Source organism: Mixophyes fleayi, chromosome 4 (assembly GCF_038048845.1).
Source record: "Mixophyes fleayi isolate aMixFle1 chromosome 4, aMixFle1.hap1, whole genome shotgun sequence".
In the NCBI taxonomy this organism is placed as follows: Eukaryota; Metazoa; Chordata; class Amphibia; order Anura; family Limnodynastidae; genus Mixophyes; species Mixophyes fleayi.
In genome coordinates this window covers 345,923,751-345,995,839 of record NC_134405.1, presented here as the reverse complement: position 1 = coordinate 345,995,839, position 72,089 = coordinate 345,923,751, and the positions used below count along the sequence as shown (strand labels likewise).

At 41.5% G+C, this 72,089-nt stretch overlaps 1 protein-coding gene across 5 annotated transcripts; it reads right to left on the bottom strand.

The window, feature by feature from the left end:
- Positions 1-12,420: 12,420 nt before the first annotated feature.
- LMO3 (LIM domain only 3) lies at positions 12,421-41,483 on the bottom strand. Of its 5 annotated transcripts, none has more exons than XM_075210832.1 (4): positions 37,588-37,818; positions 35,382-35,595; positions 17,574-17,699; positions 12,421-12,945 (listed from the first exon to the last, which is right to left on the bottom strand). In XM_075210832.1, the coding sequence occupies exons 1-4, from the start codon at positions 37,634-37,636 to the stop codon at positions 12,840-12,842; spliced, it is 495 nt and encodes a 164-aa protein (XP_075066933.1). In that variant the 5' UTR covers positions 37,637-37,818; the 3' UTR covers positions 12,421-12,839. The 5 variants fall into 5 exon arrangements, with proteins under 5 accessions (XP_075066933.1, XP_075066937.1, XP_075066935.1 ...); XM_075210836.1 differs by lacking the exon at positions 37,588-37,818 and adding an exon at positions 36,460-36,731; XM_075210834.1 differs by lacking the exon at positions 37,588-37,818 and adding an exon at positions 41,124-41,483 and having other exon boundaries at positions 12,422-12,945.
- Between the last annotated feature and the right edge of the window lie 30,606 nt (positions 41,484-72,089).

The following is a 72,089-nucleotide window of genomic DNA, read 5'->3' as shown; positions in this document are numbered from 1 at the left end:
TTATTATATGATAATCTGGGCCGGTACCTCCCCTCTTATTGTATGATAATCTGGGCCTGTACCACCCCTCTTATTGTATGATAATCTGGGCCGGTACCTCCCCTCTTATTGTATGATAATCTGGGCCGGTATCACCCCTCTTATTGTATGATAATCTGGGCCGGTACCTCCCCTCTTATTGTATGATAATCTAGGCCTGTACCACCCCTCTTATTGTATGATAATCTAGGCCTGTACCACCCCTCTTATTGCATGATAATCAGGGCCGATACCTCCCCTCTTATTGTATGATAATCTGGGCCGGTACCTCCCCTCTTATTGTATGATAATCTGGGCCTGTACCACCCCTCTTATTGTATGATAATCTGGGCCGGTACCTCCCCTCTTATTGTATGATAATCTAGGCCTGTACCACCCCTCTTATTGTATGATAATCAGGGCCGGTACCACCCCTCTTATTGTATGATAATCTGGGCCGGTACCTCCCCTCTTATTGTATGATAATCTGGGCCGGTACCTCCCCTCTTATTGTATGATAATCTGGGCCGGTACCACCCCTCTTATTGTATGATAATCTGGGCCGGTATCACCCCTCTTATTGTATGATAATCTGGGCCAGTACCACCCCTCTTATTGTATGATAATCTGGGCCAGTACCACCCCTCTTATTGTATGATAATCTGGGCCGGTACCTCCCCTCTTATTGTATGATAATTTGGGCCGATACCACCCCTCATATTGTATGATAATCTGTCTTGATACCTCCCCTCTTATTGTATGATAATCTGGGCCGGTACCACCCCTCTTATTGTATGATAATCTGGGCCGGTATCACCCCTCTTATTGTATGATAATCTGGGCCAGTACCACCCCTCTTATTGTATGATAATCTGGGCCAGTACCACCCCTCTTATTGTATGATAATCTGGGCCGGTATCACCCCTCTTATTGTATGATAATCTGGGCCAGTACCACCCCTCTTATTGTATGATAATCTGGGCCTGTACCACCCCTCTTATTGTATGATAATCTGGGCCGGTACCTCCCCTCTTATTGTATGATAATTTGGGCCGATACCACCCCTCATATTGTATGATAATCTGTCTTGATACCTCCCCTCTTATTGTATGATAATCTGGACTGGTACCACCCCTCTTATTGTATGATAATCTGGGCCTGTACCTCCCCTCCTATTGTATGATAATCTGGGCCGGTACCTCCCCTCTTATTGTATGATAATCTGGGCCGGTACCTCCCCTCTTATTGTATGATAATCTGGGCTGGTACCACCCCTCTTATTGTATGATAATCTAGGCCGGTACCACCCCTCTTATTGTATGATAATCTGGGCCGGTATCACCCCTCTTATTGTATGATAATCTGGGCCAGTACCACCCCTCTTATTGTATGATAATCTGGGCCAGTACCACCCCTCTTATTGTATGATAATCTGGGCCGGTACCTCCCCTCTTATTGTATGATAATTTGGGCCGATACCACCCCTCATATTGTATGATAATCTGTCTTGATACCTCCCCTCTTATTGTATGATAATCTGGGCCGGTACCTCCCCTCTTATTGTATGATAATCTGGGCCGGTACCTCCCCTCTTATTGTATGATGACCTTATTGTCACCTGGAGGAATTGGTTTTGCCTCTGACCAGTATCCTGTATATAAAGTTCTGACAGTTATTCAGCACCTACAACAATGCAGCATCATTATGTAGAAATGTAATATTACACTTAACAAAAAATACATTGTGATTAAGAAGGTTTTTTTAATTGAAATGCAATTTATTAAGCAACATGTATAAGCCATTATCACAATTTACATGACAGGTTGGCCACAATGAAATAGCAGCGAGCCCATCACCTTCAGGCTTATACTGTAATAATAATATAAGGTTTAATGATACATTACTCAGGTCCAGGAGAAGATTGTCTTCTTGTGGGGATATGACACCCACAGGATGGGGGACTTCACAAAGGATAGTGTGTAATAAACTGCAACTGTTTAAGAATACACCCAAAAAAGTAAGATGACTGTAAATGCATACCTCCATACTGTCCTGACTTAAGCGGGACAGTCCTGATATTTGGGATCAATGTTTGTCCCGTGAGTGGGAACATTGGGGAGACGTATGTGGGGTTAGACGTGTGTGATTTCTGCACTAAGTGGGATTTTCTCACAAAGTGGACGAAAATGCACAGTTAGACAACACAGCAACTAATCCTCATCTTTCTCTTCTCTTTTCATCTTCAGGTATGTTCATCCATGCTGCTACTACTACTCTGATCATTATTCTGTGAATTTCATCCCTGCAATCTGTGTTTAAGTATGTTCATCCATGCTGCTACTACTACTCTGATCATTATTCTGTGAATTTCATCCCTGCAATCTGTGTTTAAGTATGTTCATCCATGCTGCTACTACTACTCTGATCATTATTCTGTGAATTTCATCCCTGCAATCTGTGTTTAAGTATGTTCATCCATGCTGCTACTACTACTCTGATCATTATTCTGTGAATTTCATCCCTGCAATCTGTGTTTAAGTATGTTCATCCATGCTGCTACTACTACTCTGATCATTATTCTGTGAATTTCATCCCTGCAATCTGTGTTTAAGTATGTTCATCCATGCTGCTACTACTACTCTGATCATTATTCTGTGAATTTCATCCCTGCAATCTGTGTTTAAGTATGTTCATCCATGCTGCTACTACTACTCTGATCATTATTCTGTGAATTTCATCCCTGCAATCTGTGTTTAAGTATGTTCATCCATGCTGCTACTACTACTCTGATCATTATTCTGTGAATTTCATCCCTGCAATCTGTGTTTAAGTATGTTCATCCATGCTGCTACTACTACTCTGATCATTATTCTGTGAATTTCATCCCTGCAATCTGTGTTTAAGTATGTTATAGGAAACTGATTTATGATAGGTATCTGGCCTCCTCTATCCTTTCCCACAAATGTTTTCTTTTCCTTTGATTAGCTGACCAATTAGCACATCTGTAGTGTATTCCTAAATTAGACTGACTACATCTTAGCAACGGCCCTTGATCAAGTGGCTCCAGCGACACTTCATACTACATGTCGACTTCGATGTCAACCGTGGCACACCAAAGCAACACGAAATCTTCAAAAACTGTCCCGTAAAGCAGAACGTCACTGGCGTAAATCTCGAAGCTCTAATGACTTCTTCACATATACTTCTGTCTACCACTCCTATCGAAATGCTCTGGACACTGCAAAACAAACATACTTTCAATCTCTTATCTATGCTCAGGCTTCTAACCCCAAACGCCTTTTCAATACATTTAATCATCTTCTCAATCCTCCCACCCCGAACCCTCCATCTACTATCAGTGCTCAGGATCTTGCTACCTACTTCAAGGACAAGATTGATAGATCAGACTAGAAATGGTATCCTCTTCCTCAACAAGCCATCAGCTCATTTCCTTCCCACTACCCTCTGACACCCTCTCTTCATTTGACCCCACAAATGAAGAGGAAATTTCTACGCTCTTCTTATCTTCCTACTCTACCTCCTGTCCTCTTGATCCTATTCCCTCGCAAATTGGTAGATCCCTGTCTTCTGTGCTCATTTCACCTCTAACTCAAATCTGTAATCTCTCACTCTCTACTGGCATCTTTCCATCACTATACAAGCATGCAGTGATTACTCCTATTCTAAAAAAACAAAACTCCGACCCAAACTCTCTCTCAAATTACCGTCCCATCTCTCAGCTCCCTTGCCCCTCCAAGCTTCTAGAGAGACTTGCCTACACTCGCCTCACACGCTTTCTTTCCGCAAACAACCTGTTGGATCCTCTTCAGTCAGGCTTTCGTTCTCAACACTCCACAGAGACTGCGCTGACCAAGGTTGTTAATGATCTGATCACTGCTAAGACTGAACGCCATTACTCTCTCCTAATTCTCCTTGATCTCTCGGCTGCATTTGACACAGTTGACCACTCTCTTCTCATACAAACGCTGCAATCCCTAGGTCTTCAAGACACAGTTCTATCCTGGTTCTCATCTTACCTCTCTAATCGCTCTTTCACTGTTAATTTCTCTGGAGCCACATCTGCTCCGCTTCCCCTATCAGTTGGAGTACCACAAGGCTCGGTGCTAGGTCCTCTGCTGTTCTCTATCTATACCGCTTCTCTTGGAAATCTAATAAGTTCCTTTGGCTTTCAGTATCATCTCTATGCGGATGATACCCAAATTTATCTATCCTCTCCTGATATCTCGACATCTGTGTTGTCCCGTGTAACTGACTGTCTTTCTGCCATTTCATCTTGGATGTCCTCTCGTCAACTCAAACTTAATCTTTCTAAAACAGAGTTAATAATATTCCCACCCGCCAACAAGAGCATACCTGACATTTCTATCTCTGTTGATAACATGACCATAAATCCCACCCCACAAGCTCGCTGCCTAGGTGTAATCCTTGATTCACGCCTATCCTTTGTTCCCCACATTGACTCTATATCTAAATCATGTTACATACATCTAAAGAACATTTCCAGAATCCGCACATATCTCACACAAGACACTGCTAAAACCTTAATTCATGCACTAATCATCTCCCGCATTGACTATTGCAATTCCCTCCTTACTGGTCTTCCCAAAAACAGACTCAAACCCCTAAAATCTATTTTGCATGCTTCGGCAAGACTGATTTTCCTTGCAAATAGCTATTCCTCTGTTGAATCACTCTGTATGTCTCTACACTGGCTGCCTGTCTTCTACCGAATCCAATATAAAATACTTTTACTAACCTACAAGGCCATCAACAAAGCTGCACCAACATACATCTCCTCTCTTGTCTCAAAATATCTCCCAACTCGGCAACTCCGTTCTGCAAAAGATCTGCGTCTCTCATCCACCCTCATTACATCCTCCCATTCCCGGTTACAGGACTTTTTTCGGGCTGCACCCACTCTATGGAACTCTCTCCCTCGCACAATAAGACTCTCCTCTGTTCTACAAACTTTCAAGCGTTCTCTGAAAACCTACCTATTCAGACAAGCGTATAATATTCCTCAACCACCATCTTAACCTCACTACCTTTAGCCTGTTACACAATTTCACACAAGACAACTACCCCCGGACCAACATTATTGTGTGACAGGATCATTTAGCTTATGAATCACCCTACCTTTGCAGTCTGGCTGGGCCAAGATGCAAAATGTATACTTAACCTCATGTGTCAATCTCCCATTGTCCCATAGATTGTAAGCTTGCGAGCAGGGCCTTCTCACCTCTTTGTCTGTTTTACCCAGTTTGTTTATTAGTTTATTACGTTTGTCCCCAATTGTAAAGCGCTACGGAATATGTTGGCGCTATATAAATAACTGATGATGATAATGATGATGATTGGTGGGAAGGAAGATTTCTATTGGGCAGCCCTGTGGGGGCATGACCTCACCACCGTTGTGTCATAGTAATTATCCCAGTTGAGAAGTTCCAGGAGTAATAATTATTACCAGCGCAGTGTTATTGCTTCATTGTATTACAGTTAGATTATTGGGCATCTGCTAAATATATAGTAACCGTTGGTCAGATCTTTATGTGGTGCGCGGTGGAATAATCCCCTTTAAGTGAATGTTCTGTGATTCGATTTGATTTTGTGCAACTGAACCAAAATCTGTCTAAATGGGAATCATGCTGAATTGATGTATTGGGGCACTATATGTGGAATATTGTATTTCATGCACACAGCCCTTCGGACTAGAAATGCCCCTTTCTATGTTGTGTAAGAAGGGGTAGATTAAGGAGTAAACCCAGCTAGAAGGAGCAATTTTTCATCTTGGCCAATCCATGTTGTACTACATGGGAGCAAATGGAAAATGTGCAACAGATTTAGAATTGAGAGTTGTCTCATCCTTACTGAACTCTAAATCACAGTCTAGAAATAGAGCTACCAGGCTTTCTTTGCAGCCAGTGTTTATCCTGCATGCAAAATAAATGCATTTGCTCCCCTTGCATGGTTTGTCTGGGTGCAAATTTGCAGCCTTTAGTTGGATTTGCTCCGATCTCTAAATGAGACTCAGCATGAACGGCGGTTTCTTGTCATGCTCACTGTTTGTCGGCCTTATCTAACACTTGCATATGGAAGTCCTGCTATGCTGCTGAGAATTGGGGAATTTCTATTCAGTTTATAAAGCAATTTCCGTATTTGACTTGAGTTTGGCTTTTGTGCGACCTTAGAGGCCAGGCTCCTGTACGAGTTTGATAGGAGACTGTGCGTGAACTTTCTGCAATTTGGACGATGATGTTCTCATTTTGGCTTCTGTCCACCCAATTCCTGCACATCTTTATCTATCACAGTAATTCCGCTTACAGTAAAGTCATTTACATGGAGAGAAATCCTTTCATTCATCCCAGTTGGGAAACAACACACGATACTCCGAGTCCTGATGGAATCAGCGACATAAAATAAATGCGGAATAAACACATTGTCTTCTGCTCTAATCCAGCAAACCAGGAACATTTACTAAACGAAAATATATTTTTATTTATCACCCAGAAACTCAGTAATTTCTGACAGATCAGCGCTTTTCTATAGAGTGACTAATATTTTTTATATTGAAGACTTTTAGTGAAATAATTGTTGTATTATTCAGTAAAGGAAAAATGGTTATTATTCATGTAAAAGCCACGGGATACAATTAAAATAAATGGAATAATACAGTTTTACAGTTTCAGTCACATTTGTTTAAATTTGGGATTGAAATTTATGTTGTAAAAAAAAACCCTTTATGAAACCTAAAGAGCAATGAAACAATGATTATTGGAAAACAAACAGAGATTTCTTCCCACAAATCCACCGGTGACTATTATTAATAGAAGGTAATTGCTGTAATGTTTTTTATTAGTCTCCTTAAACCTTCTGATCTGATAAATGGCAGTATAAGGTACATCTGAGGTGCTGAGCGTGATTTAAGGGTGTGTTTAGGGTAGAGATGCTAACTGACCCCCATGAAGTGGTTTTGGTTTTGGATCTTGATTAGCTTCGTGTTTTGGTTTTGGTTTTGGCAAAACCACCCTCGTGTGTTTTGGTTTTGGTTTTGGATCTGTATTATTTTATAAAAATTGCTAAAATATGCTAAAATCACATAGTTTTGCTATTTTTTTTGATCCTACATTATTATTAACCTCACTAACACTTATTTCAAGTCATTTGCAGTCAATTTTGACCACCTCACAGGTCACATTATTATTTTCATACACTTTCGGACAAATACTGCAGCGACCTGGCTGGATGGTAAGCGACAGAGCAATGACACAAACACACGGCAGTTCCTAGCACATCTAGGACACATTGGCACACGGCAGTGACAGAAAAGAAAAGTGGTGCTAGATGGAATTGTCCTTGGGCTCTCCCACCCACCCTTATGTTGGATCTTACAAAGGACATACACACTTTAACAAACCAAACTTCAGCCACAAAAGTGCCACTCCTTGTGGCTGAAGTGCTTGGTTTGTTTGGGCCCCCACAAAACAAGGTAACAATGGCCTTAAGCCACCTAAGGTAACAGTGGTGTTATTTTTTTACCATAACTTTCTGTTTTTCCCAACACCTTGCCATGAACTCGCGTCAAATGGCGTAACATGGATGAGATTCCTAGATGGTAAAGGTCCCTCCCTCGATTGACTGTGGCTTTGCATACACTGCAAATGATTAGACAACAGTTGGCAGGATTTGGGTAGAAATAATTCCATACATAAGAAGTGGTTTTTGTGGTCTTATGTCCAGGCATGGACAATGGCCTTCTTCTTATCACGTGCCAGAACTGCTTCCACTGGTGCAGAACTTACACAAACAACATCATCCTCATCAACATCTTCATAAGCGCCCTCGTCAGCTACACAAATATCCCCCTCATCATGTTCCAATTCCAAAGTGGCTTCCTCAATCGGTGTATCACCAGCTACACTCGGGCTGTTCATGCATACATCAGCAGAAATGCTGAAAGGGGCCTTCTTTATGAGTACACTATCAGAATGGTCACGATTACACATAGCACTCGTGGATGGACTCTCCTCAGGGATTGGTGTCATTTCTGAATCTGAGTATACATTTTCATCTAATGCCTGTTTTCTTCCAGCTTGGCTTTCACACGTAACAGTATTTGTGCACCACTTTTGGAGTCCAAATTACTTGGTCTTGCTTGGTCACAAGTGACCTTACAAGAAGATGCCTCAGTAACAACTTTCGATCTTGCACTCATAGAGAAAGGCGAAGACCTTATTCTTTCTTTCCCACTGCGTGTGTAGAATGGCATGTTGGCAATTTTTTTCCGGCAGATAACTTTTCCAGGATTACCTCTCTTTTTTTCTTCACCACAGTAAAAGATGTTTGTTTTTATGTTTTTTTTCCTGACTTAAAAAGACTATGTACTTTTACATAGGCTTTACCAGATGACGTATAGGGATTACTATCATCAGGACTGGTGGCAGCAGCTGCTTGCTGCTCCTGCTCTTCTGTGTACTGCTGTGAATCCATTTGAATAACACTGTACACTTTCTGGTGCAAATTCAGAAGAAAAGCCTGCAAGGACTAGTATTTGTATTTCAGCAATGACAATTAGCAACACAGCTCTCCTCTTTGTGTTACCTATATAACATTGTAGAATTTTACTGCAGAATTACACCAACCCTGACAGCACTAGTATTTTTATTTTATGCAATGAGAATTACCAACACAGTTCTCCTATCTGTGTGTTACCTATAGAACACAGTAGAATTGGACTGCAGAATTACATCAACCCTGCCAGCAGCAATAGTATTTGTATTTTTCTGCAATGAGATTTAACACTGGAGCTATGGAGCTCTCCTGAATGTCACTGATTACTTTCTTCAACACTGCTACCACCCTCCTCTTTCAATTCTCTAACTTTGCCTGCCCAACTGCTCTACACTCTGTATCCCTCTCTCAAATGGCGCTAGATCGCCGTGGAGGGCGGTATTTATAGATTACAAAAATCCCGAGATCCGACGACGTCACAACGACACTTAGCCTCATTTTGGAATCTGAAAAAGCGCGAAAGTAGCGAGCCGATTCGGCTCAATACTCGGATCCTCTAAGTTCGGGTGTGTTCGGTTTCCGAGGAACCGAGCCTGAGCATCTCAAGGTTAGGGGTTGTGATGGCCAAAGTCTTGTAGATGTTTGACTGTATATAAACCTGGGACAAAGCAGGAGTAATAGGAACTGACACAGATCTTAATTAAACAACCAATAATTCATAAAAAATACATTTACACAATTTGTCTACAATTCATTCATAAGTTTAAAACTTGTACTATTGTCTCTTAAAGCCAATAAATGCTCTGGAAAGTTACACATATTACTCTCCCTCAAGCCCAAGAAGATAACTCATTTCTGCTTTTCTCCTTCACGGTTACAAATTCCATCTGTAAACACTTCTTATAGACAGGAATGTCAACAGTTCCTCAATGTGAAGGTGTCATAAAAAGTTGAATGTAGGCACGTTTTATATGCAAGATCGTAAAAGCATCTTTTACCACAATCATTTCATCGTTTACAGCATAGTGGTGTTTAGCTGACATATCGTCTTGTGATGCAGTAATTAGTCCAATGATTATGGTGTCTAAGGTGCAAATTAGCCCCAGTTGTAGCCATTAAACATCCAATATCTGGAAGGTGATAGATTGTGTCTGGTTTCTCTTAGAGATGCTCTGACTCGGTTCCCCAAGAATCGAAAACACCCGAACTTAGCAGTTCCGAGTAATGAGCCAAACTAGCTCGGTACTTTCGCGCGTCATCGGAATTGAAAACGAGGGAAAACGTCATCATTACGTCGTCAGATCTCGGATCTTCCGAGTTTGGGATTCTATAAGTACCGCCCTCCACGGCGATCCAGCGCCATTTCACAGAGAGACACAGAAGGGGTAGCACGGTTCTTGGTAGTCTGTAGAGCAGTTGAGCAGCGTCATAGGTAGAATAGAAATAGGAGGGGCAGCAGTGTTCTTCAAAACCTCTAGTGACATTCAGGAGAGCTCCATTGCTCCATTGCTAATTGTCATTGCTGAAATAAAAAAAAATAGGGCTGGCAGGATTGGTCTTCTAAATCTGCAATCATTGTTTGAAAGTGTATGAAAATAATATTGTGACCTGTTTGACTGAAAATGACATGAAATTAGTGTTATTGGAGATTAATAATAATGTAGGGGGCGAAAAAAAAGCCAAAATATGTGATTTTAGCAAAAAAAAATATGGATTTTAGGAAAAAAAAATCGGGATCCAAAACCAAAACACGCAGGGGTGGTTTTGCCAAAGTCAAAACCAAAACACGAAGTTAATCCACATCCAAAACCAGAACACGGGTGTCAGTTAACATCTCTAGTTTCTCCTGAGAATCGGTGGCTTCATCCTATGTAACCTCACAGGTAACATTGTGTTCGACCCTCAGTCACAGCAGGTGTGATAATGCTGTGTCTTTAGATAAAGTCATATGAAATAGTGAGAGTATTTATGAGCAGCAGCAAGGGTTGGCGTTGGGAGAAATTTTGAATTTCTATATCTGTATATAGTATTTGTTCTCATATTAGGCTCCAACCCTTAATAATTCAATGTCGCAGTTTTCCTGAAATCAGTCTGAAAATATAGTCTATTTTATGATATAATCTTATGTAAACAACACGGTCATATTATACACACACACACACACACACACACACACACACACACACACACACACACAGGCCCAAATACACAACAATGATTCACATTACTTGTGAATCTGGAGAAATTAGATTGTAAGCAGCACCCTCTTAGCACTTTGTCTGCATGTTAATACTCAGTCTTGTTTTATTAACATGTGTGTCCCCAATTGTAAAGCGCTGACTGCGGCATATGCTGCCACTATATATATATATATTGTAACAGAGGAAGGCATTTATCTGACAAGATGCAGAGAAAACATACAAGCAGAATAAAACATTGGCGCAGTTATGCACCTAGATTGAGACTAAACCAGATAAAGACTTATGTGTAGTTTAAAGTTTGGTTAACTTACATAGTTTGAAAGGTTCCTCCTCACAGCAAACAGACAGGGTGTGTCTGTTAGTGCAAATAGAAGCACTGATGGGAGTTACCTCTTAAAGGGAAGGTGGGTGTGTCACCTGTCCATCAAGCTAAGGCTGGGGGAGGAGTATCAGTTATAAAAGCTTGTTTGTATCATTTGTTCAGTGAGACCAACGCCGGGGAAGCTGGCTGGTCTTGAGAGAGCTGGTCTATGTTTAGCTAGCATTTAGGGTCTCCATAATTGCTGTGAAACTCATACGGTGTCAAATACATTTTAACCATCCTGACAATAAAGCTGCATAAAAAGAAGAAGTTGCTCGCGTGTGCTTCAGCAGTAGCGGGCTCTTGCCACAATATATATATATATATATATATATATATATATATACATACATATACACATATATGTACATATATACGCAATAATAATGGATATAAATGAAAGATTAGCATTAATTATATGGAGATTATATTCTGATCCATTTAGCATTGTGCTAAATCTGCAGATATTCGGAGTTAATCCCAATGTTAAGGTGATTTCTCTTTTTGTCTATAGTGGTCATAAATATCACTATGTAGAGAAGAGAATAAGGTGACATTGTCAATACGTTTATTTTACCTAGCACCACATTTGTGCCATTGCTAAGAAATGTCAGCATTATCCAGGCATAATCCTGGGATAATTACAACAATAAAACATTCTGGGTGAGCAAACCAGCCCCTGCAGTATGAAGTATTACAAGTGAATCTACCATACACAATGCCCCAACCCTCCGACCCCGGCTCCTTCTTCCCCCTCTGCCCTCCTACCCCCGCTCCTTCTTCCCCCTCTGCCCTCCTACCCCCACTCCTCCTTCCCCCTCCACCGTCCTACCTCCGCTCCTTCTTCCCCCTCTGCTCTCCTACCCCGGCTCCTTCTTCCACCTCCGCCCTCCTACCCCGGCTCCTTCTTTCACCTCCGCCCTCCTACCCCGGCTCCTTCTTCCCCCTCCGCCCTCCCGACCTCACTCCTTCTTCCCCTCCGCCCTCCTCACCCCGTTCCTTCTTCGGCCTCCTGACTCCGTTCCTTTTTCCCCCATCCATCCTACCCTCGTTCCTTCTTCCCCCATCCCTCCTACCTCCGCTCTTTCTTCTCTCTGCCCTCCTACCCCCGCTCCTTCTTCCCCCATCCCTCATACCCCTGCTCTTTCTTCTCCCCGCCCTCCTACCCCCGCTCCTTTCCCCCTACCCTTCTACCCCTGCCTGGGGATAGAAAATAGAAAAATAGAAAATGGGACACATCATTTTATATAATTAACATGATCTGCTCTTTAATTATTTTTCCTAGAAAGTTACAGCTCATGTAAAATAGCTGAAAAATACAGAAAGCAGAAATATATATATATATGTATATATAATTTAAACATTGATTGTACTAAATGCAACAATTACAAAGAAAGAAACAGCAACACAAATAGTAACACAATAAAACTGTATTACATTTGTGTTTCAAATTTTACAATACATTATGTACAGTAGTAATCCAAAATAATCATCTCATGCCAAGTGACAAATCAAACAGAGCAAGCAAAAGAAAGGGTTAAAGAACATAAAAAATTGTCAGTCTGTACAGGATCTTTATGAAACATTCAATTCTGGAATAAGTTACAGGACTACATACAGATCAAGTCCCCCTTTATTCCACAGGACCCTCCTATAATGACATTCCTGTAGGTCCCAGTATCACCTCTTATATACACGTACACAGTGCTGTATACTCTGGCGTCTCCGCATCAGCGCACTTGGGCTACGTAACCTTCTTTCATTAAACCTTCCTCATAGTCCGTCTGGCACAAAATCATGTTGTTCTTTAGAAAAAATTTGTCTCCCACACAAAACCTGCAAAAAAAAATAGAAAAACATAAATATTTTATTTTCCAAATATTATTCATAAATGTGGTAAAATACAAAATTGTTGAAAGTTAAAATATCAATTTATTTGGGTGATATTTTGGCCCCATTCCTACTAACAGATCTAGACAAATAAAGTGCCCCCCTTCCTCCAAGCAATGGCAATTTTCCTTCACTACAACAGAGTTCAATAGAAAAAGTGAAGAGATTAAAGAGTTTATCTTAGAAAGCTCTGGGCCGGTGGATGAGATGAATGCCAGGTCTGTGCCAGTTAGTACCATCTTCATTATTCAGCTCAGATGGCAGAAGTGCATTGTGCAAGGTGCGAAATTCCCCTCAACTATTAAGGAATAATTGCAGCAGAAGAGTTAGAGTAAAACTTCCACGTAAAGATGAATCTCACAGCAGGGTCATATTCATTAGTTTATAGCAAATTCAACTGCGATTAGACAGATTGAAAAGCATTTTCCAATTAAACACAAAAGACTCACCTAAATGAGCCTCTCCACAATCAGGTATAGAAATGGGACTAGTTAGCGGTGGGCTAATTACGTGCCAGTTGCACAAAAGTCTGGTGATTAAGTGGGAGCAGATACAAACATTCCTTTCAAGGGTATTTCACAAGCTGACACTTTTGGCCACAATTAGGTGCAGAGAAAGTAGCTCTGTTTATGCCCGATTAAAGCAACGAGTTATGCAAATTAAGTTATATAGATTTAATTGTAACAATTTAACCTTGAAATTGCAGTGTCAGCTGTGGCTGACCCATAGATAATTACATGTGTTGACCTGTGTGACCTCTGATCGTGGCCCCCATATAACAGTCTTCGCGTTCAGGCAGAAATCGGGGAATTGTCACGTAGTATAAACAGAAATAACCCTTTATGGAGATTTCAATGAGAAGCAGTTGGAGTGATTTACATTTGTAAAGACGGGTATTTCAGGAAAACACTGCATTTCTTTTCCAATTGGGTGACTCTGGAGATGTATCCTTCTGCTCGCTAATAGATGGAGGAAAATGGGGATATAAAAGAGGGGATTGGAAAGAATTAACTCCGCTCTTAAAGGAAAATTGCTCTGTTTAGTAGTGAAATGTGTTGTGTGGAACTACGGAAATTATGCCACCATCTTCTCATCTGATTGTAGGACGCTGGTTCACTTTTATATCATATGACAAATAATTAAACAATATAAAATAAATCACATGTGAAGGTTGTATCTGTCTATAGATTCAAAACTAGTCTCAAATATTATACAGCTAAAAGAATATCAAACACTCATCTAAATCTCGGCAGAGACTCTACGGGAGCAGCGCACGGGTCTGGGACGAGGCTCTACGGGAGCAGCGCACGGTTCTGGGATGAGACTCTACGGGAGCAGCGCACGGTTCTGGGACGAGACTCTACGGGAGCAGCGCACGGTTCTGGGACGAGACTCTACGGGAGCAGCGCACGGTTCTGGGACGAGACTCTACGGGAGCAGCGCACGGTTCTGGGACGAGACTCTACGGGAGCAGCGCACTGTTGTGGGACGAGACTCTACGGGAGCAGCGCACGGTTGTGGGACGAGACTCTACGGGAGCAGCGCACGGTTCTGGGACGAGACTCTACGGGAGCAGCGCACGGTTCTGGGACGAGACTCTACGGGAGCAGCGCACGGTTCTGGAACGAGACTCTACGGGAGCAGCGCACGGTTCTGGGACGAGACTCTACGGGAGCAGCGCACGGTTCTGGGACGAGACTCTACGGGAGCAGCGCACGGTTCTGGGACGAGACTCTACGGGAGCAGCGCACGGTTCTGGGACGAGACTCTACGGGAGCAGCGCACAGTTCTGGGACGAGACTCTACGGGAGCATCGCACGGTTCTGGGACGAGACCCTACGGGAGCAGCGTACAGTTCTGGGACGAGACCCTATGGGAGCAGCGTACGGTTCTGGGACGAGACCCTACGGGAGCAGCGTACGGTTCTGGGACGAGACCCTACGGGAGCAGCGTACGGTTCTGGGACGAGACCCTACGGGAGCAGCGTACGGTTCTGGGACGAGACCCTACGGGAGCAGCGTACGGTTCTGGGACGAGACCCTACGGGAGCAGCGTACGGTTCTGGGACGAGACCCTACGGGAGCACTGTACGGCTCTGGGAGGAGACCCTATGGGAGCACTGTACGGCTCTGGGAGGAGACCCTAAGGGAGCACTGTACGGCTCTGGGAGGAGACCCTACGGGAGCACTGTACGGCTCTGGGAGGAGACCCTACGGGAGCACTGTACGGTTCTGGGACGAGACTCTACGGGAGCAGTGTACGGTTCTGGGACGAGACCCTTCGGGAGCAGTGTATGGTTCTGGGAGGAGACCCTTCGGGAGCAGTGTACGGTTCTGGGACGAGACCCTTCGGGAGCAGTGTATGGTTCTGGGAGGAGACCCTTCGGGAGCAGTGTACGGCCCTGGGAGGAGACCCTTCGGGAGCAGTGTACAGTTCTGGGACGAGACCCTTCGGGAGCAGTGTACGGTTCTGGGAGGAGACCCTTCAGGAGCAGTGTACGGTTCTGGGACGAGACTCTACGGGAGCAGTGTACGGTTCTGGGAGGAGACTCTACGGGAGCAGTGTACGGTTCTGGGAGGAGAGATTAAGGTATTGCAGACAAATAGAGCACAATTTGTAAACATACACAATTAACAAACTTGTCTACAACTTTAATTTGTTTCTAACTATCTTTTTAAGTGAACCAGTTTGAGGAAATCCACAGGCCTTAAATACTGAAGAGGCGACCAAGGGTAGAAAAGCAAAGTTTATTGATTAATATGTAGTTTTACAATAAACTATCTAATTCTAAATACATTTCTGGCAACATAAAATAAATTGTGCAAACTTCTATTCTAGGTACCTATTAAGGCGTGCCCCTTAACCCAAATCTCTCTATTTTGTGCCCTATAATTGGCACATTGACACCGTAGCCCCAAGGTACGGTACACACAGATCATGTGTGGAGGAGATTTGACATCATTAGTCGGAGAGATGCTTCGCTGATTCATATAACGCAGCATAGAGAGGAACATACAATATCCACTCACATTAATAAATATAAACAGATACTTCTAAGTCTTTATGCAGAATTTGTTTCACTGACCATTTTAATAAATGGAACTATATTAACCCTTAAACTTGACAAATGTGTCACATTTTCTAGGTATTCCATGAAGTGTATAAATGTCAGAGATAAACAACAAATCTTATATCAACTGATTATTCTAGTTTGAAATTCGTGTATTATAAGAAATACTGCATCCTGTAATGTAATAATATAAGATTTTAAAGGTCACATTAAGTGTTTGGCCTCTGACCTTTATATGAGCCTAAATAGCCTTATCTTTTACTGTAGGGAAAATATAATATGATTATAATATAATTAAGTTTACAATATTTACAATTCAAATAAATCAGAACTGTTTATGTAAATCTCTTAACCCTTCATGGCAGTTTAATAAGGCATCCAAGTCGCATCGTCATATTAGAAGTGTAACAATATACGACCTCCAGAGATTACAGTTTTGTATCCAGGGAACAGAAGACTGGAACCGGCACTAACTGTGCGTAGCCACCATGATTATATTGCAGCCCATTACAGATGTCGGCACAAAGGATTTGTCTTAATGAAGGTGATAAATCTATTTTAAAGGATTTTAACATAATCACCACATGTCAGAAGCAGAAACTGATTTAAATGCATTTCACTGCAGAAATGGTGAGAATATTACTTCAGCAATAAAATCAACTTTATTAGGAGTCAATGTTCCTTTAATCAAATGGCAGCTACAATGTATATTGAATATATTGAAATATTAATTAGAGTTAATGTTATTAGATGACAATTCAGGGACTCCTATAATGTTGTGAAGGGACCTTATAAGGAATATTTTAGGTCACCAGAGTCCCTGTTCCTATTGTTGATACTTTAACGGAGCCCTGGGGGACGCTTCAAGCAGCCATTAATCTCACAGCCCCGGGAAAAAGCAGGGAGGGGGATTTCATTGTTACTGTGCGGACCAATGAGAAGCTGCAATCTCAAATATTCCAGCTCCTTATTGGTCATCCTGCTCACACCCATCTCAGTGGTCATTTTAAAGTGGTGAGCTAAAAAGATGTGTGGGTGATATACCACAGAAACGGAGGAACAGTTTCAGTTCTCACGGGCTCTTCTAGGGGGGAGTGACAAGTGTCTGGCCAGTTACTGGCAATGCTGGCGATGTGTTAGTTATTTAGGCTCATTGCTTGGTTCTATAGACTCAAAGACAAGAGCGAATATGCAAAGATAAACGTTCCATGTTATCTTCCCCCTTCACATTTGTTTCTGGGACTTTTACATATACATTTTTTGCTCTCCTTTTATATGATTACTGTTGGATTTATTCTGTTAATCTAGGATTTTTTTCCAAACAAATCTAGCCAAAACACCCCAAAAAGTGTCAAGTGGAGTAAAGTGGTGGATGTGAGAAAGGTTCTACCCTCAACATGACTCACTCTCTCAGTACAAGATGGCTGCTTCCTCCGCGACACCCATAGTGATGCAGTATATAAACCGTGTCTGTGTTCCACATTCGCCATATCTAGAAACGTACCTTTGATTACAAAGCTGACAAGCGAAGCAGTCCAGATGGTAGACATTGTCCTTCGCACGCATCACCATCTCGAAGGCGGGAATAAGCTTACTACATGCCGCACAGTTCCCGGTCACGCCAAACAACCTGGGGGAAGCCAGAAAGTCTCAGTGTGGGATCATTAATCACAACAGGAACAGCGTTACAATTCTGGTTATTAGGATGTAAAAACGGAATGATTATACAAAGAGCAATGGTGGAAGTGGAAATGTCAAAGAGCAGGTATGAAAAACGTAACGGAAATGTAAGCAAACGGGACTTAATAGTTGTACAATGAAGGCAGTAGGAGAAGTGGCAATATATTATATATATATCTATATATACACACACACGGGTGACATTGTGCCGAATTGTGCACCGGCTGCCACAAAAGTCTAGGAATAAAATAAGGAGTGAATACTACAATTTCCTATTATGCGGACGACAGAGAGCGATGGATAAATAAGAGAATTTCACAGTAAACGTGTCATTTAGAAAACTCAGAACTTCGCTGCTTTTCCACATGTGCCCCAATTTCAATTGCTTTGGCTGGAAGCATTTATCAGCTCCCTGATTAGAATTTGTTTCCACACAAACCATTGATCATCAGCCTATTACTAGGCAAATGACAGTTAATTACCTACTACATTAACCACTGGGACCTGGGAGCCGCTCAGCCTGCCATCAGTCAGCATGATAAATGTGGCAAGTCCAGCAATGCATGGCCGGGCCGAGCTGCCTGCAACGCTGAGAGCAAAGCTCCGTCTCACTTCCAGGCCCAGGAAAATCTATGGCAATCTGCATAATTACAAGCTCTGGGTTAATAACAGACAAATGATTTGTTGCACCAAACAAAGTCCTTGGAAGGAGCCCGGTCTCTGGCAGTTGTCAGACGAGGCGCTCGGGGAACTTTCCAGCACAAAAGACCAACTCTTTCCAATTTATAGATCCTGCATATGTGATTTTTAATCATTAAAGAACTCTTGAAGCAACATTATCTTAATTATTCTCTGTTGTAACCAGGGAATTGGGCTTCAGATAAAATTTTCTGCTACTGCACATGCTCTCGGCCCCATCAGTTTTCATCTGCACCTGGACGCTGACGCCCTAATGATGAATTATTGCCCCTTTTCCAGAAGGGGGAACCTTACACCATGGGAGCATTTGACTGAACTGTCAGCGCTCAGACTGAGAGCGCGGATGCGGAAATCTCATCTAATTAACTGGAAAACAGCATTTGTTACACTCTCCCCAGCAAAGATCAAGAAATCAGTCAGTAGCCAAACGCAGACGCCGCGCTCTGCGGCCGCAACAGGAATAACATCGACGTCAGGCATTCACTGCAGGCGCTGCGTGTGGGTTATGGTGTATTAATTGCTGTTGTCTTATCGGTGTGAATATCATTATAGCACATTACACACATCATATGGAAGTTACATAGATTATACATGTACATACATATATATATATATATATACACACATAATACCTGGAATGCAGTACATTTGTGTAACTAGATCACTTATAAATAACTTATGGTATAAATTTATTTAAAGGAAATAGCGCAGGGCGTGTATTTATATCATTGCAATGTACTGATTTTACTATATCATGTGGCACTTTGTAGAGGAATAGCATTCATTTCTGAGGCAATAAGCATTTGTTGAGGAAGTCTTTTGTATATTTTGGTAGGGAAATGACTTGTTTGGGGTTGTGTAACTTTTCTTTGGGAATTCAGCAAAGTCAGCAATAGGGTGGAGGAAATGTGTATTCTGCAACTGTCTGAAGAAAGGCCCCATGTTAATCTCATGTTAATTTGACCTTTTCTTGTGTGAGTGTCCAACACCCCTGAAGGCACAGGAAGGTTTAATTAGACTTGCTGTTAGGTTTCCTCTGTGTCTACAACAGGATGCAGGAAATCCCAGCAAGTTTTAGGTTATCACAGATAAGTGTAAATATTGTATCTTTGCATTGCATGTAAATACATGTTTGGGTAAACATAATGCATCCTGATACTAAAAATAGCTCAGATGTCAGGGGGCTAGTTTACCCTGTGAGCCTGTGTTCAAAACTGTATAAAACAGCACTGGTTTGTACTGAATGTATCATTCTTGTACCATCTATACTTCTGGAAAGATCGCTACTACCACAGACTGGCATGTGAACTGTCCTTAGTACTACTTGAGCAAATAAACATCACTTGCTTCAAAGACCTGCTTGAGAACTTCTACATGCTGCAAATCCTGTGACCTACAGATTAGACCCAAAAGCAATCCTGATCCATAGTAAGAGGTCAGGGGTACCAGCAAGGGGCTACCCTAGCAGTGAGTTACCCTGAAGGAATCCGGTTCTGGATGCGGGTAAGGAGTCCAATGGTGGCAGCATTTGTAAGCCCCCTCCTACTGCGGTGAGAGGGCACATTTGGGATAACGAAAGGGAATGGTGGCAAAGTAAGCCCAGCCAGTTCCCAGCAACTACAGACAGGGTGGCATAGGCGGTCCATCCTATCACAATCAGGCTGAAGAGATAACAACCTAATATTGCACTTCCCTTTATATACTTACATTGTATCGGCCGGGGTTTGGGGAAAGGTGGCAACACTGACGTTACTGGCTTGTAATTATTTTTTTTATAATACATTTAATATATATATATATATATATATATATATATATATATATATGTTTTGTTTTGGACATGTTGAGCTTTAGGTATTGTTGGAACATCTATGTGGAGATTGCAGAAGATAGTACAAAAGGGGAGAGGTCAGGGGAAGAGATATAGATTTGGTTGTTATCAACGTAGAGGTAATATGGGGGGCCAAATAAACAAGTTAGTTCCCCATGAGAAGCAGGAAACAGAGAAAAGCAGAGAGCCAAGAACAGAACATTGTGGGACCCCAACATTAAAGGAGCAATTCGATAGGAAGTGAACCAGGAAAGAATTGTGTCACGAAAACCAATGGAGTGTAGGAGAAGAGGGTGATCAACAGAGTCGAGAGTAGCAGAAAGGTCCAGGAGAATTAGTATGGAGAAATGATCATTAGACTTTGCTGTAAGAAGATCATTGATCACTTTTGTGAGTGCAGTATCAGTGGATTTTTGGGGGAGGAAGGTGGAATGGAGGAGGGAGTGAGACAGACATTTGTACACAAATTTGCTCAAGTAGTTTGTAGTCAAAGGGGAGAAGAGAAATAGGTGTTAAGGCTTCCAGTATAAAAGTATTGTACTAAATGAAGTATCTTGTATTTAACACAGGTCACACAGGTAATATCAAAATGCAGGTATCAAAAGTCCATAGGCACAACAGGTAATCCTGGTGAGATGTATTGCAGAACTCACAGTCAGACAGGCAGAGGTTAATGCAGAATAGTCTACAACTAGTTTGATGGAGTGAGCAGCTCACGGTAGCAGGTAATGAGCAACCAGAATTTATTTGGCAGAATCAGGTCACGATACAAAGGCACACTGGATCAAACAGGAACTAAAAACTTGGTAATGCTGGTATCCGGGTATAACAGAGGGGGTGCAGGCACAAGGAGACACTGGATATCATGAACAAATTGTGAAGTGCAGGTTACAAAGTTTAGCCAGATGAAAGGAGGCACCAGATGATCCACAGGAGAATCAGGCAAAGGATGGTCAGGCAAGCCAGGGGTCAGAAGACGGAAGATCCACAATGATACCAGAGAGTATATAGGAGCAAGGTCAAACGATGCCGGGGTGTTGGGTCACACACAAAGGTGCAAAACAATGGAACAGGCAGAAGACAGATAAACAGGAGTACTGACAGAGACCAGGACAATAGGGTGGTAGTTTGAGAAAGAGGCTGGGGCAAGAGACGGTTTCTTTAGGATTGGTGATATGAGCACATTTATAAAGGAGGATGGAAATGTGCCAGTGAAGACAGCTGGAAGAGGTGAGCCAGAGGTGGGCATGCAGTGGGGAAGAGGGAGCAGAAAAGTTGGGAGGGAATAGGGTCGAGTGGCAGCTTGTTAGGTGAGATGGAGAGAATGAACTGAGGGCGAATGTAGCACAATATTGTTTTGTTACCAGTAATATATTACACTACCAACTGTACTGTAATTCAACGTATGTTACTATCAAATATTTTAATACTAGATTACCAACTGTACTGTAATATTACTCTATTTCCAGCCATATACTATACTACTATACTACTGACTGTACTGTAATACTGTTGTGTTACCAGCCATATATCATACTTCTATACTACTGACTGTATTATAATACTATTCTGTTACCACCATAAACTTTAGTACTCTTATTATTCCAGTTTTCCCATTGGATTTCTCCCTGATAAAACAAAGCTTAATGATATATAATTGAGCGTCTCTGAGCTCTACTCTCTCTGGGGTCATTTATGGTCAGACGTAGCTTCAGTAATTACTGTATTTTGCACACAGGGAACAATTAGGTTCATGTTTCAAAGATGAAAGAAATTATACTGTTAGTGAGACACTAATGTTGTGATCATTGCTCCTTGTTGTTTCTGCATCAGAAGCTGAAAAATAGCTCAGAATAACCCCCCACCAGCAGCGTCCCATCACTCAGTAATTCAAACTTCACCTGAACTTAGGTATTAGTTTACTCCAGGAAGTGAGGAAAATATCATAGTTGTCGTTATTTTACTTGTTGCAGTTACAGTGGAACATCTCTAAAATCTTCTGCAAATTAAATTTCACATTCATTATCTCTTTCCCCTGTGATGCGTCCGAATATATCACAAGGGATCTGCACCACTGTGTCAGGCCCTCATGTTAAGCATCAGCTATTAAAAGCCTGTTGGAGATTCCCCCTCTATGTCTCTGGGCTTAAACATAAAATGAAGTTGTTTAGCATTCTAACTAGCCAGTATAATATGCTTATTATCCTTTCCCTATGACACTACTCCTGACCAATGAGAAGCACTGCTGATGAGCCGAGGGCCAGTGGGGAAGAGACCCAGCTTTGAGTAATAGACACAGAGCTCTCTATAACTCATTATACAGTCTTACTAATTGCTAATTTACATCAGACAAATTATTGCTACTCAAATCCAATTAAAGTGTCCACAAATCGGAATGAATGAATGCAGGAGCAGCCCCTCGACATCGAAGCAGGCCAGAGCGTAACTGGACATTTGGGGGCCCCATAGCAACATTTTGTAAGGCCCAAATATACTCCCCATTTATGCAAAAACTCACAGATAAATATGATGCATTGACAGCTGTGGGTCCTCGTAGAAAAAATACTGTTGTACCCAATATACACTGACCCACTATGTTTATTTATCCATTAAATTAGATTGGAGGGGTTACTAAGCTAACGCTTAATCATTTATATTGTAACAGCTGTTTTTAACAGATATGGAGAAAATATAATGAAATGTACAGTTATAAAGCATTTATATCACGGGATCAAAATGTATTCATTCTGGAATTCTTACTGCAAATCAACACACAGTATTATTATTATTACTACTATTATTTATGGTGAGAGTAAAGCTGAGAGTATATTTATTATTATTAGCATAGAAGGCGCCACAGCGCCGTAGAGGAGAGAAAACTGGACATACATAAAACAGACATGAAAACAAAGGGTATGAAGGACCCTGCTCATTAGAGAACTTACATTCTAAATGGAAGAGGACACAGCTGAAAGAAGAGGAGCAAGTGTGGCTTAAAGTGGAGATTGGGACATTTGTAAGGATGCATTAGTGAGAGTATATTTGGGTGAGACTATATTTAGATAAGAGTAAAGCTGAGAGTATACTTGAGTGAAAGTACAGCTGAGGATATATTTAGGTGAGAGTATTTTTGGGTGAAAGTATAGATTAGAGAATGGCACAAGTATTGGTTTTCACAAAGTTTGCTATTTTAGTGTTTTTATACCTTTTTGTTACATTGTTGCTATGTTATACTGAAGTAAAATTACAAGCATTTCATAAGTTTCAAAGACTTTAATTGATAATTAAGTTTATGCAAAGAGACAATATGTGCAGTATTGACAGTGTTTTGAAGACCTCTGAAATTCTCCCTGGCATGCTGTCAATCAACTTCTGGGCCACATACTGACTGATGCTTGGGGGTATATTTACTTAACTGCGGGTTTGAAAAAGTGGAGATGTTGCCTATAGCAACCAATCAGATTCTAGTTGTCATTTATTTAGTACATTCTACAAAATGACAGCTAGAATATGATTGGTTGCTATAGGCAACATCTCCACTTATTCAAAACTGCAGTTTAGTTAATATACCCCTTGGAGTTTGTCAGAATTTGTGGGTTTGTGTTTGCCCACCCGCCTCTTGAGTATTGACCACAAGTTCTCAATGGGATTAAGGTCAGGGAAGTTTCCTGGACATAGACCCAAAATGTCAATATTTTGATCCCCAAGACACTTAGTTATCACTTTTGTCTTATGGCAAGGTGCTCCATCATGCTGGAAAAGGCATTGTTCATCACCAAACTGTTCTTGGATGGTTGGGAGAAGTCGCTCTTGGAGGATGTTTTGGTACCATTCTTTATTCATGGCTATGTTCTTAGGCAAAAATTGTGAGTGAGCCCACTCCCTTGTCTGAGAAGTAACCCCACACATGAATGGTCTTGGGATGCTTTACTGTTGGCATGACACAGGACTGATGGTAGCGCTCACCTTTCCTGCTCCGGACAATGGTTTTTTCAGATGCCCCAAACAATCTGAAAGGAGATTCAGCAGAGAAAATGACTTTACCCCAGTCCTCAGCAGTTCAATCCCTGTATCTTTTGCAGAATATTAGTCTGCCCCTGATGTTTATCCTGGAGAGAAGTGACTTCTTTGCTGACCTTCTTGACACCAGGCCATCCTCCAAAATTCTTCGCCTCACTGTGCGTGCAGATGCACTCACACCTGTCTGCTGCCATTCCTGAGCAAGCTCTGCACTGGTGGTACCCCAATCCGCATCTGAATCAACTTTAGGAGACTGTCCTGGTGCTTGCTGGACGTTCATGAGCGCCCTGAAGCCTTCTTCACAACTATTGAACCCCTCTCCTTGAAGATCTTGATGATCCGATTTATGGTTGATTTTGGTGCAATCTTACTAGCAGCAATATCCTTGCCTGTGAAGCCCTTTTTGTGCAAAGCAATGATGACTGCACGTGTTTCCTTGCAGGTAACCATGGTTAACAGAGGAAGAACAATGATTTCAAGCACCACCCTCCTTTTAAAGCCTCCAGTCTGCTATTCTAACTCAATCAGCATGACAGAGTGATCTCCAGCCTTGTCCTCGTCAACCCTCTCACCTGTGTTAACGAGAGAATCACTGATCTGATGTCAGCTGGTCCTTTTGTGGCAGGGCTGAAATGCAGTGGAAATGTTGTTTTTGGGATAAAGGTCATTGTCATGGCAAAGAGGGACTTTGAAATTAATTGCAATTCATCTGATCACTCTTCATGACATTCTGGAGTATATGCAAATTGCCATCATAAAAACTGAGGCCGCAGACTTTGTGAAAAATAATATTTGTGTCATTCTCAAAACTTTTGGCCATGACTGTACAGCTGAGAGTATACTTGGGTGAAAGTACAATTGAGGGTATATTTGGGTGAGAGTATAGCAGAGAGTATATTTGGTGGAGAGTACAGCCGAGAGTATGTTTGAACATCTGAACGCTGTCATCATTCCACAGGTGCTGGATGGGAAGGAGGCTTTGTGAATGCGTTTCACCGAGGTATTATAGGACATTGATTTTTATTTGTTTTTAAGCATCTCCAATGAGGATTTTGCTGACTGATTTGGGTCATTGTTCTGCTGGAGTATAAATCTTCTCCCAAGTCCTAGGTCTCTTACAGGATGCGACAAGTTTTCCTCCAAGATGTGTCTCGATCTTTCTCCCACCATTGTGTCTGTTCCAGTCCATGAAGCAGAGAAGCATCCCCTATAGCATTATACCACCACCATACGTAGGGGTAAGTAGTGTTTTGGGAATGAGGGCTTTGAGGCTTGCACCAATCATACCTCCTAGCTTTGTGGTGAAAAGATGATGTTTGGTCTGATACAATGATCCTCCACTAGATTTCTGAGTCTCCCACATCTCTGAGAGAACTTTCCCACAAGGAAGCGGTTCTAGGTGCCGGTGAAGAAGCCTAGTGGTGGCAGTAGGCCCCTCCTAGAAAGGGGATCATGACCAGGAAAGCCCAGCCGAACCCCAGAAACAACGGACAGGGTGGCATAGGAGGTCCATCTCTTGATCTTTTCTCACATATAGCGCAAGGTTTTGTGTGGTGCCCAACCTATGGTTATCCCATGGACAGATTCTACCAGACAGATTGTCTTAGTGGCCCCTGATAAGTACCCTTCTCATACAGATGCTCAACACTGGAGGACGGCTGCTTCAAGACAATGTCCCAATTTGTGCCTTATTCTTTTTATCTGTATGTGATGGGCTTGACTGTGCTTCAGGGGAGTCTTTGAAATTTCTTATATAATCCCTTTAATTGTTGATTCTCAATGACCTTTAGTCGAACGTGATCTTTGATCTTCATGATGAAGCTTTGTTTGGAAATGCACTAATCCAGTTGTGTGATGTCTCTGAGACAGGTATTTATTTTTAAATCAATTAAAACATTCATTATACATAGGTGATACATAATTGATTACACTAGGATTTATATAGGTATATCTGAGCAAAGGGGACAAGCATTTACACAATCAATTAGTGTGACAGGATGGACCTCCTATGCCACCCTGTCCACTGCTTCTGGGGAGCAGCTGGGCTTTCCTGGCCATGATCCCCTTTCTTATTAGCAAATTGTGCCCCTCTAACGGCAGTAGGAGGGGCCTGCCACCACCACTAGGCACCTAAAACCGCGTCCTTCTGGGTAACTATCACTGCTTGTGTACCCCCTCGCTGGACACCTGGGCTGGTACCACTGACCTATTCCGTCAGATCAGGCCTGCTTTGGATGGTTCCCCCTGACCTATTACAGTGGTGAAAGCTGCAGGGTAGCGGGCAGAGCGTTAGTACTGGATGCTGGATTCCAACCTCAGAACAGTCGGATAACAGATTAGATTGGTCTAATCTGTAGGTCACAGGAATTACAGCAGGTAAGTAGGCATCAAAGCAGGATCTTGAAGCAGTGATGTTTATTAGCTCAAGTGTTCTAATAAGGACAGTTACACTAGTTAGTAGTACTAGTGATCTCGGAAGGTACAGATGGAATAATAATACATTACATGGTCAAACAGTGTGCTTTGCATACAGATTTACACAGATACCCTGATAGGGAGGTAATCCTTTAACCAATCCAGGTGCTTCATGCAGCCTGCACGTAAATCAATCGGGAGGGGTTTAACACCTTTTTACATTGCTGCTAGTGACATTACAGCATCTGAGGTTTTATATTGAAAGTTTACCTTCAGGATATAACATTTTCTCTAATCTTGCTTTTAACGCAATTTAACTTGCAAAATTCACATTAATATATGATCACTTGCATCCTGAGTCTTACACACATAGGAAGTTTACCAGCAAGTCTAATTACCCCTCCTGTATTTTCTGGCTCAGTAGACGTGTTGGTCAATCAGTGAAGAAAAGGTCTAATTAACATGAGATTACCTGTCTCCAGGCAGTTGTAGAAACACATCCCTCAAAACATAGGCTTACTTGGGATTTTCTACAGAAAAGTTACAAAACCCAAACATAACATACTGTCTCAGAAAGCAATAGCTCAAAAATCCGTACATTCCTAATAAACAGTACCAAAAATCAATACATTTGCAATTATATTGGTGCACTACTCTAATAATTTAAATATATTTATACATTAAGTTATTTAGAAGTGATTCAGCCAAAAATAGTGTCTGTTTTTTGTAATTAAAATAATAAAAACTACTCTAATGCTTTTTTTTTTAATTAGATCACATTACAGAGCATTTTGTGTTGCTCAGGGATAAGAATTCCCAAATAAATCAATTTTGAATCAATGAACTAAGAAAACGAAAAGTGAATGATACCAGAGGATGTGAATAATGTTTAGAGCAGCTGGAGCCATTTACAAGACACAAAGCGGCCTCTCTGCTGGGACAGGTGCCATAGGCGGGTATACACCCTCTGGGCCAGCACAGTATCTGTGGCCGCACCGTTCATGGCTGACATCCATGAGACAGGCAGAGGATAATTCCTGGCCATTACAATGTGTTTTGTTATAAATCAGAATATTCTCTACCTGCCTCTGACATCAGCCACAGCCATGAACTATATTCAGTGTACAGTTACTGGGTATGCTGTCCTAGAACACCGTTAATGGAGCTGACCAATCAGAGTGCAGGAAGCTGCCTACTGGATGTGATTACATCCTAGAGCAGCCAACCATGTTGTTCAGCAGCTGGGAGACAGCATGGAGTAATCCGTTCAGTTGGGTCTCCATCAGAGATGGGGGGGGTCTGCATTATAAATTCACTGGAGGTCAGGGGACTGTATAATAAAACCACCAGAGGTCTGGGGTCTGTGTAGTAAGCCATCCATAGGTCTGATTTATATGAAGAGGTGATTAAGATCAGGACAAATTATGTGCACAAATGAAAGGGGTCTCACACTAATATTAAACATACATTAACCCCTAGGCACACCAATCTGTAGCTGCACTGTAATATGCACCCTTACTATATTATGCACCCATACTGTAATATGCACCCATACTGCAATCTCTTCTGTTTCCCTAACTATAACCCTAATGAGTTACACAGCTGCACAGTTTACCACCCTGATCGCGCCACCTTATCCCTGCCCTGGTCGCTCCACCTTACCCCTGCCCTGGTCACGCCACCTTACCCCTGCCCTGGTCACGCCACCTTACCCTGATCACGCCACCTTACCCCTGCCCAGGTCACGCCACCTTACCCCTGCCCTGGTCACGCCACCTTACCCCTGCCCTGGTCACGCCACCTTACCCTGATCACGCCACCTTACCCCTGCCCAGGTCACGCCACCTTACCCCCACCCTAGTCACGCCACCATACCCCTGCCCTGGTCGCACCACCTTACCCCCACCATGGTCACGCCACCTTACCCCCGCCCTAGTGACGCCACCTTACCACCGCACTGGTCACGCCACCTTACCACCGCACTGGTCACGCCACCTTACCCCTGCCCTAATCACAGGCATTTGAATGTAAGTGTAGACACTATGCCAGGTATCAGATAATACTGCGTGGCTGAAACAAACACTGCTCCATCTGTAAACAGGACGTGGAACCTTTCTAGTTCTGTTGATAGAAGAATTATATTACATTATATAATATTAAAGCTATATCTTGTATATTAAATGTTACTCTTTCCAGGCAATTTGTATTTTAGATTTAGGGTAAAATCCCAGACTGGACGACACGGTGGGGATTCCTCCTTAGTTCTGCACATTTTAGACATTACATTCAAGGTTGTGGAAAATAGTAAAAATAAATGTATAGAAGTATAAATAACAACAATACAGATAGTAACAATATAAGCAGATGTAACATATGTAATACTGGGGGTTAGGTATGTAAAGCTGGGAGGGTTGATGGTAGTGGGGGGGGGGGTCTCCATAGAAATCAGTGAACATGGAACAGTAAGAGAAATTCCTGTCGTGACTTATAACATGGGAATATTGTGCAACGTATAATAATATATATTCAGAGAGCAGGTTCAAGTATCCAATTATTCTGAATCACTCAGTAATATAGAGTAAGTCAGATGGTGGGAACATAAATGATGGAAAGGGGGAGGGGGGTGTCGCTGTCTGAGGGGCGGGGCAGGCTGGGCTGGGGGGCACCTGCCCCCGGGGCCGATCCCATAGTGGCTACCTTGGGCTGGGTCACTGGACCACCTGCATTTTTTTCCTTTACAATGTTCCTAATAGGCTGCTGAGTCAATTTTGCCCCCTGGGCTAAGATTTTCCAGCCCTCCCCTGCTGAGGGGTTAGTGCGCTTCGGGACTAGAGAGTCAAATAGTATTTTATGGGGGTTCGGTTCGTGTCAAGTGCAGATTTTAGTATGTGTAGAATTCTGCTTCTTGTGGTTTTGGAAAGATGGGGGATGCTGATGCAAGAACAAAAAAGTATTTCTCCATGGTGTTTATAATATATATCTATATCACAGACTAAATACAGCCACTATATAATATTATCTGCTTTATATTATTCTGCAATACCAACTGGAGCGCTAAGGCTAGTCCTTGTGCTCCAATCCCACAGAAGAGCTACTGTAGCACAAACTGCTGAGAAAGTTACTGCTGGCTGTGATAGAAGGTGTCAGGCCACACAGAGCATCGCAGCTTGCTGGGTATGGGGCTGTGCAGCCACAGACTGGTCCGAGAGCCCATGCTGACCAGTGAGTGCAAGAGCTGGACCATGGAGCAATGGAAGAAGGTGGCCTGGTCTGATGAACCACGTTTTCTTTTACACCATGTGGACAGCCGGGTGCGTGTGCATCATGTACCTGGGGAAGAGATGGCACCAGGATGCACTATGGGAAGAAGACAGCCGGCGGAGGCAGTGTAATGCTCTGGGCAATGTTCTGCTGGGAAACCTTGGGTCCTGGCATTCATGTGGATGTTACTATGACACGTACCACCTACCTAAACATTGCTGCAGACCAAGTACACTCGTTCAAGGCAGCGGTATTCCCTGATGGCCTCTTTCAGCAGGATAATGCGCTCTGTCACACTGGAGGAATGGTTTGAGGAACATGACAAAGAGTTCAAGGTGCTGACTTGGCTCCAAATTCCCCAGATCTCAGTCTGACCGAGCATCTGTGGGATGTGCTGGAATAACAAGTCCGAGCCACGGAGGCCTCATCTGGCCACTTACAGGATCTGCTGCTAATATCTTGGTGCCAGATACCAAAGGGCACCTTCAGAGGTCTTGTGGAGGCCTCAACGGGTCACAGCTGTTTTGGTGGCACGAGGAGGACCTACATAATATTAGGCAGGTGGTTTTAATGTTGTGGCTGAAAGGTGTATAAACTGTTGCAATATTTCCCATTGCTTTGCAATACAGACTAAATACAGCGCTGTACAATATAATCTGCTGCAATATATCACATTACTCTCTAATACAGACTAATAACATTAATATAAATTTGCTCTGCAACACAGACAGTTTACATTATAATTGTTGCAATATAGGACATGAGTCTGTAATAAAGGCTAAATACTGCCACTATACAATATAATCTGCTGCAATATATCACAGTACTCTGCAATATAGTGTAAACACAGCGATATACAATATAATCTCCACCCACAGCACCAACAATAATGTATAACTGTGTCCATTACGTATTCTCTGGACAACTCTGTAAAATTATTCGTACTTTATAAACAACAAAAATAATAATAATTATTGTTATTAAAGGAACCAAAATATATTTCAGTACAACATCACATTTTTAATCATATAAGATATAAGCAATCAATATCAGATAGGAAATTGTAGTGTTACACACACCCCCCGTTGGGGGAGGGGAATATATCTGGTCGATTGATTCTGAGAGATTAAATTAATATCAAAATAATCTGCATATGTCTCACATATATTATATATATATATATACACACACACACACACACACACACACACACACACACACACACACACACACACACTCTAAGAAGCAGCCTAAGGGCCTGATGCTGAGTTAGATGCACAGCAATAGTAAATTGCTCCTGGACAAACCATGATAAAATACAAGGGGTGCAAATTAATCTATTTTTTGCACTCATGGAAAGTACTGGCTGCTTTGTCATGTATTTTACAAATACGTCAGCTTTATTTTTACACTGATATTTTAAAGCTGATCTAAAACATGTCCTACCCCAACTATAAATCTGTCCCCGCAGTTTAAATTTACCTCCACCTCCAATATAACATGGTTTTGCAAAGGTTCCTTCTTTTTGCTTTGCTCCTAATTCAGCATCAGGTCCTAAGTGTGCTAACACTGTATATAAATACATACATCATTTATACACATGCACACATCCCGCTAAAGTCCTATCTTTATACCGCAGAGCATTGTGCAGGAGATACTGGACATGAACATTTGGGTCCCCGGTAGTAGACACGCTGTACAGAGAACGCATATCAGTCCTTCCCCCATTGGAGCTTACAGTCTAAATTCTTTAACACACACACACGTTAATTTTGTCTGCAGCCACTAAACTACCAGTATGCCTTTGGAGTGTGGGTAACCGGAGCACCCGGAGGAAACCCACGCAAACACGGGGAGAACATACAAACTCCTCACAGATAAGGCTACGGTTGGGAATCAAACTCATGACCCCAGTGCTGTGAGGCAGAAGTGCTAACCACTATATAGGGGAGTAGTTCCCGTGCCTTCACTTATTAAGGTGCAGTAGGAATATGCATTGTAGGATAATATATTCTACACAGTGAGGATTTCCATTTGACAAAAGTGGGACAAATCTGGATCGTATTCCTGTTGGTGAAACTTGACAACATAAATGACAATGTCTGTATATGACCCACAGAAAATGTTTTTTTCCCTTCTACATAGTGTAATAATTTTACTTAATCAGTTTATTGACCTCACATTACTTATTTCTGCTTGACAGACATTAATAATTAGAGATCAGGAAAAGTCTAGACCTGGATGTATTCGGGAACTCCTCGATCAGCTGTAATTCTTAAGATTAAACTGTTCCTACAAATAACTTCTTACAGGAACTGTCCTGCCTCTTCCTCCATCACTGTCTCACTTACCCAGGAGACCACATAGATCTCTTGTCTATATTACCAGAAGAAGAGATGACAATATACGTATTTATCTGTGTGACAACTCCATACTGATCCCTCATCAGCAGATCTTAGTCTAATGATAATATCTTAATTTACTAAGAAATATCCATCTTTAACCAATTACCTGCAACAAATGGGAAACAATTAATTGCAGATCAGTTCTGATTGGTCATTGTTATAGTCACGTCTAAGTTATCATTGATTTTATTTATTGTCTACTCCAGGACTGTACAATTTCAGCTAAACCACCGGCAACACACACAGGATTTGTCACATATGTGGTGTAAATTAGAGCAAATATCACACTTGTGAAATATCCTGAAAACCTGGCCAGTTCCCAGCTGCTGAACAAGTCACCCAATAGTACAATGGTCATAGGACAGTCTTAAGTGAAAACATCGCTCGGTCTATTACAGATGATGGAAAAATAAAAAAGTGAATTTAATATCTGCACCATAAATGAACGATGCAAACGTATTCCATTCAGAGAGAGGAAGTTCCACATTTATACTGCTGTATATTAGAGCTTGTTAAACACACGCGTGTGTCAACAACATGCGGACATGAATTAAGTCCCCTGCAAATATAAAGGTCAGATGTTCTTTATTGATAAATCATTCATTTGCTGATCTGACGTCTGTTTACAGCCAGTTCTGTGATTTCAGACTGATGGCTCCGGATTCATACAAACTAATCACAATCATGTAGGTTTTATTATTTTATACATGAAAATACCAAGAGCTCCGAGCGGATGAAGTGACTAGGAATTGATGTTGAATGTGAAGCTTATAGATTGTGTAGAGCAAACAGTGATCAGGGAATAAAACGAAAGCCCCATCTCTGGGAAATAAATAGATTTTGTCATTAACCATTAATTACAACACACAACAAAGTGGCTTAACGCATTTCACTAACAAAACATCCCATTTGTGATTCATTATAAAACAACAAGTGAATCTGACAATATTTTATTAAACTAGTTTAGGGGTCTTTACGAAATACATTGTGTAACATAACTGCAGCCGAGATCCAGTGGCATAAGTGAATATATGTAATTTATGTGGAGCCTCGGGCCATATAAAGGGACGTAGACCCCCGATATAGATGCAGTGTTTGCCGACTATACAATATTGTTATCTTCTGATACAATGAGGACGAAGAAGAGATTTTATATAATCAGGAAGTCAGTCTATATTTCAGCACAAATACCCTGAAATGTCCCCAAAACTCACACACAGAATATTAACATAAAAAAATACAAATTTCCAGATGACTGTACGGAGGAGATGCCATTTAATTCATCTCTGCGGAAGAAATCCTCCAACAATCCTGCCTCATTCACAGTGAATAACATTCATAACACTGCTCACAAAGGGGACGTTTTCCTAGGACTGTAAATACCACAAGAAAACCATCGTGCGACACATTCACAACTCGCTGACTACACAGATTCTCGTGCAAATACAAAATCAAAATATGATGTTTAACTGTAAATGCGACGAGAGAGGGAAAGATGGTAAAAATCTCAAGAGACAGAAATACAGTACAATAAAAACACCAAACATGGATGTATATTTCATCATAAAGTCTGAATAAAGTTATCTTGGTTATTTTAGACACATTTGATCATTTGTAATACAATAAACGTATTACTGGGAAAAGACAGCACACATAAATGTACTTACACACACACACACACACACCAATACAGGAATGATTATAAGTGTACAAAATAAGTAATCACACTCAATAGTCTACACCATAATATACTTTACAGGTGTAGGTAAAATGATAATTATACACAACATTTCTCGCGAAATACATTTTCCAGGACAGAGTCTTAATGTTGAGATTGTGTTAGTGGAGTTTGGCATATGCAGCGTTGTACACGTACTAAGTGTCATCTGAAGCGAGAGGTGGTAAATGAGTGCGAAATAATCACCACATTGTAACATTGTTGCAGCTTCTAACTAAAACAACCCAATAATGGAACCATTTAGTTGACAGGTACTGATCTGTGTATAAGACGTAGGCTGCACTTTGGGATATGGGAAATATATTTGGACAAATGATAGAGACAGTAACATTTCTAGACAGACAACTTGTGAGTATTAGAGACGCCCAGCAGGGATAGACTGTAGAAATGATTGTTAGTCCAGTTACCACACCTGGAAACCGCAGAATATCGAGAAGGAAGTAGATTAAGAGGCAGAAACGCCAAGTCCAGTTTTATTAATTTAAATACTGCAAATATCGCAACACACTAAACGTTGCTGGGGCCTCCAATACATGTACATGTGTCACCCTGGTCATTAGCAAATGCCTTGATCTATCAGCACAGCATCCAGACATAACGTCTCTCAGCCAGATAACCTCTAGAGGGCGCCTCACATTATCTAGTGTCTTTACAAGCACTCTTCTAAGTCTGAAACAGTTTGTATTCTAGTTATACAACTCTAAGTTATTATTTAATAATGCAGTAAGTGGCCGTCTACAGCTTCTACAATGGTCCATTCCTGAAAGTATTGTTGTCATCTAGTGGGCTCGGTACTAACCTTGGGGTTTCACAGTAAGGACACCATATATAGCTGTGTGATATGGGTGAGGGGCTATTCCTGTACACACACTATTATGTTGGGTGACGATGGTGGTCTAGGTACTAACCTGGGGGTCTCGCAGTAAGGACACAATATATAGCTGTGTATTATGGGTGAGGGGCTATTCCTGTACAGTCACTATTAGGTTGGGTGACGATGGTGGGCTCGGCTCTGACCACACTCCGTTGATTAGACACTGGGCATCTGTAAACTAGTTTTAATTCCTTTTGAAACAATTTCGATTCAAGAAATAATTCTATTTACTCTTATTCCTTGCTGGGTATATAATATACAGTCTTGGGACAAGAGTCACAATAATGTAACCTGTAAACGAGAGCTCGATGAATTAGACTATCCCTGAACTGCACTATAATAATTAGGATGAGCCCAGAGCAGACGCGGGAGCAGAGTATCGCTCTTACCTCAGGTAGTCCCTCCGACACAGGATGAGGTTGGCTTTAGTGTACAATGTGGAGCCCACTTCCCCCAGTCGGCAGTCACAGCACGCACACTTCAGGCAGTCTTCATGCCAGTATTTATCCAGAGCCTTCAGGAGGTAGCGGTCCTTAATCTTACGGTTGCAGCCAGCACAACCTTTCGGCTTCGTGTCTGGCTGAACTGAAAGCATTTGTATACCTGCAAGGAAAACAGGGATTACACGTGTGCTGACTTTATGGAAGATGCTTCTTCCTTTTTCTTTTTTTAAGAACAATGTAAATGACAGAAATATAATATTATTTTATAATATATATATATATATATATACTGGAACTGTGTTGCAGAGAGATGAGGAATTGGTTGTCTTGGGTAATACATGCAATGACATTTTTGTTAAATCAGCTCAGACTTCTACAAACTGGGACATCAAATGTCGTCTGTAACCTTATTGCTCACAATTATTGACAAGTTAAAAGAAATCATAATTAAAAGGTGATGTAAATACCGGGCTCTGTGCAGGAGGCAGAGAACCATCGTATTTAAACTCTGGTGAGGTTTTAATTGCCCGGATTGTATTGTGAAGTCCCTGCACGCCTGATTGCCTCATTATCCTCTTGTTCTGTGTCATCCATCCGCAAAGTCCCAGCTTCAGTACTTCACACAGCAGCCTGTGCCACAAAGTGTGCGACACACAACGTGCAGTATCACAAAGTGTGCGACACACAACATGCAGTACCACAAAGTGTGCGACACACAACGTGCAGTACAACAAAGTGTGCGACACACAACGTGCAGTACCACAAAGTGTTGCGGTACACAACGTGCAGTAACACACAGCAACCTGTGCCACAAAGTGTGTGACACACAATGTGCAGTACCACAAAGTGTGCGACACACAACATGCAGTACCACAAAGTGTGTGACACACAACGTGCAGTACCACAAAGTGTGCGACACACAACATGCAGTACCACAAAGTGTGCAACACACAACATGTAGTACCACAAAGTGTGCGACACACAACATGCAGTAACACAGCAGCAGGTACGAATGGTGAACTACCTGCTCGGGGGTGAGAGGTTACTCTACAGAAGACATTTGGCCTCCACAGGGATACATTGAAAGACTTTGGCCAGGGCAGCCATTCCTGTGTCAGGGGACAGCACACAATAGCCCAGTCTCCCCTCTCTCATTCTCTTTCACCAGCCTGGGCCTAGAAGCTGGTTTCTCTGTGCTCACTGGCCCAAAGCTGCCCTGCAGGCTACAGTCCCCTAAGGAACAACAATGCAAATACAAGTCCCCAGATCTGGGGGGCTGGGGCGTCCAAGTCCCCACCCCTCCCCCTTTTTTGAGCAGTGGAGCTGGGAACCAATTTGATCCCCCCCTTCTCCAATGCAGCTGCGAGGCTCACAGATACTGACATTTTTCCACTCTTATCAGTTTAATTACTGTTACCATAGCAGCAAAGTGCTGGCGCTGGCAAAGGCCAACAAGAGATTTGCAAGACTGACTTCAATTTGACGCAGCTCAAATACAAAAATACACACACGATTCATAAACAACAGAGGCAGGGTACAGGGCAGAGCCCCGGACCTGTGTGCATACAAAGCAGCAACTCAACACAAGCAAAGGCTACACGCTCCGTGGCAATGTCAAAAGAGCACACACTGCACACAGACACACACTGCCAGATGGAGCACACACTGCACTGATACACTACACACACAGACACACACTGCACTCAGAGACACACACTGCACTCAGAGAAACACACTGCCAGATGGAGCACACACTGCACTGATACACTACACACACAGACACACACTGCACTCAGAGACACACACTGCCAGATGGAGCACACACTGCACTGATACACTACACACTGCACTCACAGATACATTGCACACAGATAGCACATAAGTACACGCTGCACACACTACATTTGGAGACGCACGCTGCAAACACATGATATGCAATGCACACAAACACACACATAGTACACATTGCACAGTACACTCAGACAAACACACTTCAACCATATAGCACAAAATACACACATAGAGTAAGTTGCACTTCATTTATACACATACGCTGCACAAATAAACATCACACACACACACACACACACACACACACACACACACACACACACACACACACATCCACAGCGTGCACACTGCTTTTACCTACCAAAACTTTTCTCCCTTTTGTGCATGAGGTGATGAGAGAAGCCCCTCATTGAGCAGCAGCTGAGGGTCCCTGTTTGGGTCGGGGAGCAGCTGGACGAGGCTATTGTTCCCCCTGACACAATGTCACACACAGCCCGACACACTGTGCAGATGATGCAGCTCTATAACTCCGGAGTAATCCTCTAATCCCAGCGCTCTCTGGGCTTCCTCCTAACAAATGGATTTGATTAAACTGTCAGATGCAGCTAGTTCAGCACTGGGGGAGGGACAGCTCCCAGGCAGCGCGTTACAGGGGAAGGTCCCCAGCAAATAGCTGCTAAATCTATTCATCCAGACATGGGGGAGATCATTAACCCCCTCCAGACAGTGTCCCCTCACTTACCTCCTCAATCAGGCAGCACCTCTGCTGCCAGTCTGCTCACAAACCAGCATTATATGAAACATGAGACCCACAGGCTTCCTATAATGAGCTCCTCAAGGATCCAGCAGGGATAGTGCTGATCGCAGCTGAGCTACAGGTGTCTTCTCTGCAACACCTGACAGATTCCGGGGTCACTTACCTGGCGGCAGGAGTGGAGGAGAGCTGGGTAAACGCAGCCACTATCATCTGCAAACTCCTGTACTAGTGAGACATCATCCAGCAAAGAACAGATCTCCCACTTACTACAGAACCAAGCTCCAAAAATCACCACAGCCCAACAGCTTGTCAGAGCAAAAGAACAGGTACTCCCCCCCCCACACACACACACCCCCTGCCCTCCCTCATCACTCCCCTCCCTCCAATTCCACAAGACCTACCTCACTGATACTGGAGCCTCAGAAAGTCCTAACACTCAGCTAACAGATTTTACAAGATTGAGAGTGCAGGCAACAGAAACTCCTGGATATAATGCACGCACTAGCCAGGGACTAGGCTGGAATCCAAAATTATCCTCTTCATTTCCCCTGTATTATACCAGTAGCAAGATGGCAGAGCCCCAACCCTTCTATTACACCGACACCAATGTGCTGGACCCCCAAACCAACCATTATACAGACACAAAGGTGCTGGACCCATGACCCCACTGTTATATCAACACCGCACACCAATGTCCTGGACCTCCCACCCATTATTACACTGACACCAATGTGTTGGACTCCCAGGCCAACCATTATGCAGACACCAATGTACTGGAGCCTTGAACCCACTATTATGAAAACACTAAGTTGCTGGACCCATGACCCCAATCTTATATCAACACCAAACAGGTTCAGAGCCTTTGACGTAACTATTACACTGACACCAAGGTGATCGAACCCAAACCTCACAATTGCACTCACATCAAGTTGTTAGACATCCCATCAATACACTGACACCAAGATGCTGGACCTCCGACCAATACACCAAAATCAAGGTGCATATTTCCCCACATCCCCACAATTACACTGATCCCAAGGGACAGGACCATCCCTATTATTTTATCAACAATAAGGTGCTGGATTTCCCCATCTTTCCACTATTACACCAATAAAAAGCAGATGAACCCTGTGACCATCATCAAACTACTATTCTGAACAGAAATTGATGGAACCCCCAAATATTACTCTTACACGCAAAGTGCTTGAGTCTTCCTCCCCCCAAGCCACTACTGGCATCATGGTGTAGGACTCCGTAACTTTGTACTTACACCCAAGGTGCTTGAACCCCCACCCCCACTGTCTTTATAGGCACCAGGTTGCTGGACTTCCCACCATTACCCTGATTCTGAAGCCGCTGGACCCCACATCAGTGTTGTGTTCGAGGGACTCAGTTTTATAGTTACGTTGAGTGTACAATATTTAGTCCCATTATTGTCTGTCTCCATTTGCCATCACACAAAGACTCAGTAGACAAGGAAGAGTCCTCGTTTAGTGACGAGTTCACCGGATGTCTCAGACCAATGGTGCGCAACCATTTTCTTAGCCTGGACCCCAGAAGAGTTGTTTCAAAGTAGAATGTATTGCAAATGTTACAGTCAGGAAACCCCAAAAATAGATTCTGGGATCCCGCTGGTTGCATATCTCTGGCCTTGTCCGTCCTCTGCATTCATCAGACTGCGCTACTGCTATACAATAACCATCTCAGAACATGATACTGGGCTCCTCTGTGCAGCTTATACATCCAGCACCAACCCTTATTTCTGCCGATCTCAGAGATACCCCCGTTCATCATAACACAGAATAACCAGAACTGCACTGATCATCCTATGGTCCTATAAGAGTGACCCCCCCCCCCCCCGACAGCAGGCAGTAAGCCCCCTATTCACAGAAGCCAGAATAAAAGGGAGAAGAGGGAGGGCAATGTGTGGGGATAGAGAGAAATAAAATCAAAACAAATGGTACAGCTAATGAGGACAATTAAATTAATTATGTTCAAGGAGATGAGACTCTCTCCTCACCCCCCTGAAACTGTATGATCTGTTACCCCTCACTGCTAACTGCTGCTCTGTAATTCACAGCAACTGATTAGAGCATCTATGCAAATCTTTGTTTAAATCATTCAACTAATTAAATGATGGGATTATTCCTCTGCCTACGGTGACATCATTCTCAGTAATTAGCACGTTATTTGGACTATGGCAATAAGAGACCCGATGTCAACACAAACCTCAAAGACACTAACCCTTTGTATGCTGCTTTAGAGGCCCATACTTGGGCTGTTTAACCCCCTGTGTGCTGATGGAGAGATCAATCATCAGGCTGGTTAACCCTTATATATCGACTAGGAAGTTCATGTTCCTAGGCTGGTTAACTCCCCGTGTGCTGGATGGAAAGCTCAGTCCTACGTTGGTTAACCCTATAGAATTCAGCAATCTGTTAAATCCCAAGTAAATGATTGAAGAGTTAACATTCAGCAACCGCCATCCATTTTCCCCTAAAATGTACTGATAATTAGATGGGTCATAAAATGCTCTTCTATTCATTATGACTGATGAAATGCATTAAAGCTGACAGAGTATTACCTGACAGTAATTAGGTTTTGTCATGAATTAAATTATTTGAAAGCAGACCATCTCCCCAATCATGCAATTTACAGCCAGATTTTCTCCTCTCTCTGATAGAGAGTCGCAGCTTCCTAATCATGGGAATTATTCACAGTGAAGATGAAGTCTCCACATTAATGTACAGCGCAGACAATGCAAGTACAGCGCGATCTGGTGAACAGGAATTTAATCATCTGCTGCTGACACTCTGAGAAAACACCATTAACCCTCAGGAACCCCCCACTTCCATCACCCCCTTTCAGCACAAAAGTGAAAAGAAATTGGGATTTTGCTCACTCATCCAGACGAAATACTTAGGGAGAGCGATGCAGACAATTTCCTTATTTTTTACAGAAAAAAAAAAATCAAAACTTAATTACATTCCCCATGCACTCCCTGAATGATTACAATAAGGAGGACTGATTACCAGGAGCCAGGTTATCAGTGCAGACTCCGCTTTGTAGGGGAGTTAAACGTCTTTCCACAAACAGGTGTTTAGAAGACTTCTTCTGAATAGAACAAACAATCAACTCACCTTTCCTCAAGTACAGTCAGCGCCGAAATAGAATTTCCTAAGTCTGTGTCCTTTATCGTATGGAACAGTAGGAATTGGGTTAAACAGGTCCTACAATGAAAGATTGTTGGTCCAGAGAGTTGCAGTCCTTTGTGCAGCAAAATTCAAGTTGTTTCACTGAACTCCAGAGCTTGGTTTAGTGAAAGAAGTCATAGAATAAAGTGTGGGGGAGGCTGTGCCAGGGCTCCAATCCCTCTCAGATGCCAGCGGTCTCCTCTTCTCCTTCCACAACTAGTCTACACACTGACCTGACTGGGCCAACGCTGCTGTTCAGTATTTAAACACCTCACCAGGTCCCTAGTTAGCAGCTTCCTTCAGCTCATCCAAGAAGCTGACAAGTGCTGTTAGAGAAGGCTGTACATGTTGCTCTAATGGACCTCATTAAGTCCTACTTACAGATGTTCTCTTAACATAATTGATCTGCGGTGAGTTGAGAGGACTGCAACTTATTCCCTAGCCCCCAATTATTGTTGGGTAATTAGATCCCCAACCTCCGATTTTTCACATTCACCCTTCTAACATTCCAAAATATCAAAGTATCTCTTTCACACAAAAGCTCCTGCCTCCCTCTTACTGGACTCTGAGTATTGACAGTTAGATCCTCTAACCTTTGTAGAGACGCCACTAATGGCACATTCAGTCCATTGACAGAGCCAGTTTTTTCTCCTTTTCTTTTTTTTAACCCTCAGAAACAAAAGGGTAAAAAAATCCAACTTGTATAGATTGTACTTGTGATAAAAGATTGCCGTGATGAGCCTTGGCAGCAGAGCTCCTCTTCTAATGTCTTTTCATCTGGATTAATTCCTCAGATGAAAACTTTAAGGAACAATGAAGGAGAGGTAGCTTCTGAAACGGCAGAGAGAAAAAAAATTACAGAGCTCACCTGGGACAGATGAAGCCAAACTCTGGCTTTTATAATGCCAATCAGCAGGTCTGTTATCATGCCTCTAATTAGGAAAGCAGCCTAAAACATGGAGCACTTGGGGAAATGGTAATTCAATGGTTTTGCACTTAAAAGGGGAGACATTGCTTGCACTGTATAAATCCAGGATTGGGAATGACAAGTCCTTTAACTAATGGGGTGGATTCAGCTCCTGCTCTGTGTGTTCTTTGGCTCTAATTCATAAAAAGTGGACAAATTCTAGGGAGATTCTCATTGTGCAAGAGATGGCAGAACCTCGTTGTGAAGCTCTCGGGAACAAAGTGTAATATAGATTATTGTTCAGACTGATAAAACAAATTCAGCACATTTACATTTCGTTTTAACTTGGTCATTAAGAAACCAAAGCAGCGAAATCTCCCTCCTGATCAGTTAAAGCTCGGAGAGGTTGTGCTCCGCAATGAGTGATAATTAGATTGAAGTTGCCCTTGTTCCTAGGAGTTTGCACCTGGAGACTTCTTCAATGAAACCTGATATCAGTAACATGAAATTATTATTATATTAATGGAAGGGTCATTTATAAACCACAAAATATACACAATATTAGATAAATGTGCCTAATAGCCATCCTCCCACACAACAGAGACCACACACTTCCTGATTTCTGGAAGCGTGCTCTGTGTAATCATTGAGGATTGGTGTAAAGTGTAAAACCATCACTGCAAAGTCCCGCCTACCGCGCCCTTCAGTCAATCACTTTCTCTTATAATGCTGCTCAGTTGAATTAATCAAGAGAGTGAAGGGACACAAAATAAAACCTTGTTTTTGAAGGTGGATATAAAGGGCCTGAGTCATTAAGGAAAGCAAAGCATACAAAAAGAGTAACTTTGCATCTGGGCAAAACCATGTTGCATTGGAGGGGGAGGTAAATTTAAAATGTGGGGACAGATTTATTTTTGGTAAAGGACATGTCCTAGATCAACTTTAAGTTTCAGTGTAAAAATAAAGCTGTCGAGTATTTGTGTTCTAGATGAAAAAACAGCCAGTACTTATCTTATGGACAAAATAATAAACTAATTTACACCCCTTGCATTGTAACATGGTTTCTCCCAGAGAACATATACTTCTTCTTTGCTTTACTTTCCTTAATGACTTAGGCCCAAAATGATTTGCAATAGTGCATCTAGCACGCAGTCAGTCATCAGCGTACCCAAAAAGACAAATTTCTACATTCCCACAGATGCCGCTATTTGCATCAGCAAACCCTGTTCATCTTGCACAGCACATTTATGCAAAAATAGGTGCAAATTCCTATTACTGACCATTACAGCCATCAAATCTGGGCAGAGACGTGACAATTACGATCTTATTCACAAGAGTTTACATTCTATGGGGCTGTAATTTGCAGATAAATGTAATTCATCCATTAATGGTGTCATTATAAAATACCTAAATTAAGAAGTTAGAAATCTGTGTCACAATTGTTGTGGATATTATTTTAAACCATTTATTAGATTATTAAGAAATGTTGCCCAATATTGGATCTTTATAATAGAGACAGAAACATCAAACTTATTGGCTTCATCCGGGAGATATTTGTCAGTTACTGAACTTACACCCGACTTACTGAATAAAACAGAATTAATGAATTCAAGAGGCTTGTTTTACATCAATTAATGAATACAGCCTATGTTAATTCAGAAAGTCGGCGCTAAGTTCTGGAAGAAAAAGGTCAGGTTAATGTCTGCGCAGTAACATTATACAGTAACATTATAAGATGGGTTATGATGATTGCTGAAAAGAGATAAAAAAATATCCCACAGTCCCGTCACTGAATTTCCCGGTCTGTCCAGCACAAAATTTGTAGTACATTGGATTCAAATCACTGTGTCGATGTGTAAGAGAAAAAACGTGAACATGCCTAATTGTGTCTGTGCCACAAGAAGTTCGAGGAGCGATGTCAACTCTCTTCCAGTATCATTTCAAATTACCATGAAAGGGTTAAGGTTGGCTTGCAGGATTCTTTTGTTGTAGAAGAGACATCACATGGTCTCAGATGTCATTGTTTCCCCCTTTCAGTGAGCACCAGTGAGCAGAAGGTACTGTGTTACTGCTGTTATCACAGATTTACCTCGAGCATTTACCACTTATAGTCTTTTGCAGGCTCCATTTGCACAAGGGCAAGGTGTAGGAACTAGGGATAGAGACAAGAAGGGCTTCTCAGTTTGCTTGCACCAATACCTAGAAAGATTTAGAGATTGTGACAGATAGCACTAGCCAGCTGCCTGCCACTCTGCTCTCATCACTTCACATATTTTTTTCTGTCTTCTACAATGGATTTGCAGTTTGTTTTCTTTCAGCATCAGGATTTCGTGATAACTGCAATGTCAAGTACAATATACAAAGACATATGTTCAAACATTTGTCCTCCACAAATTATTACAGGAAAAGTTTTAGACCTAACATCATTTATTGTATCAGTGCTTACCATAAGTTTACCTCTAAATATATCCCAAATATATGAAACAGTGTATATTATTGTTTTGTCCTCTGCAGGATACAGATTACACAATTTGTAAGCCTGATGTCACTCTGCTAATGCTCACAAATGTATAGAATAATATGTTCATACTTATAACCTATCTCTGAGTTACACTTAGACCCGCTATGTATATATATATATATATATATATATATATATATATATATATATATATATATACATATGTGTATATATGCTTGACCTGTCTGCTGTTCAATGAAAACCTGTCTTGAAAAAAGTCTGGATGTAAGACCAAAACGTCGACTATAATATAAAGGAACTGGATTGAAAATAAAGAATAATTTATCCGTTTTAAATGGTGAGCACCCTCTCTATTTTTTGAACATGTGCTAGCTACTATGGAAATGGGAGCTATCGTGGAGCACCCCAAAGAGGATTCACTTGAAGATGTAAGTGCAGTTTTTTCCAATAACTATTTATATATATATATATATATATATATATATATATATATACACACACACTATATGGACAAAAGTGTTTGGTCGCACCTGTTAATAACTGAATTGAGGTGTGTCAATCTGACCTGTTGCCAGAGGTGTATAATATCAAGCACCTAGCCATGCAGTCTCCATTTGCAAACATTTGTGATACAAAAAGGGTCGTTCTGAAGAGCTCAGTGACCTAAAGCGTGGTACTGTGATAGGATGTCACCTTTGCAAAAAGACAGTTCGTGAAATTTCATTCCTGCTGGATATTCCACGGTCAACTGTAAGTGATATTATTAGAAAAGGAAATGTTTAGGAACAATAGCAACTCAGCCACCAAGCGGAAGACCAAAAAAATCACAGAGCGGGGTCAACGACTGCAAATGTGCATGGTGCGTAAAAGTCGCCAATGCTTTGCTGCTTCCATAGCCAAAGAGTTCCGAACTTCCACTGACATTAATGTAAGCACAAAAACTGTGCGGCAGGAGCTTAATGGAATGGGTTTTCATAGTCGAGCAGCTGCATGTAAACCTCACATCACCAAGACCAATGCCAAGCATCGGATGAAGTGGCGTAAAGCACACCGACACTGGATTGTTGAGCAGTGGAAACGTGTTCTCTTGAGTAACAAATCACGCTTCTCTGTTTGGCATTCAGATGGGCGAGTCTAAGTTTGGCAGATGCCGGGAGAACATTACCCGCCTGACTGCATTATGCCAACTGTGAAGTTTGACATAATGAGGGATAATGGTATGGGGCTGTTTTTTAGAGTTTGGGCTAGACCCCTTATCTCCAGTGAAGGGCAATCTTAAAGCTTCAGCATACCAAGTCCTTTTGGACAATGCTATGCTTCCAACTTTGTGGCAACGGTTTGGGGAAGGCCATTTTCTATCCCAGTGCACAAAGCAAGGACTACAAAGACATGGTTTGATGAGTTTGGTGTGGAAGAACTTGACTGACCCGCACAGAGCCCTGACCTCAACCCTATTTAACACCTTTGGGATGAACTGGAACGGAGATTGTGAGCCAGGTCTCCTCGTCCAACATCAGTGTCTGACCTCATAAATGCTCTACAGAATGAATGGGCACAAATTCCCACAGAAACACTCCAAGAAGAGTGGAAGCTGTTAACGCTGCAAAAGGGGGACCAACTCCATATTAAAGTATATGTATTTGAATATAATGTCATTACAGTCCTTATTGGTGTCATGGTCAAGCTTCCAAATACTTTTGTCCATATAGTGTATTTTGTAACTCTGTACCTGAGATATTTAACCATAAGGCTTACAATCTAAGATATGTAGGGTGAAGCAAGAGACGTGGTAAGGGAACATTACCACAACAAATTATGACCTCAGTAAATAACAGGAGTGTTTATATGAACTGGGATTTGGATATAGTATAATGGATGTAAGTTTTGAACAAATATTTGAAGACTTTGAAGATGAAAAGATTCTGAGATAAAGTAATGAAAGTCTCGTAGACATGAGTGTGATGAGGGTACCAAGTGGGGGCAGTTTTGTATGAGTGGGGAGGGACATTTCTGAGAGTATGTAGAAATAAGAGAATAAGTTTGGTCAGTGCTAGAATGAGTCTTATAGGTTAGTGATAACATTTAGAATGGTTTCTGGATTGGATATTGAGATAATGGCAGCAGCTATCGAAGAAGGAGACCGGTCTGTCAGCTGCTTTTGGTATTAGCTGGGGAAGATATAGGTGTTGATTGTATTGAATGAATATGTAATAAATAAAGTGCAGCTACAGGGCCTATGAGAAAAGGGAACGGACTCCAGGGCCAATGAGAGAAGTGGAGAGACTTCATGGCCCTAAATAGAGAAGGGGGCAGACACTAGGGCTCATGAGAGAAGGTGGCAGAATCTAGGGCCATGAGAGAAGGGGGCAGACTCTAGGGCCCATAAGAGAATGGGGGAGAGACCCCAGGGCTCATTAGAGAAGGAAAAGAGACCCCAGAGCTCATAAGAGAAGTGGCCCATGAGATTAGGCGACAGACTCTAGGGTCCATGAGAGAAGGGGGCAGACACTAGGGCTCATGAGAGAAGGGGGCAGAATCTAGTGCCATGAGAGAAAGGGGCAGACTCTAGGGCCCATAAGAGAATGGGGCAGACTCTAGGGCTCATGAGAGGAGGGGAGAGACTCTAGGGCTCATGAGAGAAGGGGGAAGAGACCCCAGAGCACATGAGAGAAGTGGCCCATGAGATTAGGCAACAGATTCTAGGGTCCATGAGAGAAGGGGGCAGACACTAGGGCTCATGAGAGAAGGTGGCAGACTCTAGTGCCATGAGAGAAGGAGGCAGACTCTAGAGCCCATAAGAGAAGGGGCAGACTCTAGGGCTCATGAGAGAAGGGGGGAGATACTCTAGGGTTCATGCGAGAAGGCGACAGACTCTAGTGCCATGAGAGAAAAAGACAGACTCTATGAAAGAAGGGAACTGGTTTCTGGGAGTTGTGGAGGCTCCAGGGCCCAGGAGATTATGGGACATGCTACAGGACCTTGGAGTGTGGGAGACTAGTTCCAGGATCCATAGGAGAAGGAAAAAAGTTCCTGGGCTTATGACTGAATCTGCCGCTGCTGTTCCTCTGGGTGCCGGCGCCATTGGTAGATCTGATACTGCATTCTCTATATTGTAATGCACAAATCTTTCCAATAATACTAATAATATTACATTAATAGGCATTGATTAAAAACGATGTCATCACATATTATACATATATTAATGCTCCCTGATAATGGGTTACAAGAATATTTGTGAAGAAAGAATCGTGTGATTGCAGCTGCTTATAAAGTTTATTTCTGTGGATGTTTTGTTAAACACATCACTTTCTGATATCGCTTCACTAAAACGGTGGATTAAGACTAATCAGAATTCTGCATGAAGAAGACACAGGATTAGAAAAATGGAGAACGGAGAGTTTCTTAAGGCATCTTATTACAGCCTTCATTTAGATGGGCTTTGGTGCTAATGATTCATTAGGTTGTGCCCTTTCCATTGTCTTGTCTTGGAAATGCCAACACTTTAACACAGAATAAAATCCCTCGTTCCTGTAATATTTGCTGCTCTGAATGAACCTCGTGTGGGTTCCTGGTACATTTTAAATTCACAAATTTCACACAACATATAATATAAGTGAAATGTACAGATTTCAGTTTGTAGAAAATATACAGCAAATATTTACCTATGGGATCCATTTGAAAGTATCAATTTATGTAAGAATAATGTGTTATGAACTTTTTAAGCAACATTATACAATAACTATTTGCTATGATGACAATTCGAAGCGTTGCTACAATCCAGTTTGTCAACATTCATTTATAAAAAAAGTGACGCTGTGAACGAACCGTAAAAAAATCATTGCCCCCCTCTGTCACATGAATGGTGGATCTCCCAGGGACCTCATTCTTCTGCACTGGTAATATGGAGGATCCAGTCTGTAGGGAACGTGGAATGTTATGTTATATGTATATGTTATACTGCTGCTTCCATCTCCCAGGAGGTAATAGGGTTATTGTACTGCAATATAAATATATACTATTCCAAACTCTGCTGGATTCGGTCCTAATTTTAAAAACCATTGTCTTACATTTACCCACAATCTGAGCGCACAACGTTTTCTGTGTTATGTGAGTGTTACCAGGACAAGTGTCTCTATCTAATGTGCCTAATACTCTGTCATTGTAAACCAAGGTCTTCCATTCAGAATCTGAATGAGTTACAGAATTTGGAAAACAAAGGAACAATGTTATCCAAAGTGTGTATTCATCATTCATAATATGTTTATATTTAGTGCTAAAAATTAAATTGGAAGCTACAGTTAAAAATAAAAAGGATCAATGTATTATATAAAAAAACAATTAAGGCTTTGGTCGCAATTTTTTGTAGCAATAAGAGAGGACACAATGTGACTATATATGTGACACGATGGTCCATAAACATCATCCGTGCTGCTTTGTGTATGTCAAATTCAGAAAAACACTTTGTAGTCGTTCCCAACCAATCCCATTATTCCAGGTTCTCACGCTCAGTTGGAGAGAATCCCAGAAGAAATGAGGAGCGTGGAAGCTCAGTTTCCATCAGTGACATTGTTCTTATGATATAGATTCATGTTCTTCTTATTGTGCATCGATAATTACATGATACTTGGACAAAGGAACATTGGAGGAAGAAGAATTATTTTTGGATTATAAACAACAAATGTTACAGACAGAGTTCAGTATTTTCACGTATCGCAGACTGTGCTGTCGTTTCCTTATGAACATATTTCTCCTGGTAGAATCAGGTGATATTTCCTGTAGAATCAGGTCCCACCGTCCCATCGATCTCACCAGAAGCCTGGCTGGAGAACCAGACTGCGTCAGGATGATGATAACTCTCATTTTACACAATTATTTGACTTATTATTATCTCAGCTCAGTATCTGACCTGAAAGATCCGTCTAAACAAATGTTCTGCTGCCATTATAGTATATGTGTAAAAACAATGTTCCTAAGATGAGATCTTGGCCCTGGATACAATGGAAACAACACATATGTCTGCAAAATCCTTTTACTTTCCTGGAATTGTTTAAATCTGAGGAAAAATTAAACTCTGGAAAGTAATCTGATAAGGAAACATGACTGTCTGTCCTACTTACATTACGATGTCTCTCTATATAAATGCATCAGTCCTCGATGTCTCGGACCTGGACAAGCAGAGGGTCACACGTCCTCCCCTTATCATATTATAAGCTCCTTAAAGATACGCTGACAACCCAAACATGCCTTTAATTCCTTATTAGACAGCCACTCAATGCCTTATGTATAACTAGATGTCCACACATATTGTGTATATGAGGAGGATATTACAGGAGTTATAGACCTGACTCCCATCAAATTATTTGATACAATTTTAACACTGATATTAAAACATCAACCAAATGCCTAGATCTTATATCCCTGTTATTATTATATATTATACCCTTATTAGATAAAGTGCTATCTCTGTGAAATAAAATGTTATTCCCCGTCAGATTAAGTGTTACAATGCTATTAGATAAAACTCTTTTATTTCAACATTATACTATTACATTATGGGCCTAAATAAATAATTAAGTAACGCAAAGCGAATGCAATTTACGTCTTTTAAAATCGGATGTAAATCGCACAAACATCCGCGCATTCAAGTACAAGTGGATCTGAAGAAACATTCTGGGTGTAAGTGCGCTCTGGGTATACGTCACTTGCTGTATGTAGACAGATCACAGTGCACGATACACAATACATATGTGCACTCTAAAGTCTCATCAGAACGCACAGAAAGAAAAACTATTACATACATTAGCGTTAGTTAATAATATAATTATGAATAAAAGTAAATACAATTTTTTGTAATAATTTTTTCAACATGAAATACATTTATCAGGATGTTATTAATGTCTCTTGTACTTAAAATGCATTTCTACAGTTTATCTTACTTGCAAACACATGTTCTAGCTGTATACGTGTAGTCATAACTATCATTCAGGAATTGGTGGTGCTATATAAATTAATGATGATGCCTATGTACGTACTCCCCTTCCCACCCCTGTTCCACAATTCAAGTCGTAGACAGTCGGAAGTGTCATTTGCGTCCACTGGCGTATATTCCGTTTACAAACCTGTGCAGAGAAATGCCGCAACGGGACTTACCTTCCTTAATGAATCAGACCCTCTATGTTTTATCCCCTCTGTTTCCTCTCGGTTTTCTGCCTTTTTTATTGTTCCTGTTGGAAATATTACATATATCTCTTTCTTTTTTATATTATGATAGGTCATTTGTCTTTTTTTATTCTAACAATTATCTAGTTCTCCAGAATAGAGACACAGTGATAATGAAGCTTTGAACCCCAGAAATGTAGCACGAGTCCCAACTTTCCAACTTATCCCCAGGCTGAAGAATGTGATGAACCCGCCAGCAAGTGGGTGGAGATAATCTGGATATAAAGATATTTCTTGTAGATCGTGGTTTCTGTTTAACACCATATTAATGAGAATTATTCTTCACTCTCAGCCTACTCCCGTCATAGACCACCTCCGATTGTGGTAGTGGATGGGTTAGAGTGGGGGTCGTACCAAGAGATGCACCTGGGGGGGCTGTATCATTTCTTTCTGTGATTTGCTATAAGCTCCTATCAGTCTGTTAGGTTGGGATAAATTGCCACAGTCTATACATTTGCCTTTTATTAATACAGATACATCATACTTGCCAATGTCCGGGAGACTGACGAAATCTGGGTAGGTCTCCCGGAATGGCAATGGAGAATTGAGCTTGCAATTCTCCCACAACCTGCTCGTAGTGAGCATAAATGACACGATTCACGGTGAATTGCAGCATTTGGCCCCGTCCCCGCATCAAAATACGGGAGCAGGACCAAAATGATGCAATCTACCATGCCCTGCCCCCTCCAGGATCTCCTGGAGTCCGCCATCAGAAAGTTGGCAAGTACGAGATACATAATATCCATCTCCGCCTTATGGTAATATTTACTGTGCAGGTCAAAGCATGTGATTGGTCGTCAGAAGTAAGGTCATAATATAATTATAGACATAAAGTTATTCAATTATTTCTAGAATACTGAAACATATCATTTATTAAATAGATGTCAGGGCATATTTTATAAAAGTGGATATAAATCCTCCTTAAAATAGTGGTAAAGTAACTTCTTATCCTATGAAAATATAACAACATACTGATCGGTGCTAAACTGGAGATAAACCTGGTGATATTCCTGTAGAAGACGCAGGTAACTTTAATACCGCTCCTTTCAGTGTTATTAAAAAGAAAAACACACAACAGGGATACACATATATATATATATATATATATATATATATATATATATATATATATATATATATACAAGGTAACCCATGCATGATACTCATGCATTCTAGTCAAATCAAGCTACTTAAGGTGTTAAAAAGGTTCTTGTCATGCATTTGGGGCTAGGTCAGGCCTCAGGGGAAGAGCGTTACTTCCCGACGTAAGCGCCCTTTTTTAACGTGGTTTTGTCTACATGTCACCACCTCATCATTCTTCTCCATCACCTCATCCTTCATCTTCATCACCACATCCTTAATCTCCATCGTCTTACTGTTCTAAAACCTCTCGATACACAACGTTTCTGCTAAACACCTTATCGCTGTGCTCAATCAGTCTTCCTTGAAGGGCAGTATTCATAACCTGCACTTTCACATCACTGCTTCTCCGTACTCGTGAAAATGCGACATTCAATTGTCCATGACCAAACACAGGCTCTGGTAAATAAATACCCACACGGTCAAGAGTTTGAGCCCTCAACTGGTAAATTTAGCCTTTACTACCCCTCCCATGGGGGGAAGGGGGGATGATGGAAATTAACTGACTTCACTATTATAATTTTTTTGTGAAATAATGTCAGTATACCAAATTTCAGGTCAATTGGATGAGTCCTTTCTGAGAAAATAGTTTTTTCCACACACACACACTAACACACGCCGCTAGGCTTTTATATATTAGATATATACACAATACTGTGCAAAAGTTTTAGGCGGGAGTGGAAAAAATGCTGCAAAGTAAGAATACTTTCAAAGATAGAAGTGTTAATAGTTTATTTGATCAATTAACAAAATGCAAAGTGAATGAACAGAACAGAAACAGAAGAGAAACCTAAATCAAATTAATATTTGGTGTGACCGCCCTTTGCTTTCAAAACGTTGGACTGGCAATCTGCTCAAATTCTCGCTTGGGAGCTGCAGTACCGCTCTCGTTATCTAAAGAAAGTGTTGAAGAAAGTGGCTCCGCTCCGCCTAGTTTTGGTTCTTCTTCTTAGTCTCTACCACCCCAGTACCAGGAATTCTCGGACGTCTTTTGTGTGAAGGCAACCAAACGTCCTCTTCATCGAGTCTGAGATGGTGGCATTGAGCTTCTTCCTGGGAAACCCACCCCCAGTGGCCGTGTCTACCCTCTCTCTATTCCGGAGGCTCAGGCCATGTCTGAATACATTCATGAAAACCCGAAGAGGTGTTTTATCAGAAAATCCACTTTACAGGCCATCCCTGCATAGATTTTTGTGGCTTAAACGCCATAACTATTAAAAACAGATATCTGCTACGACTGATAGCCGAACTCTTCAACCGTGTGAAAGGGGCTGCCATCTTTTCCAAATTAGATTTATGACTTACATCTTTATCCTTATCAAAGAAGTGGACAATGCCCTTGATGGCTCTATCTCTGATCCTGTTAGTCTCGCCCACGCTCATGGGCACAGGTTCCAGCTTGTGCTGAATATACCCCTTCTACCCCATTGGCCATTTAGCCTATTAGTAGAGTGTTGAGAGTTGTGGTGTTATTTGTTTACTGTATTGTCCTGTAATACCATGTACAGTTTTGTTAAATGCCCTCTGTACGTCACTGCGGACCACTTGGGGCGCCCTATGAATAAAGGATAATAATAATAATAATAATAATAATAATAATAATAATAATAATAATAATAAAAAACAATCATTTATATGTTATACAAAGTCATACAAATGTTACTTATAGATTTGGGATATTAGAAGGCTGGGATGATATATTTACAGACAGACACTTGTTACAAATGATTATTTAATAGTGTTAATAACTAACATTTATGTATGCTATAATCTGACTGATTAGATGGTTAGATTGTATCTAGTATGTTGCCTTGGTTACAGATTAAATCAATATTGCCTTGGTTTATAGACCGGTACAGGCTCCGAGATATATCTTATATTTCCCGTTTTTGACATTAATATTAATTTTGTTTATTCAGAACTTATAACCAGAACTGAACTCAGAGCGCGGCAAATCCCTGGTCGTAAATATAACGGAATAACTGCATGGTTTGTTATTTTGCCAAGGTGAGGATGTATACTTCAATAAGATGGCAGGGATGGATGTAGGTGAAGAGGTAAGAGAGGGATGTCTGGGAGTAATTTTATTTCAAATAAATGTTTATCTCAAACACGGTGTGTCTGTGTATTACTGATCATTTTCACTGTTGCACTACAGGACCCAGTAGTCCTGGGTGCCAAAGCATGCTGGCACTTGTGGTTCAGCAAGTGCCAGCATGCACCGGCAGCCCTGAGAATGCCTTTATTTGTAGTACTATAAGTTCCAGCATGCTCAAACCTTTAATGGTGCCTGTGCATGCTGGAACTTGTAGTGCACCATGGACAGAATGCTTAATTAATTCCATTTTCTAACGAATGGTCCCACACCCACTGCGCAGGGATGTGGCCATAGTAATAGAGATCATCAGCATGGGGCTATTTAAACCTTTATGTGTATCTAACGGAAATGTACACCTAAGATACGAGCAGCGTGGAATATATAGAACAATATGAGACACAATTTACATTATCAGTGTATAATTGCTTCCAACTCTACATAAAACCCAGAATGCAAATAAGATGGTTTAATAAAATAAAATAACAACAATAAAATAAAATACAGACTAATAAAATAATAAGATTGTAAGCATTTTGGAGCCTGTGATAAATCCTGTTTCCTTCCATATGAACAGACACACCTGTAGTATGTAACAGACACACCTGTAGTATGTCACATTCACACGTGTAGTACGTAACAGACACACCTGTATTATGTAACATTCACACATGTAGTATGTAACAGACACACCTATAGTATGTCACATTCACACGTGTAGTATGTAACAGACACACCTGTAGTATGTAACAGACACACCTGTAGTATGTAACAGACACACCTGTAGTATGTCACATTCACACGTGTAGTATGTAACAGACACACCTGTAGTATGTAACAGACACACCTGTAGTATGTAACAGACACACATGTAGTATGTAACAGACACACCTGTAGTATGTAACAGACACACATGTAGTATGAAACAGACACACCTGTAGTATGTCACATTCACACGTGTAGTATGTAACAGACACACCTGCAGTATGTCACATTCACACGTGTAGTATGTAACAGACACACCTTTAGTATGTAACAGACACACCTGTAGTATGTCACATTCACACATGTAGTATGTAACAGACACACCTGTAGTATGTAACAGACACACCTGTAGTATGTCACATTCACACGTGTAGTATGTAACAGACACACATGTAGTATGTAACATACACACATGTAGTATGTAACAGACACACCTGTAGTATGTAACAGACACACCTGTAGTATGTAACAGACACACCTGTAGTATGTAACATACACACATGTAGTATGTAACAGACACACCTGTAGTATGTAACAGACACACCTGTAGTATGTAACAGACACACATGTAGTATGTAACAGACACACATGTAGTATGTAACAGACAAACCTGTAGTATGTAACAGACACACCTCTAGTATGTAACAGACACACATGTAGTATGAAACAGACACACCTGTAGTATGTCACATTCACACGTATAGTATGTAACAGACACACCTGCAGTATGTCACATTCACACGTGTAGTATGTAACAGACACACCTTTAGTATGTAACAGACACACCTGTAGTATGTCACATTCACACATGTAGTATGTAACAGACACACCTGTAGTATGTAACATTCACACATGTAGTATGTAACAGACACACCTGTATTATGTCACATTCACACGTGTAGTATGTAACAGACACACCTGTAGTATGTCACATTCACACGTGTAGTATGTAACAGACACACCTGCAGTATGTCACATTCACACGTGTAGTATGTAACAGACACATGTGTAGTATGTAACAGATACACGTGTAGTATGTAACAGACACACCTGCAGTACGTAACAGACACACCTGTAGTATGACACATTCACACGTGTAGTATGTAACAGACACATGTGTAGTATGTAACATACACACCTGTAGTATGTAACAGACACACGTGTAGTATGTAACAGACACACGTGTAGTATGTAACAGACACACCTGTAGTACGTAACAGACACACCTGTAGTATGACACATTCACACGTGTAGTATGTAACAGACACACCTGTAGTATGTAACATACACACCTGTAGTATGTAACAGACACACGTGTAGTATGTAACAGACACACGTGTAGTATGTAACAGACACACCTGTAGTATGTCACATTCACACGTGTCCTCTCTGGATTGGCGAGGACTCGGGATGCACTTATTGTGTTTTGGAGTACTGGTAATGACTCTGGAGAGATGTGAGCGGTGTACTCAGTAATTGTTTCATTACGCCCTGTGTGAGCATTACGTGTGACCTTGTCATTCAGATCATTCAGTTATACAACCTTATGGGGAATGTGTGAGGTCTTAAACACACAAACTTATCAACTCAATAATGTCGAGTTTTGCATAGTTTGATTTTCTTCCACGTCCCCTCCGCACATTTTCTCCCCTGAATGAGCTGGAAAATGAGAGGGTTATAAATCCTGTTCTGCGAGCAATTAACAAACGTTTATGGAGAAGGTCAGATCAGTAAGCAGCGTCCTCCAGATGCTCGTTATAGGTGATTGTACTCTGATATATTACACTTCACTGGTGACATCACATCACTGTATCAACACATCTATCAGTAGGAAACTGAATACAGCACCGATAACCGCCATATATATTATATGTGTTACCTGCACGCTTTATTGACAATCAGCCCAAAATGTGATTTTCAAGTTTATCAAATATTGCTGGGGAACATTACAGGGGTATAATGAGGGGGGATGGGGAACATTACAGTGATATAAGAAGGGGGGATGGGTAACATTACAGGGATATAATGAGGGGGGATGGGGAACATTACAGTGATATAAGGAGGGGGGATGGGTAACATTACAGTGATATAAGGAGGGGGGATGGGTAACATTACAGTGGTATAATGAGGGGGGATAGGGAACATTATAGTGATACAATGAGGGGGGATGGGGAACATTACAGTGATATAATGATGGGCGATGGGGAACATAACAGTGGAATAATGGGGACAGGGGGTTGGGGAAATTACAGAGGTATAATGAGAGGGGTGGTGCTAGGGAACATTATAGAGTTATAATAAGGTGCTGGGAAACATTACAGTGGTATAATGAGGGGTTGGGTAACATTATAGTGGTATAATGAGGGGGTGGGTAACATTATAGTGGTATAATGAGGGGGTGGGTAACATTATAGTGGTATAATGAGGGGGTGGGTAACATTACAGTGGTATAATGAGGGGGTGGGTAACATTATAGTGGTATAATGAGGGGGTGGGTAACATTATAGTGGTATAATGAGGGGGTGGGTAACATTATAGTGGTATAATCAGGGGGGTTGGGGAACATTACAGTGGTATAATGAGGGGGTGGATAACATTACAGTGGTATAATGAGGGGGTGGGTAACATTACAGTGGTATAATGAGGGGGTGGGTAACATTATAGTGGTATAATGAGGGGGGTTGGGGAACATTACAATGGCATGTTGATTTCATGTCACACACATACGCTCAAATGCTATTTTTCTATGTTAGTCTGTCACCCATCTCACTTCTCTTTAAATCTCTTTATTGAGCAAATTATTACAGAGACAAATTGTCAGAAGTAGCAATCTATGTAAATTGGAAAACTGAATTTAATGTTGCTGAAGCTGTAATTAACGTATAGACAGAAATCAATCTCAGGTGAATTTTCGGGGTTGGTATATAGTTAAGACAGGGGTTGTGAGGGGTGTGGTGCTATCCTTCTGTCTGCACCAGCTCAAGTCTATAATCAAGGATTTAGGTGCTCCCATGATTAGATGTGTCAGAGAAGCTGGGCGGTCATTGAACTGTGGCTTTGGGCTGTTTCATGCAGGATGCTATCACTCCATGCTATAAATATTCCATTATCTGTTGACAAGCAGTACAGGGCGCTCTGAATCCTTTCAGGAGACAACTATTAAACAACCAGTAGTATTACACATCTGGAATCGCCAATAGAAGAAGGAAACTTGGGGGCAGTCAGACACTACAACTCTACTAATGGTTTGTGGTTGTGGAGGAGAAGGAGGGCATCTGACTCTGACTCTGGAATAAATGTGTGAATGACAGAAGATAATTTTGGTGACCTTGTGTAATGTGTGTGACAAGAGCAGGGTACCAGGCATTAATTAATAAAGGTTAAGACTGTGAGAGGTGGGGGGAGGGGATGTCCAAGCGCCCAAAGCGCAGTGGGGGAAAAGGGTCCCTGTTCTGGTGTGCCGGGCACTCTTTTTTCTGTAAGGGAAAGGGGAAAATACGGGAGAGGCAGCTCCACAAGGTGAGTGCACCACGGGAACAGCCCTCGCCAGACTATACTCATAGAAGCGGGTCTACGACAGCGACTCCCTCTATCCAAGCAGCACCAGGGCTTCTCTCTCGCAGGGGTCTTCTGAAGACCTTGTCTGATGACCAGTTCCTGTAAAACAAGGGAGAGCAAACCACACAGAACAATCACTTCCCCAACACCCCAAACCCAGAGGAACCACTACGGGACGTACCGAACCTTTCTTCTCCTCGAACGGAATCCTCCCACTCACACATCTTTGGCCGTCCGAGTCCACTGGAGCTCTGTTGCTCCACAGACCTCCGCCCGCGGCCCGAGGCCTGGCTGTTAAGCCCACCTTGTCCTGGGGCTCAGGACTTTAGGTGCCCTTCCGGATGGATAGAGGGGCTTTGTAAGCCACTCCCAGTAACTTATCCACTTAACTATCAAGGGACCAAGCGTCCCACTCACTTAGAGGCCTGTGCCTCTCTACACTGAAGAGCCTTGCGCCCTGCTACTCTCTCAAGGGCCTTGTGCCCTGCTACACTCACAAGGGCCTTGTGCCCTGCTACACTCACAAGGGTCTTGCGCTCTGCTAACTCTAGCTATGGGGCTCGTGCCCTGCCTGCGCTAAGGGCCTCGTGCCCTGCCTACACTAAGGGCCTGGTGCTCGATAACAAAACCTACCTAATGCCTACCTGCCCCAGGCCTAATTACCACCTAGCACAGCACGGGCCTGGTGCCCGGAACGTGCCCCGGGTCTTATGCCCAACCTAACAAAGTATTTTTATACTCACCTGCTCCGCACAGAAAACTCCGCTTGCCTCGCTGTCTTCGGGTCTTCCAGACCCTCCAGCCGACGGCGCCTCTTCTCCGCTTCGGCGCTTGTGTCCCCGTTGTCATCTTGACAGGGGCGCTGTTAGCCCTTACAAGGGATCCCCGCGGGTGAGCACTTCTTTGGCTTGATCCCGGCATCTTTCTTCTTCTTTCCAGAGGGCTTCATTTGCGGTGTCTTCTTTTCTTCTGGTGCCACTCCAGAGACATCCATCTCCCTCCGCCGTCGGACTGTTCTCTTAGGATGGCGGCGCCCAATGACTTATAAAGCCGCAGGCGCCAACATCATTGGCCGTCGCCGCCAGCACTGATTGGCCAAAAGTTGAAATGTCCGGACGCAAGTCAGGATTGGCCAGCAGTGGGAAGTGAGCCCTGATTGGCTCACTTGCCCGCGTCCAACGGGACCTGCAAGGACAGAAGAAGAATACTCACCGCTGGATTGCCGGAATGGTGAGTAGCTTCCTTCTTCTTCCTTCTTCGCCCTCTTCACGGGCACCTCATCCGTTGGGCACCTCTCCACAAGTCCACCTTGGACCATCTCGTATCGGGTAAAATATAATGGCACTTGCCCTGTATTTCATAAATGTTATCATGGTGTTTTTTCGGCCTTCAATAAAAGAACCTTAGCCAATGAGTTCACCCTCTCAGTGCGTCCCCCATTGACCGCTACCTTTACAGTAAGCAGGACTTTGTGTTACTGCAGCTGTCACATCTAACCAGAAATACTGATCTCTCTGAACATCCAGAGAAGCATCTAATGGGTGAAGTTGGTGGAGGGGCCTCCAATCAGCAGAAGAACACCTTCATGAGTTAAGGGTCCACATATCCAGACTGTCAGAGAAATGTCTTCCCTGTGATAACCAGCACCTAAAAGTATCAGAATCTGAGGTGGTTAAAAAAGGATGGTGCCATGGGGTTAATGGGTTACAGGACTGACTGGGGGGTTACATTCCCGCAAGACTACCCAGAGGAACAACCATTGTGTTTGCAGAAGACGAACCAGAGGAACTCTGATGATACTTCTGCACCTCGACCAATCTTACTCCTTGTGTGTGGCCACTAAAAGCATGGCTTTGATCCCTTGGTTTGGGATTGTGTCTAGGAAATCAGGGTCAGTGAATGGAACTCCACGATGGCTGCCAAGCATTGAACATTATAGTACGTTTTCCCAGTGTATGATTGTTATATTGTGCAGTTTTGTTGTAAAATTTATTTAACGTGCTATAAGAAGATTATTTGCTTAGGTGTGCCTTTTGTACTCATGCAGTGGTACCAGGTAGAAGGGTGTAAGGCTGCGGAAGTAACCTGGTGATGTAAATTCGGTCCTGAGACAGAGACCAAATTAACTGGTAGGTTCAGGCAAAGTGCAAGTAGGAGAAACAGTATCCTGACATGTCAAGATTTCAAGATTTATGCCCTGACTACACTGTCTTACATATAAAACTAATATCACTAATCTCTAATATCTCACTGTTACCCAGTAAAATGCAGAGCCAAGCACCCTAAGCTCCTACTGTGTATAACATGGGTTGAAGTCACCTTTCTGGTCATCCTTTACATGCTGGTGAGCAGTAATGTGTACATTACATGGCAGTAAATCTACAGATCCTCCTCAGACATCAGTCTGTAGATTATAAATGATGCAGATAGTGGAATGAGCAAATAATTGCTGAATTTAATGGCACTGATCTTGTTGGACATAACCAAAGAGGATATTCTATACACAACGGGTCTGAGTCATTAAGGAGAGCAAAACAAAAATATGAATAACTTTGCCTCTTGGCAAAACCATGTTGCATTGGAGGGGGAGGTAAATTTAAAATGTTTAAACAACAGATTTATAGTTGGGGTAGGACATGTCCTGGATCAACTTTAAATTTCTGTATAAAAATAAAACTATCAAGTATGTGTGTACTACATGAAAAACAGACAGTATTTTACTTACATGCAAATAATAAACTAACTTGCACCCCTTGAATTGTAACATGTCTAGGATCAAATTTACTCCTTTCTTTGCCTTAAGCTGGGTACACACTACACTGTTTTCGTCCAATAATCGGCTCAAACAGCCGACATATGACCGCTCGTTCAAAAGTGGGGTCAGTGTGTGCAGTGACACGATGGTCGAAAGTCTGCCCAAATGGACGATTATCGCCTCATCTGGTTGGTCGTACCGTTTAATGTTTTCGTTCCAATCTCGTTTCCGCTGTGTAGTGAAAACTTCCGACCGATCCACAACAGTGAGTACGAAATTACAGTCATTGCTCACGACAACATGGCTGTAAAAAGTCGCTAAAGGGACGTCCGCTCTTCCCTTTATCGTCCTAAACAAGGCCAGTGTGTATGCAGTCCATGGACCGAGCGATCGGACCATCGATCGCATGTAAAATCGCTCGGCATAAAAAGTTGGTTGAAATTTCTGTAGTGTGTACCCAGCTTTACTTTCCAATATGACTCAGGCCCAAGGAGATATAGCCGCAGTAATGAGCCTGTTTATAGGCAAAATACAAAACAAGATTTAATCCTGTGGTTGGAGATATTCTGATGGACTTCAGGGAATGGACACTGCAGGTCTGGGAGTAACGGCTACTTTACCGACTCCATATAAGCCCACTACATCCAATGAGATGTATTTCACTCTATCCAGCCACATTTATATCTGCAGATAAATCAATGTAATAAAAATGAGAAATAATATTTGAAATAAAGGTCATGATTTATATACTACATAAACAGCATCATATCACATGTATGTATGTAATCATGGACCCCTAATCATTGCAGAAAGCTGAAACTGACCATGAAAACACATATGGATGTGCCCCTATGTGTGTCTATAATAAAGCTATAAATCAATATTTTTATAAAGCCCCCTCCCCCCCATGTCTTTTGGCCGGTGCTCAGAATTAGAATTTCCACACTACTTTGTTGTAGGAAGTAACTGTCTGAAGGGCTGAATAGTGTGATTTGTTTTCATATGTTATATTTATAGCTGAATGTCGCAGTCTTCTTAGTTTTCAGTTTTTTTATATTATTATTATACACACAGAAGTGCAAAAGATAAATTTTATATTGTGTCAGGTCACAGAGGGGGAACGGAGGCAGGTGGAGACTGTGAAATAAGTACAGGCAGTAAAAGAGGTTATTTTATAGTGTGAGCCCAATTCACACTGACCGCCTCTAAATCAATGGCTGCATTGTAACCAGTAATCAGATAAGTGGCCGCTGACTGTAAGTGATGGATGAGTATGAGGAACACAGAACACAATGTAACAGATTAAAACATACATATTAAAATGTGTCTGCTATGTAACCAACGTACAGCGCTGGTGCTTGGAACACCATGGGTCTACCAATGATATGGTAATATTTTCTTCATCCCAGTTGTACGAGCGGATTGAAATTTATACGCTCAATAACTAGAAAGAATCATAAGGAATCATGCTGAAGAAATCTGTCTCACTCCATTTTTCCCTGTCACTCCTGGAGTCATTTTAATATTTTCCCAATGTCTTGCTTATATTTGGTGCCAAACAAAATTTTCGAATACAGTCTGTTTGGAAATGAGTTCTGTGCGCAGCGGCTTCATAGTAAACAGCTGCATTTGCAGGAACCACGGTGAATTTACTGTTGTAATAAATAGAAAAATAAGATGTTGAAATAATCAGCCGCTCGTTCGGCTTCTTAAATAGAATTTTAGATTTTTTGTGACACAATTTGAAACATTTTCATTTTCTTTAAATGCTTCTTTATGTGAACACGTTTTGTCCATAATATTTCATATTTATTCAGTAAAAGAAATAGACTGAGAAACAAGGACAAATCTGGACCACTGATCAGAATACAGAAGGTTCTATGAGAGCAAGTTGGGAATATGAGGCTTTGTTTTCTGCTGACATTTTAGTATAATAAGAGACTCAAACTAACAAACAATAGAGAAAAAGACACAAAACATTAGTAGAATGTTCTGGCTATAATAAAACTATTTACATTTATAATTGGCTGCTTTTCTCTCTTTCCCACAATTATGGAGCTATTCACGAAACCAGGTTCGGAGAAAAACAAAAGGATGTATTTTTTCCCAACATCTGATTGGACATGTGAGAGGTAAATAAGGACCCGCTGAGCGTGTGATCGTTACAGGCATTAGATCCGCTGAGCTTGTGATCACAATACTATACACAGATACTGTACATAGATATTATACACAATACTATAGACAGATGCTATATACAAATACCACGCTCACAAATATACTCAAATACTACACACAAATACTACACACAAATACTACACACAAATACTATACACACATACTATAGACATATACTATTCATACTTGTCTACTCTTCCAGAATGTCCAGGAGACTCTAGAATTTCAGGTATGTCTCCCAGACTCCCGGGAGAGCAGATAAGTCTCCCACATCCTGTCCCCGATGGGCCTCAATGATGCGATTCATGGCAAAACGCGAACTTTTGGACAAAATGACGCAAATCACCATGCCCCACCACCTCCCGCTCTTCCACCCCACCCGGAGGGAGAACCCTCAAAGTAGGCAAGTAGGTACTATACCCAAATATTATGCAGAAATACTATACACGTATAATATACATAGTAACTATACACAGATACTACACACATATACTACACACATATACTACACACATATACTATACACAGATACTACACACATATACTACACACATATACTACACACATATATTATACACAGATACTACACACATATACTACACACATATACTACACACATATACTACACACATATATTATACACAGATACTACACACATATACTACACACATATATTATACACAGATACTACACACATATACTACACACATATACTACACACAGATACTATACACAGATACTACACACAGATACTACACACATATACTACACACATATACTATACACAGATACTACACACATATACTACACACATATACTATACACATATACTATACACAGATACTACACACATATACTACACACATATACTATACACATATACTATACACAGATACTACACACATATACTACACACATATACTATACACATATACTATACACAGATACTACACACATATACTACACACATATACTATACATATATACTACACACAGATACTACACACATATACTACACACAAATACTACACACAAATACTACACACAAATACTATACACACATACTATAGACATATACTATTCATACTTGTCTACTCTTCCAGAATGTCCAGGAGACTCTAGAATTTCAGGTATGTCTCCCAGACTCCCGGGAGAGCAGATAAGTCTCCCACATCCTGTCCCCGATGGGCCTCAATGATGCGATTCATGGCAAAACGCGAACTTTTGGACAAAATGACGCAAATCCCCATGCCCCACCACCTCCCGCTCTTCCACCCCACCCGGAGGGAGAACCCTCAAAGTAGGCAAGTAGGTACTATACCCAAATATTATGCAGAAATACTATACACGTATAATATACATAGTAACTATACACAGATACTACACACATATACTACACACATATACTATACACAGATACTACACACATATACTACACACATATACTACACACATATACTACACACATATACTATACACAGATACTACACACATATACTATACACAGATACTACACTATACACATATACTACACACATATACTATACACAGATACTGCACACATATACTACACACATATACTATACACAGATACTACACACATATACTACACACATATACTACACACATATACTACACACATATACTATACACATATACTACACACAAATACTACACACATATACTACACACATATACTACACACATATACTACACACATATACTATACACAGATACTACACACATTTACTACACACATATACTATACATATATACTACACACATATACTACACACAGATACTACACACATATACTACACACAGATACTACACACATATACTACACACAGATACTACACACACATATACTACACACATATACTACACACATATACTACACACAGATACTACACACATATACTACACACATATACTACACACAGATACTACACACATATACTACACACATATACTACACACATATACTACACACAGATACTACACACATATACTACACACATATACTACACATATAGGGCCTGGTTCATCATGGTACGTATCTGCCTTTTTTGTGCGTATCGTACGCAGAATCACTACGGAGGCCCAGAATCGGGACATATGACAGTTAATGCAGCAATTGAATCAGGCCCATATGCTACACATACACTATAGCAGTCACAATATTAAAACCAGCTGCCTGTTATTGTTTATATCCTCCTTGTGCTGCTAAAACAGCTCTGACCCGTCAAGGCCTCCAGAAGACCTGTGAAGGTGTCCTGTGGGATCTGGCACCAACACTATGCAGAAGATCCTTTAGGTCCTGTAAGTTGTGAGGTGGGGCCTCCATGGCTCGGACTTGATCTTCCAGCACATCCCACAGATGCTCGGTCAGATTGAGATCTGGGGAATTTGGAGGCCAAGTCAACACCTTGTTCTCTTGTCCTGTTCCTCAAACCCTCAGACCATTCCTGAACAATGTTTGCAGTGTGGAGGGCGCATTATCCTGCTGGAAGAGGCCACTGTCATCAGGGAATACCGCTGCCATGAAGGGGTGTACTTGGTCTGCAGCAATGTTTAGGTAGGTGGTACGTGTCAAAGTAACATCCACATGAATGCCAGGACCCAAGGATTCCCAGCAGAACATTGCCCAGAGCATGACACTGCCTCTGCCAGCTGCCTTCTTCCCATAGTGCATCCTGGTGCCATCTCTTCCCCAGGTAAATGACGCACACACCCGGCTGTTCACATGATGGAAAAGAAAACGTGGTTCATCAGATCTGCCCACCTCATCAATGAGCCTTGGGCGCCCATGACCCTGTCTCCTGTTCACAGGTTGTCCTTCCTTGGACCACTTTAGGTAGGTACTAACCCCTGCATACTGCGAACACCCCACAAGACCTGGCGTTTTTCATCATCTATTCATTTATATAGCGCCACTTATTTCACAGCGCTGTACAGAGAACTCTCACATGAGTCCCTGACGTGAATCAGAATTTGGCAATTTCAAAATTTGCAAAATCATCCTAATTTGGATTTATCAGAGGCGCTCAGATCCTTACTTTGCCCATTTTTTCTGCTTCCAGCACATCAACTTCAAGAACTGACTGGTCACTTGCTGCCTAATATATCCCCCCCTTGTCAGGTGTCATTGTAACCAGATAATCAGTGTTATTCACTTATTCACTTGTCCGTGGTTTTATGTTGTAGCGGTGTGTATACTGCACCCACTTACCATTACCATGCATAGATACTATACACAAATACTACACACATAATATACACAAATACTACACACAAATAATATACACACTTAATATATACAAATACTACACAAAAACACTGTAAGAGAAATTCTAAAGCAATAATTGTATAAAAGAAAGTTTAGCAAAAATATCCCAGTCTTTCTGCCTTCAGTTTAAGTGAAGTCTCCTCCAGTCTGATCCTTTTGTGTTATCTAATTACCTCAAGAGATAAAATCACATAACAATGGTTAATACTGCCAGACCCCAATAATAAAATGCAACACACAAACAGATAAAAAAGAAAAAAAGAAAATGAAAGTTTATAAAGAATCTTGAGAACTCTAATGTACTCTGTTAGTAAAATGATAATTTACTCAATAAATCATTTATATAACTATTAAAAGTTTATCTTCCAAATTAAATGAATGTTAAATAGAGCACATCAAATCAATTATAACCCATTTTTGTATGAACATAAACTGGCATCATCTGGATGAACAGCCAGGAAACCCAACATCCTAATAATGTGCACATTAGGAGATTGTAATGGAGAATTAAGAGATCTATCTATCTATCTATCTATCTATCTATCTATCTATCTATCTATCTATCTATCTATCTATCTATATATCTACAGATTATTCCCACAAATTGTTAACATTGTGGTCTGTGACCCCTGGTTCTACGATTCATAAACTCCTCTAATTATCTATGTGGTCACATCCAGTATATATCGCTGTAGTGCTTAGAACCATGGTTCTGAAACATTCACAAACTGGCGCAGACATGAACAAATAGAAGTGGTACCATTATCTCTATGAACAAGAAGAGAATTATGAATGTGCGTTTGGACTCCGCCGGAGCTGATCCTGGGGGTTTGTGGGTTTGTGTGATTCTTTCTGGAGAGGTACAGTGGCAGCTGTTTATCGCAGCGGTTATACAGAACAACTTGTATCTTATGTATTTGCCTCCAGACCACTTCCTGTCTGTAACTATCCCCCTGCCTGCTGGGGCTTTATGTCCAGCAATCAAATTGCCAGATTATTGTACCTCGTGTCTTACTCCAGCGTTCCTAAATATCTGTCTGCTTCATCTCCTTTGTACCAACTCAATCCCATGCTCAATCGGATTGAGAACTGGGGAATTTGGAGGCCAAGTCAACACCTTGTTCTCTTGTCCTGTTCCTCAAACCATTCCTGAACAATGTTTGCCATGTGACAGAGCGCATTATCCTGCTGGAAGAGGCCACTGCCATCAGGGAATACCGCTGCCATGAAGGGGTGTACTTGGTCTGCAGCAATGTTTAGGTCGGTGGTACGTGTCATAGTAACATCCACATGAATGCCAGGACCCAAGGTTTCCCAGCAGAACATTGCTCAGAGCACCATCACACAGCCTCCGCCGGCTGCCTTCTTCCCAGTCATTTAGCCATCAGAATTTGACCCTTGTCAAAGTCGCTCAGATCCTTCCGCATGGCCATTTTTCCTGCTTCCAAAACATAACTGACTGTTCACGTGCTGTCTAAAATATCCCACCTGTTGTCAGGTGCTAATGTATTGAGGAAATCAATGCTATTCACATCACTTGTCAGGGGTGTTAATGATGTGGCTAATTGGTGTGTATATATATATATATATTTTTTTTTTTTTATTCGATGAAATAACTGCAACCACTTATTAGGAAAATAAGTATTGCTCCAGAATTATTTACAAGTTTATTAGTAGCCGCACGGCCACTGAAAACGTTTTTGAGTATAAATGCGCAAATGTCAGTTTATTTAATATTCTTATTAATGCAATAGTTTGTTTTCAGATAAGCAATCTGAAAAAGCAATATAAAAATTAGAGATGTTCACTAACCCCCGTGTTCTGGTTTTGGTTTTGGATCTGGATTAACTTCATGTTTTGGTTTTGGCAAAACCGCCCTCGTGTGTTTTGGTTTTTTGTTTTGGATCTGGTGGTTTTTTTGAAAAATTGCTAAAATATGCTAAAAGCACATAATTATGCTCTTTTTTTGTTCCTACATTATTATTATTAACCTCGATAACACTAATTTCAAGTCATTTGCAGTCAATTTTGACCACCTCACAGGTCACATTATTATTTTCATACAGTTTAGGACAAATACTGCAGCGACCTGGCTGGATGGTAAGCGACAGAGCAATGACACAAACACACGGCAGTTCCTACCACATCTAGAACACATTGTCACACAGCAGTGGCAGAAAAGAAAAGTTGTGCAAAATGGAATTGTCCTGGGATCATGAAACCAGTTATGGTTCATTTGATCGCTCCACCCATTCCTTGAATAACTGTGGTAATTCTACAGCTAATACATGGACAGAGTGAAGCGGGCAGTCATGTACAAGGAGACCCTCAAAGGTGGGAAAGGGATCCCAGATATCCCCACCATGCTGCGAGCCTTCTTTGTCTGTAACTGCATCTGCAGAACTCTTATTGAAAAGAACATTTGCTCTGCTTGGAAGTCCATGTCTCACTTTTTCCTCCTGCCTTTTTGGAGGACCCTTGGTAGGGACAAGTGAAGTAGCTCCTTCCCTTACAACTGGACTACACCTTGGTTTTACCTGGATGTGCATGGATGTCTATCTAGGGGGTTCTGCCTCTCAACACATTCGTGTACTCCCGGAACCTGTGCCGATATGTCTACTGCCTCTTCTGCATCACCAGAAGGGAAGCAGCACAGCGTATTTTTTGGGACTGCCCAAATGCTTAGGCACTGTTGGATGCCTTGGAACATGAACTTAAGGACAATGTGCCCAGATCTTGCTTTACATACCATTCAGTATTTTATGGATTATTTCCTGGGACACACACCATTGGGGCAATCCAGGAGGCCTGGCGCCTTATGAACTGCTTTAAGGATGCTATTTGGCTTGCCAGGAATCTCTTCATCTTGAAAATGGAGAAGATGACCATCCAGGACTGTCGTAGGCTGATCCACAGCCTGCTAAGAGACTATAACACCATTGACAATCCTGAGGAAGAGGAAGATGATTGATTTTCTGTCTCCCTCTTCTCCTTCTCCCCCTATGTGTCTGTTTATTCAATAAAACCTTGGGCTTGTGTCTCTCCCTCCTTTACACCCTCCAACCCATTCCCGCATCACTGTTTGAAGCTTTGTTGAATGTCTCTTCTTAATTTATGCACCCTTCCCTATATTTGTGTGTGTCTCAATAAAGCTTCGGTATTCTGTGCACTGCTGTGATTCCATTTTGATAACACAGCACAATGTGATTGTAGATTTACACCAAGCCTGCCAGCCCTAGTATTTCTATTTCAGCAATGACAATTAGCAATGGAACAATGGAGCTCTCCTCTTTGTGTGTAACTTATATAACACTGTACATTATGGACTGCAGATTTAGAAGACCAAGCCTGCCAAACCTATTATTAATTCTATTTCAGCAATGACAATTAGCAATGGAGCAATGGAGCTCTCCTGATAGTCACTGTTGACTTTGAAGAACACTGCTACCCCTCCTCTTTCTATTCTATGACGCTGCCCAACTGCTCTTTAGAATGTGCTACCCCTTCTGTGTACCTCTGTGAAATGGCGCTAGATCGCCGTGGAGGGTGGTACTTATAGAATCCAATTCATACTCCGTGCTGAAAGCACAGTGTGATCTTTACACGTAACCTTTGTTTGTGGCTGTATATTCCTGTGGATTTGGGGAAATGCTTTTGCTGTATAATGTAAAATACTTAGAGTGTGTGAGTGAGTGTGAGTGAGTGTGAGTGAGTGTGAGCCTTCACTGCACTTATTATCATTATCATCATGCTCAGCTATTTATATGTTACATATTTCACTTATTATGTGACTGTCGTATTCTAATGAAAATGTAAACTCAAAAGTAAACTGGATGGAATTTGAAAGCATTTCAATGGATAATCAGTCATTTAAAATGTTTGTGGACCAGAGTATTGAATAAACATTTGAATCCATCACTCATCCGATGATTCACCTTTATCTTCTATCACTCGTTGCACTCCTACGCCAGCCTCGTCCTCTGAGCTCTATCCCCATTGTCCAGATCCTCAAATCCTGCAAATTGTTTCCAATTTTCTCACAAGTTCCAGGAACGTCATCGGAAGCCACCAAAAGAGGGAATTCTCACATCATTCATTGTGTGCTCTCCAATATTCACACTATTCAGAATTGAAGCACATTATAACTCCCATTTGTTATTCTGCTAAGCATGATGACTTAACATATGTTGTTAAATAATTGAGACGCTCTGAATTTGATGTGAAATATACACATTTGAAATGTTATATATTAGGAGGAAAAGCAATTTGCGAAGTCCTATTTTCTAGCAGTAGCCTCAGATAACAGCTCTCCACCTGGATGTTTCAGCCAATCAGGGCTCGTATTAGTAGCCTTTTAATATAAATGAAAACGATGGCCTTCGTTTTATGAAAGCTTCCTTAAACAAAAAAATGATATCTCCAGCAGTAAAGCTGTTATGGAGCTTGTTTGGTATTACAAGGCCCAAATGTATTATTTATGCAATTTTCTTCAAAAAGAAAACCTGAAAGAGCAGATTTCATTTTGTAGCATTCAGTCAAAGCCATTGTCTCATAAATGTGAACATTCTGCATTTTATCTGCTTTGAATATACACAGCAAATTTAGTCGTTGTTTGAGGGTGATGCTTTAAAAGTTTCCATCGTATTCAAAATAACTATTCTAATAACTTTGCAGTTCATTCATTTTAATAGATCTTTGTCATCAAATGTGTAGTTTGTAATGTGGAAGTTTTTTAATGTCTAAATAATGCATTTAGAAAGACAGAGGTACTGGTCCTCTTCAGTTTGGTCTGGATGTCTCCAGACCAATATATATAGATGGGATTCCTGGATTGTGTGACATGGAAAAGATAGCTGAGGCCGAGCGGTCAGAACCGTGACTAGAACGACTCTCACAGACCCACACAAGGCCAATAGAGCAGCTGATGTAGATAACTGAATGAACAGTGTGTTTTACAGATGGTGGGTTCCTTAGTTTGTGCATTGAACAGAGATGGAGGCACTTCTGCTTCTACCAGGGACGCACGCAATCAATATTTTAGGATTCAGAAAAAAATATAGAATCCTATTGCGAAAGAGTCTGTCAAATCTTAATGTCCAATCTTAGGATTCCTCTACATTTCAACACAATTCCTGGATTCAGTTCATCCAAAATCACCAACAATTTTGAGTTCAGAGCTTCTATATATCAATGGTGTAAAGAAACCAGCATCTAACCTTTCATTCTTCCACCTCTGCAGATTTGTGGAGTCACAAACAGGGCATTACACGCCGCCACTGGTCCCCAGAATTATCAATAAGCCATTAATTGTTCATCCTGGCATGGATACATGGAGCAGTGCCTCTGTGCCTTGGCAAGACGCAAGCACAGGTAGAGATAGACATCTTGGGCCTGATTCATCAAGGCCTGTGTTTTAAGAGCAACCCGTGTCCAGTATCATATGCACATATTTAGGCTTTGTGTCCATCCGGATTCAGCAAGGCAATGATGTCAAGATACATGTGCTTTTAAAACCACGGGCAGG

Excerpts from the sequence above, each read along its gene's own strand:
- LMO3 (XM_075210832.1), bottom strand. The coding sequence starts at position 37,636 with ATGAGGGGCTTCTCTCATCACCTCATGCACAAAAGGGAGAAAAGTTTT. Across the intron at positions 35,596-37,587 it reads CAAAAGGGAGAAAAGTTTTG|GTATACAAATGCTTTCAGTT; the intron begins GTAGGTAAAAGC and ends TTTTCCTTGCAG. Across the intron at positions 12,946-17,573 it reads TGTCAGCTTTGTAATCAAAG|GTTTTGTGTGGGAGACAAAT; the intron begins GTACGTTTCTAG and ends TTTTTTTTGCAG.